A 72089-nucleotide genomic window follows, 5' to 3' on the forward strand; every position below is an offset into this window, starting at 1 on the left:
GTTGTCACCTGAGCTGTAGGCAGGCCCACATGAGGCAATTGACAGTGTAAAGATGATGGGTAAGGAGAGCCACAAGCTTGGTAGACCTGCCTTTTTAAAAACATTTGATGTTTAGGAAAAACATGGTATTCCATTATACAGATATAGCATAATTTATTTAAACATTCCCCCATCAAGGAGCATTTATGTTGTTTCCAAAATTTTGACGTTACAAACAGTGCTACAATGCCTGTAGACATCTTATCTTGCACGTGTAGAGTGTATCTGTAGGATAAATTCCTAGAGGATAAATTGCTGGGTTAAAGGATATAGACATAAAATTTTCATAGATATTGCCAAAGCATTATGATTCTGACATAAAATAATTGGGTTGTTAAAGTACTTATAAAAAAAATCATTGGAGTGCCTACTTCCTCTTTCAACTTGCTATCTTAAAGGTAATTTACCTTGTCTTTTTTCCAAAGTAATCAAAATCATAATTTACTCTTTTATGGTCAAGAATTGTAGAAAAGATTTTAAGTTGATTTATGTGGAAATATGGAGAAAAATGGGAATGAGGTATATATCAGTGATTTTTTTTTTTTCTAAAACACACTTGGAGAAAACCCACCAAGAATAATCTATTGAAACTGATATAACTGTATGTGTATCACTAACACTTTGTTAGCCATCATATAATGGCAAAGCAATTCTCTTTCTGATTCACAAAATAGTGAGTTATTGTATATTTAAAACATTCTTTGATTATAATTTTGTTATTAAGATATTTATTTGTGGAGCTTGTCATTGAAAGCTGTTTAGTGTTAAGAGGTCTTGGTCCCAAGAGCTGGTTTAAAATTAGTGGACTATATAAATTAGTAACCCTTGGTGCTTTAGAAAGAAGTTAATTTCAACTATTTCTATATTAAAAAATTCCAATTCACAATACCAGGCTGTTTACTCTTTTTTCACATAGTGATGTCCGTTTGATGGCATGTGTGCTGCTTCCTAATTGAGTGCATATTCTTTTAAATTAACTGAATTGACCAAGGAGGAAAATATGAGTCTTGTACATTTTGTGTTTAAGTGATTTTTAATGAATGAAAGACAAGAAGAAAATCTATAAAGCAGATATGATGGCTAGTTTCTATAGTCTGCAATGGAATCTAACATTTAAAAGATGAGTTGAAATGTGTACAGGGTTCAGCTGATTAAAAAGTTGCACGTTTCTATCATATTATCAAAGTGATCCATTTAAAAGCGGCTCATCTCCTGCTTTTCCAGTGGAAAACCTAACGTAACTACAAGAGCTCTTGTAAATGTCAAGAAAAACAAATAGAATGAAGTAAAGCATGCATGAAAGAATAAATTTGGAAATAAAATTTGAAGCTATTAGATTTTAGAGAACTCATTTGTGAGTTGAAAAAATGGTTAGCAATGTAGAATATGAAAGCTGGAAGTACTTTTAGAGATCATCCAGCCAAACCTTCTCTCTATTGACGAGGAAACAGACCCAGAATGGTTGGTTTGTGAGCTAGACATCACATCACACTGGAGAAATGGCTGGCGTGCCTGTGTGTTCCAAGACACAGTTTTGAGTTCATTTACTAGGAAAGAATCGTGTGAAGATCCTAAATTGGATTTCTGTCATATATGTGAGTGGGTGTGTGTGTACATTACATACATATGTAACATATATATACACACACACACATATTTGTAAGCAGGCTAAAGTGTTGAATATTAGATATCAAACATCTAGGAGAGAAAAGAACTTCAGAATGTAGAATATAGGAAAACATATTTATATAGGATGGCCATACAGATTAGTGGTTAAGACTGCTGTGTCTGGAATCAGACTGCTGGTCTGAATCTAGGCTGCACTACTGTGGGACTTTGCACCTTGGTTTCCTCACCTGGAAACTGTAAATGTGATAAGAATGTCTTCCACAAAGGCTGTAAGGATTGAAGGAAATAATCTGGATAAAGGATTTAGTACAGTGCTGGGCATATAGTAAATTCTCAATAAACGTAAATTGCTGGTAATGTTTTGTCAACATGTTAAAGGAAAGAGGATGGGCCAAAAAAGCATTTTCGGAATAAAGTAAAAATACGTTACCAGCACTTTCAGACCAATTGGGAGTGACCTGGACCCCTACGAAAAGGTGGTGGGGACCAAATGATGTCGACCGCCTTAGCAACAGGCCCCCAAAGAAGGTAGCCAATAAGACTCTGCGCTGTGGAGAAGGTAGCCAATGGATGACGGAAAGAGGAAGAGGGAGGACGCCCCAATTATCCGGCCTGAGCCTCGGCCCAACAAAATGGCGGTGGCGGCGGTGTCGCTTTGTTTCCGCGGCTCCTGCGGCGGTTGCAGTGGTAGCGGCCTTCAAGCTGTGGGGAGGATCCAACACAAACTACAGTGACGACCAAGACTTCAGTGCATTTCTGTTGTATCCAGGCCCTCGGGAGAGCAGAGAGGCGCCCTACGGTCGCGGAAGCCCACCGGGCGTTGAAGTGAAAACATGACCACTGAGCCAATGAGGTAAAACGCAACCCGGTCTCATCAGCCCCAGCGGTCTTGGCCTAGGCACCTTCTGAGTCGGTTGTTTGGGAAGGCTTTGGTTTGGAGCGTTGGGGCTGCGTGTTGTTATCCGAAAGAGGCATTTTTTCTTTAGGGGAGAAGGGGTTCGAGGTTTCCACGGAAGGCTCCGGCCTGGGGTGGGGGTGGTGGGGGGCGGGGGCGCGGCCTGGGGTGTTGGGCGCTTCCTCCGGTTTCCTGTAGCCGATGTAGCTTGGTTCTGTTTACTCTTCGGTGCCTGTGGGATTGAGACCCCGAAGTCGGAGGCAGTCCTTGGTATCCCGGTCATTCCCTAATCTTTGGGTCTAGAGACAGCGTGGAGACGGAAGGGCGGAGGGGCGGGCTGGCTGGCTGGTGGGAGGATGTGAGATCCTGGTACTTACTGGCGGTGTTCATAGTGCTGGAGACGGGAAGTACCGGATCCTTGCGGGTTTTTTTCTTGCAGTCCCTGGGGACCATCGTTTTGTTTTGTTTTGTTTTGTTTTTTTAATTTAAAAAAATTTTTTTGGTGTTGTGTGGGGCTTGCCCGGTATTTACATCTTAACCCTCTTCCAGATAGATCCTGAAGGTTATCCTTGGCTATACCTCTAGACAAGGGGATACTGACGCAGGGTTTTGCTTCCAGAGAATCCCAGTATACTGCTTTTTGGAAAGTCCAGATTTAATGCGTGTTAAGGCAGACTTCAGATGTTTCCCCACTGTTTGGGTAAATTTTTAGTAGAAGTAATTGTGCTTTATTTTTGTTTATTCGATGAAGGATGGGGAGCAGGTTAACGTGGGTTGATAGGAAGTAAGATTTATTGCAAGGGAAGCTGTTCTGGTAGGTCGCCTCTTTCCAATCAAGCACGTTTATTAGGTTGAGGCTGTTTTTCTCTTGTGCCTCTATTTTGCCTCTTGACTGTGTCTAAAAATATGGGTAGTTAATATGAAATGTACACCACTTTGTTTTAAACAGGTGTTTGGCTTGCTTGTTAGGCAGTTTTACGTTTGACTTTTCGCCCAATTAGATGTATTAAGTAATTTTTCTACTCTGAGATGCAGCCTTGGCCCCTAGTGACCTGGGGCAAAATAAAGAAAATTGCCGGGAGCATGGATTAAAATTGTATTCGTAGTTGGAAAAACATGCCTTTGAGTAATTATTAGGTTGGCATACATTTTTAGAACATTTTAGCTAGAATGTAGAATTTAGGAATGAGCCTATGATATGTGTATTATGCCTGTTTTTCTACATTAACAAGTGGTAAATAGTTGTTTTCATTTTCTTGACAAAAAATATGATTTAGTTCTTAGAATATATCTCTAGATGAGTAAAGATTATGACTTGAGTTTCAGAATTTGTGTTAATTGCAAAAGTATAGCAAACCTTTATTTATGCGGTACTGGGCATTTAAGAGGTACCCAGTAAACTTGTTGGCTGGTTATTATAGGGCACTCAACATTTATATGCATGAAGGATGTGCCTGATAGTAAATATGATCCCTGGATTTTACAAAGCCTTGCTAAGTCTCCTGAAGTCTACATTTGAAACAATAGGTTGAACTTGGATTTTCTGCTTTTCTTTAAGGTTAACAAATTAATAAATTAGGTATAGAATTTCAGAATAGAATTATTCATTTTATCCCAGAGCCAGTTTTTCTACTGGTCTTGAATTTTTGTATTTCTTGGTAGTGATAGTAATAATCATCATCATAAATACAATTAAGTGTTCATTGTTGTCCTTTATCTATATGATATTGATTAATTCTCACAACAACCTTATGGGGTAGGCACTTGGTTTTCCTCATTTTACAGATGAGGAAACTGAGGCCCAGACAGATCAAAGACCTGACCAAAGTTATAGAGCTTGAAATTGGTGGAGCTGGAGTTGAACCTAGGTAGTCTTGACTACAGAGCTTATGTTTTTAACTGCAAGGCATTAATGCCTCCTTGAGCTGCCAGGTCTAGCCTGATTATTCACCATTTTAATTTAGCCCACATATTACTATGCAAGAAGTGCATGTTAACTCTTATGATCATTTGTTGTTGTCGATATGTGATTATTTAACTGTTGATAGTGTTACGCTTTTTATGTCCAGATGTACTTTATAATGAGGTAACTGAAATATTTAATTCTAGGGAAGTCTTAAACTAGGTGAAAAACCCTTTGATAAAAGAACCGCATATATAAATGTAGGGAATTAGTTGAAAATTGCTGCACTCCCTGATTATTTAGTTGTGACACTTACCAGTTATCATCAACTTTGAAAGAGGTCCAAGTGGGTGTTCAGAAGAACTGTGTCAGTCTGTGGTGGTGTTCATCTCAAGTCATGATCATAATGAAATGAGACTCCAATGGGTAATGCTTGAATGAGTTGAATCTGCAATACCAAATCACTTTTAATTGTCTTCTTATATGAGGCAGAAATAATATGGATAATTCTATACATTATCATTAATTTTATTTACTCAATAGTTCAAGACTTTTCCTTTATCAGATATTCTGTCAGAGTTCTTAAAAAAGGAACAAAGATCAGTTCTAATTTTTACTTGTGTTTGTACAAAAAGAAGTATTCTAGGATTCTGGGGTGGGAAAATGGCCAGAAAGCAAGAGGAAGGAGGTAAACCCATGAGTCTGGTTGAATCATGACTGAGTAATCAAGAGTCCATTAAACAGTAGCTCAATCTTGAAAGGTTTTTTTGTTTGTTTTGTTTTGTGTTTTAAACAAGATTGGCTTGTTTCTTCAGGTTTATGGCATTATAAAAGATAAGCCTCTGATTAGTAATCTTAACTTTATTTTATTTTAAAGACATTGGTGTTGGGAGATTTGATGGAAGCTGTCATTTGAATCCTTATGGTAACATTACTTGAAAAGCTGGCAGCTCTTACTTGAAAAGCTGATAGCTTGTTATATTGGTCTTAAATTTAAAAAGGCATACCTTCTCTAAATTGAGAGATGAGAGTGCCTTAGAAAGTGTGTGTTAAGGAGGTAGTTGAAAAGCAATTGCGTAGTAACCTAATTTTTGAAAAATGTTATCTGTGAAATATTTGCACATCCATTGTGTGGACAGCATTAAGCCAGGTTTGTGGAGGTGGGAGGAGATACAAGTTTTAGAAGGGGTTTTGAAAGTATTTAAATACCAGTTGTTTGGTTAAATTTTATGTTGGGGTGAAAAGAAAGAAATTTGGGACCTTAATTTTGATAAGACCAGTTCTCATTATTGGCAACCCTTGATGTAGTTGGCCATAAACTTTCAGTTATGTATTGTATTTCTAGAGATAAGATAAATGTAGTATATTTCTATAATGTATTTATGTTTATGAAAAGATGAAAGTATGTGAAATCATTTTTTCCCATAAGAAATTGTGCATATTTACATGCCTGTTTCATTTTTGGGGTCTGAATAAACTTATAGATTGGGTGACAGGGTACAGGCAATCCTTGGGTTTATATAAAGTGCCCTCCCCCAGACTTTGCATATTCTCTTGGGCATTGGCAGGAGCTGTTCAAATGGTTTAAGCTTATGAAAAGTAATGTGTAGGTCTTTCTTTAAGGAATGTTGAATATAACAGGGCAGTAAGAGGAGTGTCCAAGAGGAGCTCTCTCTGTTTGTGTCGTTTTGCTTGTCTTATGACTATTTTGATAGGTGACAGTATACAAGATATTTCACCTCCGTCTCTCCATCTGTAAAATGGGAATAAGTTTGACATAATGCTAAAGCTTTCTAGAGCTGTTTTGAAGGAGGTACTGTGGTTAGTACAGTGATTCTTTTTTTGAATTCAGTTTTATTTAGATATATTCACATACCATGCAGTCATCCACAGTGTAGCATCATATAGTCATGCATTTATGACAATCAATTTTTGAACATTTTCATTGCTCCAAAAAATAAAAAATAAAAATAAGAAAAATACAAGTAAAAACACTCCAAACATCCCATCCTGCCCTATCCCCCATATTATTCATTTAATTTTTGTCCCCATTTTTCTACTTACCTTTCCATACACTGGACAAAGGGAATGTGAGCCACGAGATTTTCACAATCACAGTTAAACCCTGTAAGTTACAAAGTTGTGCAGTCGTCTTCAAGAATCAAGGCTACTGGGTTGCAGTTCAACAGTTTCAGGTATTTCCTTCTAGATATTCCAATACACTAAAAACTAAAAAGGGATATCTATTTAGCACATAAGAATGCTCTCCACAGTACCTCTCTACTCCATTTGAAATCTCTCAGCCACTGAAAGTTTGTTTCATTTCACTTCCCCCTTCTGGTCAAGAAGGTTTTCTCAATCCCAGGATGCTGTGTCCAGGCTCATCCCCAGGAGTCATGTCCCACGTTGCCAGGGAGATTTATACCCCTGAGAGTCAAGTCCCATGTGGTGGTGGTGGTGGTGGTGGTGGTGGGGCAGTAAGTTCACTGCTGGCTTAGAGAGAGAGAGGGGCCATATCTGAGCAACAAAGAGGTTCTCTGGGGGAGACTCTTAGGCACAATTATAAGTTGCAGCCCCTACTTTGCAGCAACAAGCTTCACAAGGGCACACCCCAGGATGGAGGGCTCATCCTACCAAACTGTCAGTCCTCAACATTTGCAACACCAGTAACAACTCAGGTGGGGAGTCCAACATTTCTGCATTATTCCCCAGTTCCCTGAGGGTCCCTGCAGTATACAACCTCATTCTCTGCCCCAATTACTTTGGGATGTATTAGAATTTCACACTAACCTGTACAAACCTACCAGATCCCACTTCCTATTCAAAGTTCCATGTAAGTATGGATTTTTGAATAAACTGTACAAATTAAATTATTTAGTGTACTATAGAAGATATAGATCCTGCACCAAATAAACATCTCTTCACTTGGTCTCACACAGGAGTTGAAGTTTTAAAACACTGTCAGTATCGTCCTTTACCCTTTGGTCTGATTTGCCTTAGTCCTAACCAGATCCACTTCATTCATATCTCTAATTGAGGTCTGAACTCTTTTCCACCTTTTTTTTTTTTAACTGTTGCTGTATGAGCTAATACTAACATTCATAGCTGCCAAGGTCTAGCTCTGAGTTTCAGGTGTTGTCATACAGATACCCAAAAGAACAGTGATTCTTAAAAGACAGTAAGCAAAAGCTGTTTGAGGCCCTTATTAATTTGTAAGAATGTAAAAAGTTCCTGAGACCAAAAGTTTAAGAACTGGTGAAACAGAGGAATAGACCCAGTCCTGGGTCCTTGTTGTAGCTCTGTCACTTAACTGATTTAAGACCTTGGACAAATCATTTATCCTTTCTAGGCCTCTGCTTTGTCATTTGCAAAATGAAGAAATTGTACTAGATGTTCCGTAAAATTATTTAAAAAAATAATTCTGTTTATATGAGTACTGATCTTTTTTTTTCTTTTATTTTACCTCCTTTTAGTGGGGAATAGGGAGGGGATGATAATGAGGGGAGGTTTCTTTATTCAGTATATGTATATCCTTCTTGCCTTGAAGCTCTTACAAGGTTAGGATACAGGTGTTTTTGTTGCTAGTATCTGTCATAATGTCTTTTACACATAATTTTGCAAACATTTATTGGAAAGCAAAAAACACGTTTTTGCTGGGATGTTCAGTAATGATTATTGTGGTTCATTGTATGTTCTGTTTTGAAAAATTACTGCATCAAGTATATTGTATTTCTGAGCCTTTTTTGATTGAAGATGATACTTCTGAAAAATCCTAGATTAGTTCTAGCCGTTTCTTCTTTTTGCCCTGGGAAGAGGTTCTTTAAGTTTTGCACTGTAGCCACTATTTTCAGATCCTGTCTCTGAGACTTCATCTCTGAGACTTCGTCTCTGAGTTTTGGTTCAAAGTAGCTGTTCCTGGTATCTGTAGCCCAGCTCTCTTGTTGACTGTTTCCATATGGATATTATTGCCATGGCAATGGTGTTCCCATGTATATGTCCTACACTCCATATTTTGGGGAAATGCTTTATTAATTGATCAAATACTTGAGTACTCGTCAACCAGGGACCATGCACTGCGCTTGGAGATGGAAAGGGAAATAAGGTAAAATTCCCATAAGTAAATAGGCAGTTAAAATTTGCGTTTGTTTATGTGGGATTTTGTCTGCAGGATAAGGGGTCTCTGTCCTACCAACCCATGGCTTTTTTTTGTAAATAAAGTTTGACTGGAACACATCCATGCCCGTTACTTTACATTGCCTATGGCTGCTTTATGTCTATGGCAGTAGCAGAGTTGAATAGTTAACATCTGAGAGCTTACAGCCCACAAAGCCTCAAATATTTACTCTCAGACCCTTTATCGAAAGAGTTTGCTGATTCTTGCCCTAGGTGAATGTAGGAAACAGCACCCAGCTGAACCGAGCTGCGTAAGAAGACACACATGCACGTGCCTCAAATATTTGCCAGCTGCCTCAGTTCACCACTCATCCACATCTGTTACAACTTTCTATCTGATTTCAGATACTCTTACCACTTCACAATATTGACAAACTGCAACTTTTATGGTACCAGCTTCCACAAGTGAACTTCAGATCTTTTTCAAGCTAAAATGCCATGTTTACTGTATTTTTGTATTTCTTTACCTAATATTTGTAAAACCATGCTATATTTTTTAAATTAGGTTTCTCTTTTAAAAATGTATCACTAATGAGGTTTTTGAATGTTCTGCCTTTAAGTCCATTTTTTCCCATGAGCCCTGTGGTTTCATTGCACAATTTTGTATAGTGTGGTGATATTTAGAAATGCATGTGTTGTATTATTACAGAACTGACTGTAATTATCCTGCAAAATGTAATAATCCATTCACCAAATATTTATTGGCAGTGTGAGGCTTAAATGAGCTAAGGTCTGGGACATAACAATTACTCAAATATTAGTTATTAATGATTACCAATGCCATTTGGGCAGGAAGTGTTCTAAGTACTGCATTGGTGAACAAGATAGATGAGGGACCTGTCTCCATGGAACTTAGGTTGTACTCTTAAAAATCTGTGTTACTATCCATTTTGACCAATAACTTCTCTCTCCCCCCAAAAAACATTTTGGAGTTTTTACAAAGGATGTTTTAATATACAACCACAAGTCAAAGACATTTGTTTAAAACAGCTTTCTACTTAGTGTCTCATTAATTTAATGTAATGTTTTACTGACTGTTTTTTGTAACTTTAACTCGAGATGAATTGAAATAACTTCAAGGTGATAAAAGAATAACCATCCATTTTTACTATACTTCTCAAAAGAAAGTTAAAAAATGTAATTTCAGATGTATAGAAAATTTGCAAAAATAGTACAAAAGATTTCCATATGCCTTCCACCCAGATTCAGCAAATGATAACATTTTGTCACATTTGCTTTATCATTCTCTCTCTGTATTTATCACTATTTTTCTGCATTGAGATTAAATTGGAGACATGATGCCCTTTTATCCCTAAATACTTCAGTATGTATTTCCAAAAACAAACAAACAAACAAAAAACAGGGATGTTCTCTCTTACATAACTTAGTACATATAGCAAAATTAGAAGTTAACGTTGTTACTGTACTATTTCTAATCCACAGACTTTACTTACATTTTGTCAGATGCTTCATAATGTCCTTTAGAGTGAAATACAAACATTCTTTTTTCTGCTCCAAGATCCTATTCAGGAACACATGTTGCATTTCATTGTCATGTCTCTTTTGTCTTCTTTAATCTGGAGCATTTCACCTTCACATATTTTGAAGAATGTGGGCCAGTTAATTTGGGATTCTCTGATACTTCCTTTTATGTGTTCTGGCGGGAATACTATGAAATGAGGTGCACGTCTTAGTGCATCATATCAGGAGGCACTTGTTGTGTCTACTTTTACTATATTTTAAAATGTTTTTGCCTTTAATACTAAGATAATTTATCAGCCCATTCTCTGCCATTTAATTTAGAGATGTGAAACAAGGCTTGATTAATTTCTGTAGAAGTGGAGAGACTTTGTCCATCTCTTATTTTTCTTTCCTTTTCCCTTTCTGTCCTCCTCAAATGCACCCCCAACTTCAAAATCAAAATACCCTAATTTTCATTGAGAGAGAATTAAGCATGGATGTTTCATATTAAAGTGAATGGACTTGTTAAGCGTATGAAATAACAAATTTCTTTCAAAGGCTGACTATAGTGCATGCAACACAGCTCACTGAATATCACTCAATTTAAAGATAGAGGGGATAATATTTGGGGCTACTAAATACTTCAGGGTTTTTTTTTTTAAGTTTCAACAAATCACCACTCTTTTCTTTTAAGAAATCCCCGAGCAGGCATTATATTCCTTTTAATAAACATTTATTATCCCTCTGCACAGGTAATTCATTACTTTCCGCATGAGAAAAAGAGGTGAACCCAGACTAGTTTCCTCTTTTGAGGGGCTTACACTCCAGTAGAGACTACTGTGATGTTTAAACAAAGAGCTATGTTATTCAGTACAATGTGGTGCTTATCATAAGAGAAATAAAAGAAAATTCAGTGGGAAAAGAGGAGGAAGAATCTTGTTCGAGCTAGAAGTTATTTTGTGGAGAGCTTTGAGTGTTAGGCTTAGGAATTTGTACTTTATCCTTATTTATAGATGTGGGAAGCCTTTGAATGTTTTGAGTATGTGGGTGATAGATATTTGAGTTTTCACTGTGTGGAGGGGCATTATACCAATTATTGGGAATATTGAGAGATAGAACAGCCCTTTAGACAAGGAATATACTTAGGAGAATATAGACATTTACCTCCAGTTCCTTCCCAAATGCAAAGTAGTAGCACATGCAAAGTATCAACTGAGTGCTACAAAACTTGTATTCCTAAATATGGCCAAATGCCTATTACTGTTTTCTGTGATTGGTCTCTGAATTCTAACTTCTAAACATTTTCTTAGTTGTTCTGGATCAGAGCTAGTGTTAGCTGCCTTTTTTTGTTTTTAATTTTTTTAGCTGCCTGTCTTGAAGGATGAATTGTGGAAGCAGGTACCACTTCTCCCTCTCTAGCTCTCTGCCCTCTCAAACCCATTAGAACTGTATTTTTTTCCTGTAGAGAAAGTAAACCCCAATTCTCCCCTTAAGACCCTTATCCCCATCACAACAGGAATAAAACTCTTCTTTGCTTCCTTGCTCTTGCCACAATCTCTGCCTCCTGTTTCCATTTGAAGAGCCTGCCTTTGGGTGAGGGAAGGGTGTGGTTTATATGTGTTTATTAAAGCAAAAATCAGTGTAACAAATAAAATGAAACCTTTCTTGAAGTTCGCAATAATCTGGCTTGTATGTGGGCATTTATTGAAATTTAATTTTTTTTGCATGTCTCTTAGAAAACTATTTGAAAGTAATAACATAAAATGCACATTCAATTTAAATACTGCTGCTTTTTAGTAAAATTTGTAATTTCATACCTCCATTAGAGCATTCTTTGTATCTTTGTACTCAAAACAACAGACTGAGGTTTTTGTTTGTTAAATGTTTTGGAAAGCTTGACATTTTTAGACAGAATCTGAAATAGTGCTGGTTTGTCCATGCAGGAACTATTGCTACTGAGCCTAATAACACCAGAAATACCTGGTGTATTAGTTAGGGTTCTCTAGGGAAACAGAATCAACAAGAGATACCTATAAATATAAGATTTTATAGAAGTGTCTCACACAACTATGGGGATGCATGAGTCCAAATTCTGTAGGGCAGGCAGCAAACTGGCAACTCCAATGAAGGTATCTGATGAACTCCTCAGACTGGCAACTTCAGTGAAGGTGTTCAATGAACTCCTCGGGAAATGCTTCTCTGGCTAGCCAAAGAAGAAGTGAAGGTCCTGTCCCTCTCTTCCTTAAAAGTCTTCAACTGATTGGATTAAATCCAGCTGATTGAATTCTTTCATTGCAGGAGATATACCCTTTGTTGATACAATCAGTCACATCAGTTGACTGATGATTTAATAAATCAGCCTTCTGGTTATTAACCAGCCACAAATGTCCTTGAAGTAATGGTTAGGCCAGTGCTTCTTGACCAGACACCTGGATACCATCACCTGGCCAAGTTGACACATGAACCTAACCATCACACCTGGGTTCTGCCCTTAAGTGCTTTTAAATAAAAAATAAACAGTACCTACAAACATATTTAATGAATCGTATAAATATATTTGCCTTGCAAGAAATAGGGAGGTAGTTTATGCATATACAACTATAAGCTTTCAAAAGAGATATTTGGGTTACTCTTGTGCTGGATGGGAGTGAATTAATGGCAAAAGAATTAGGCTTACTAATCTTGCATTTGTATATTTCTTTTCTTTGTTTTTTTTTTATGGTGTGTAAAGTACACGTGACATAAAATTTACTGTTTTAACCATTTTAAAGTGTACAATTCAGTAGCATTAGGTACATTCATGATGTGGGGCAACCATCTCCGTATCTAGTTCCAGAACTTTTACCTCACCTAACGTGGAAACCCTGTATGCATGAAACAATCACTCCTGATTTCTCACCCCTGACCCCCAACACACCCCAGCCCCTGGCAAACATCAGTTTGCTTTCCATCTCTAGGGATATGCTTATTCTGGAAATTTCATATAAATTAAATCATACAATATGTGGGCTTTTGTTTCTGGCTTCTTTTACTTCGCATAATTTTTCAAGATTCATCCATGTTGTAACATGTGTCTGTACTTCAGTCCTTTTTCAAAAAAAATTATTGTGAAATATATATACAGAAAAGTGATAAATTTCAAAATACGGTTTAACATGTAGGTATAGAGCAAATTTCAAAGTATAATATGGGTTACAGTTTCAAAATTTCAGGTATTCTAGCTTTTCTAATACATTAGAGAATAAAAAGAAATATCTGTGTAATGATTCAGTTGTCATAATCATTTGTTAAATCCTATCTTCTCTGTTACAACTCCTCTCTCTGATTTGATCATTCACTCAGTCTTCAGGGATATTTGGGCATTGACCATTTTAACTGCATGTTGAAAAGGGGTGTCAATATTATGGGATAGGGGGTTGCAACTGGTTGATGTTCTTGGAGAGCGTGGTACCTCTGGATTTCCAAGCTTATCTGATATAGGAACAATCTGGAAGCCTTAAGTTTCTGAAAACTTTCTAGGTAAAACATTTATAGAGTCTTAGAGCCCAGGGTATTCTTTAGGGTTTTCAGGAATGCTGTTGGTTGGGGCTTGACATACCATGGCAATTTGCAATATCTGGCTGAAGCTTGCATAAGAGTAACCTCCAGAGTAGCCTCTTGACTCTGTTTGAAATCTCTTAGCCACTGAAACCTTTCATTTATTTTTCTCCTTTTGGTCAAGATGGAATTGTCAATCCCATGATGCCAGGGCCAGGTTCATCCCTGGGAGTCATGTCCCACGTTGCCGGGGAGACTTATACCCCTGGAAGTCATGTCCCATGCAGGGGGCAGGTAATGAGATTATTTGTACAGCTGGTCTTAGAGAGAGCCCACATCTGAGCAACAAAAGAGGTTCTCTGGAAGTGACTTTTAGGCATAATTGTAGATGGGCTTAGCTTCCTCATTACACAAACAAGTTTCATAGGATCAAGTTTCAAGATCAAGGACTTGGCTTATTACATCAGGAGTCCCTAATGCTTGACAAAGCATAAGGAATTTCCCAAGTGGGGAAGTTTAATAGTTCCATATTTTTTCTCCAGTCCCTCAAGGGACCTTGCAAATATTTCTTTATTATCTGCCCAGCATACTCTGGAATGTATCAGGGTATTAAATTAAGCTATACAGAATTACAATATCTCATTCCCTGTTCTAGGCTCCATGTGTTTAGGTTTTTTAAATGAACTGGCCAGACAGATTAATTTAGATTCTGTGCTACAGAAAATTTAAATTTTGTACAAAATAAACATCTTTCTTCAGTCTCACAGAAGGTGAAGTTTTCAAATATAGACAATATCATCCTTTACCTTGTATTCTGATTTACCTTCGTCCCAACCAGATCAGGTTCTTTCATATCTCTAATTGAAGTCTGATCTCTTTTTTGGCTTCTTTAATAGTTGCTGTGTAGAGTAAAGCTGACTTTCAGAGCTGCAGAACTCAGTCTCTGAGTCTTAGGTGTCATACAGGAACCCAAAGTTCCAGGGAAGTACCAGGTTGTACACATAGAACACAGCATCTCAGAATTTAGAAATAACCCTTAAAAGTAAATAAATGTGATTGCTGTAGGAGCTTACAATCTAGGCCCTAATTTTCTTGTATTTTCTAAATGAGACCATACAATATTTGTTCTTTTGTTTCTAGCTTATTTTGCTCTTCGTTATGTCTGCAAGGTTCTGTTTACCTTGTTGCATGCCTCATGACTTCATTCCTTTTTGTAGCTGCATGCTGTTGCATCATTATGTATACATCACAGCTTGTCCTGCCGCCTGCCAGTTGATGGACCCTTTGGCTACCTTCATCCATTGGCTATCATTAAGAATGCCTCCTTAAACATTCATTTCTTTTTATGGCTGAATAATATTGCATTGTTTGAGTATACCACAATTTGTTTATCCATTGATCTGTTGATAGACAGTAGAGTAGTTTCCACCTTTTGGCCATAGTGGATAATGCTGCTGTGAAAATTCTTGTACATGTTTTAGTGTAGCCATATGTTTTCATTTTACTTGGATATATACCAAGGAGTGGAATTCCTAGGTCACATGGTAACACTGTTTAACTTACTGGGGAATTGTCTATCATCTTTGGAGAAATATTTGTCTAAGTGTTTGTCCATTTTATGTTTAGGTTGTTTGTCTTTTTCTTGTGCTGTAAGAGTTCTTTATATCAAGTTCTTTTATGTTGTAAGAGTTTTGGATACTGGGCCCTTGTCAGATATATTATTTGGAAACATTTTCTCCTATTTGATGGGTGTGTCGGTTTGAATGTATTATGTTCCCCAAAACGGCATTATCTTTGATGCAGTCTTGTGTGGGCAAAAAACGTATTGGTGTTGATTGGGTTGGAGACTTTTGATTGGATGTTTCCGTGGAAATGTGATCACTCAACTGTGGTCGAGATCTTTCATTGGATAATTTCCATGGAGTTGTGGCTCTGCCCATTCAGCATGGGCCTTGATTAGTTTACTGGAGCACTATACAAGCTCAGACAGAAGGAGCAAGCTTCCTGCAGCCAAGAGGAACACTTTGAAGAATGCACAGAAGCTAAGAGAGTAGCTACAGATGAGAGACAGTTTGAAGATGGCCATTGAAAGCAGACTCTTGCTCCGGAGAAGCTAAGAGAGGACAAATACCCCAAGAGCAACTAAGAGTGACATTTTTTGAGGAACTGCAACCTAGAGAGGAATGTCCTGGGAGAAAGCCATTTTGAAACCAGAACTGTGGAGCAGATGCCAGCCACGTGCCTTCCCAGCTAACAGAGGTTTTCTGGACACCATTGGCCATCCTCCAGTGAAGGTACCCAATTGTTGATGACTTACCTTGGACATTTCATGGCCTTAAGACTGTAAATTTGTAACCAAATAAACCCCCTTTAAAAAAGCCAATCTGTTTCTGGTGTTTTGCATTCCGGCAGTATTAGCAAACTAGAACAGTGGGTTTTCTCTTTCCTTTCTTTTAGTGTCCTTTGCTGCACAAAAGTTTTAAGTTTTGATGAAGACCAATTTATCTATTTTTTCTTTTGTCATTGCCTAATCCAAGGTTTTGCAGACTTGTCCCTATGTTTTCATCTAAGAGTTTTATAGTTTTAGCTCTTGAATTTAGGTCTTTTATCCATTTTGAAGTAATTTTTGTATATGGTTTAAGGTAAGGGTCCGGCTTCTGTCTTTTGTAAATGTCTCAGTTGTCCCAGTACTGTATGTTGAAGAGACTGTTCTTTCCCTGTTGAGTGGTCTTGGCACCCTCTTTGAAAATCAGTTGACCATAGATGTGAGGGTTGATTTCTGGGCTTTCAGTTCTATTCCATTGATCCATATGTCTGTCCTTATGCCAGTACCACACTGTTTTGAATAATACAGCTTTATTGTAAGTTTTGAAATCAGGAAGCAAGTCCTCTAATTTTGTTTTTTTTTTTTTCCTGAAGATTGTTTTGCCTGTTGGGGTCTCTTGTAATTATGTATGAATTTTAGGATGGCATTTTCTATTTCTGCAAAAAATACCAGTGGGATTTTGATAGAGATTGCATTGAATCTGCTTTGGGGGGTGTTGTCATCTTAATAATATTCAGTCTTTCAATCCATGAATACGGGTTTTTTTTTTCATTTATTTAGGTGTTTGTCATTATCTTCTTGAAGTATTTTGTAGTTTTCAGTGTGCAGGTTTTGTACTTCTTTGGTTAAATCTATTTTTAAGTATTTTATTATTTTTGATGCTGTTTTAAGTGGAATTTCTTAATTTCCTTTTTGAATTGTTCAATGCTGTAGTGTAGCATTGTGTTGATCTTGTGTTGATCTTGTGTCCTGCAACTCTGCTTAATTCATTTAGTAGCTCTTACAGTTTTTTTATTTTGTATTTTTTGGGGATTCCTTAGGATTTTCTAGGTATAACAGCATGTCATTTGTGAGTGTAGAGAGTTTTATTCCTTCCTTTCCAGTTTGGGATGCCTTTAATTTCTTTTTCTTGTCTAATTGCTTTGGCTAGCACTTCCAGTACTATGTTGCTTAGTTGTGAAAGCAGCATCTTTGTTTTGTTCCTGACTCGGGGAATACCTTTCAGTATTTTACTGTTGAATTTGATGTAAGCTGTGGGTTTTTCATGAAAGTTCTTTATCATACTAAGAAGGTTCTCTTATAATCCTAGCATGTTGAGTGTTTTTATCATGAAAGAGTGTTGGAGATTGTCATGCTTTTTCTGCATCCGTTGAGATGACTATGCTTTTTTTTTTCTCTTCATTCAAACAGTATTACATTTCTCTTCATTCAAACAGTAGTACATTTACTGTTTTTCATATGTTGTGCAACCATTGAATTTTCTGGGATTGATCCCACTTGTTCATGGTAACTTATCCTTTTAGTATGCTGCTGAACTCGGTTTGCTAATATTTGTATGAGGGTATTTGTATCTATATTCATAAGGGATATTGGCCCATATTTTCCTTTGTTTTTGTGTGTGCTTATCTTGCTTTGGTATCAGGTTAATGGTGGCCTCATAGGATGAGCTAGCAAGTGTTGCTTTCTCTTAAATTTTTTGGAAGAGTTTTACAAAGATTGGTGTTAATTTTTTAAATGTTTGGTGAATTCACCATTGGAAAAGAGCTGGTCCTGGGCTTTTCTTTGTTGAGAGGTTTTTTATTACTGATTCAATGTACTACTACTTATAGATGGATTCCGATTTTCTATTTCTTCCAGATTCAATTTTTGTTGTTTTTGTTTTTCTAGTAATTTGTTTATTTCATCGAGTTTATCCAATTTGTTGATGTACAATTGTTTGTAGTATTATGTTACAGTCCTTCTTATTTCTGTAAAGTCAACAGTAATGTATTCTGTTTCATTTCTGATTTTGGTAGTTTGAGTCTTCTCTTTTTTAAAATCAGTCTAGTAAAGGTTTGTCAATTTTATTGATCTTTTCAAAGAGCCAATTTTTGGTTTGCTGATTTTCTTTTCTTTTCTTTTTTTTTAGGAGTTCAGTAGTGATAGTTTTTTTTTTTAATTAAAAATTTTTTTTACTTTGAAATAAATTTAAAGTTACATGAATAGTTGCAAAAACAATACTAGCCCCATACACAGAATTCCATTATACCCTGACCCCCCTCCCCCAGTAGCTCAATCCACCAACTTTAACATGCTGTCACATCTCTATTTCTTTCCCTCCCTCCCTCCTTCCCTCCCTATCTATCATCCATCATCTATTGCTCTGTCTTCTGAACATATGAGAGTTAGCTGCTCACATCCTTGAATATACACTATAATTCACGTATGTATATCCCATGAACAAGAACATTCTTTCATGTAATTCCATTAAGCGCAGATAAGAAGTATAAGAGATTCAACAATGATACAATGCTTGCGTTCTATATTTCCTTTTCCTTATGTCTCAACTGTGTCCCTTCAAGCCACCTGTCCTCCACCCTCCAGTCCCATCCAAGTTCATGCTTGGTTTGCTGATTTTCTGTATTGAGTTTTCTCTTCTCTATTTTGTTTACCTCCATTCCTAATCTTTATTTCTTTCCTTTTGCTGCTGTAGGATTAAGTTTGTTCTCCATTTTCTAGTTCCATAAGGTGAAAATCTAGGTTATTAACTTGAAATCTTTTTTTTTAAATAAAATATCAAATTTATTTCAATATCTAGTTTCATTTTTAAATTAGAGCTGTTGGACAATTTGTTATAACTTAAAATTCATATAAAAAGTGGGGAAAACATTAATAAGCTATTCTAGACTGACTGTGAGAAAAATGCTTGGACCATGCATATACAAAAGCCATGTTTAATAGTAAAAATTCCAGTTACACTATGTACTGAGAAATATTCTTTAACTCTTCTAAATGTATCATTCTCATTTTGACATAATTTATCTATTTTCACCCCAGTTACTGCTATGCCCAACAAATTTTTTCTAAGCTTTCCTTACCACTTACGAAGTATGATTCAATTGTTTATCTTAAGAGTTCCTTAAAAGAAACTTGAAATTTTAATTTTCACCTTTAAACTATTTGATCAAAAGGTATGGGACATAGTACCACATGCATTAAACAAAAAACGGAATGAAAAACAAAAGTGGTATCTATATAATAAGCAAATTACCTGGTAAAATTTTAACTGTTTCACATTTCTACTTAGCAGAAACAAAAATAATGAGGTTCCAGTGTTCTGCAGTGTTTGGCATTTGTACTGCAAGCTTTAAATTATAATTTTATTCTGCTCAGCAAGTCATGTTTAAGCAAATGACCATGCTCGTAAATACAAAAATTGTAATATCTAGCAGGCACGGTATTCTACTAGTCAAGACAAGAGAATTCTATATAAAATTATGTTAAAAATGCAGAATGTCTGATAATTATATTACCAGTATAAAAGCTAAAAATCAGACAAACTATACAGAAGGTAAAGTATTAAATGATTAATATTATTTTGCTTTGATATATATAGAAATGATTATATTCCAAGAAATAAGCAATAATGGCCAAAGGTATGATTAATATACTGTATCTTTTTAAAGCCCAAGCATACTTTTTATTTCGGTGAGGACAGTTCTAACTTTTGCATTCTTTGCCCAGAATAGGATCCCAATTTAAGCTATTATTTGAATAGAGTTTATAATCTAAAGTAATTCTTTTCTCCATTGGCTATTTTTATTTCAGTGGCTAGGCTATAGAATGGCAAATGACTTAAGTCAGATTTTATAGCATAATAAATGTTAATTTACCCAATGACTGTCACAGATACCAACATAGTTCTATATCCAAGCCTAAAAGTTACTACAGTACTGATGTCGTAACTAACATGATTCTTTCATATGGTCAGACTTCGTTTACTGTATAGTACAGATCATAAATCCAAAGAAGAAACCTTAGTGAGTCCTTCCAACGCTGCATAATTTTCTAAGTGATTCTCCTCTCATTTCAGAGCCTTTTCTTTTCTTCAATTCCTTTTTAGTCATTTGGCTTTTGCAATATTTTCTTTTTCTTTTTTTGTATTCATTTTTAATGTGATTTTATTGAGCTATATTCACACACCATCTAATCCATCTGAAGTATACAATCAGTGGCTCACAGTATCATCATATAGTAGTGCATTCATTGCTGCAATCAATTTTAGAACATTTTCATTACTCCAAAATAAAGAAAAAAAATAAAAAAGAACACCAAAAACATCCTATACCCCTTAACCCCCCTATTATTATACATTTTTTTGTCTTTCTTTTATGACTCATCTGCGCATACACTGGATAAAGGGAGTGTAAGTCACAAGGTTTTCACAATCACATGGTCACATGATAAATGCTATATAGTTATACAGTCATCATGAAGAATCAAGTCTACTGCATTACAGTTCAACAGATTCAGGTATTACCTTCTAGCTATTCTAATACATTAGAAACTAAAAAGGAATATCTGTGTAATGTGTAAGAAGAACCTTCAGAATGACCTCTCGACTCTATTTGAAATCTTTTAGCCACTAAAACTTGATTTTGTTTCATTTCTTTTCCTCCTTTTGGTCAAGAAGGTTTTGCAATATTTTCTTCTTTTTTTTTGGCTTTAACAATGGGGATTTATTAGCTTACAAATTTACAGTTCTAAGCCCATGATAATGTCCAAATTAAGTCATCAACGGTATGGTACCTTCTCCTGGAAAGGCTGCTGGTGATCCAGGGCTCCTTTGTCACATGGGAAGGCACATGGCGATGTCTGCTGGTCTCTCCCTTCCCGGGTTTTGTTGCTTCCAGGTTCTGACTTCATTGGCCTTCGTCTCTAAGCTTCTGTGTGAGCTTCTCTCTTCTAGCTTCTGTCTCTTAGCTTCTCTGTGTCCTTCTTTCTCAGTTTCTCTGGCTTTCTTTCTGTCTTTTATCCTCCTGTAAAAGAGACCAGTAAGAAGATTATGACCTTGAATGAGGTAGGTCACATCTCAATTGAAATAACTTAATCAAAAGGTCTCACCTACAATAACTCTACCCCACAGGAATGGATTAAAAGAACCTACTCTTTTCTGGGATACATACAGTTTCAAACCTTCACACTAAGTCAGGTTTTGGAGCTCCTGGTCTTAGGGAAACCCCCACCCAAAGTTAGAGAGAAGCAATTATTCTAAAAGGTTTGGCTTAGGTGGCTGGCTTTAAAACTCATCCTAATGTACTGTGACTATGCTGCATGTCCCGTAAGGTGCCGCTTACGCAAATGGCAGGAGTATCTATTCCTACATAATTCTTTTAGGAACACTGCTTACTGCTTCTCAAACTAAGTAATTGGATCTGAAAAACATCAATTTGGTTCTCTTGCTTCTGGTATCTCTCTCTCTCTCTTTTTTTTCCTCATATAGGGTCCTTTTAGTCCTTTTAGTTTTTTAATTTTTTTATTTATTAAGATTTATTCATACACCATACAGTCATCCAAAATATACAATCAGTTGATCACATCACAATGATATCATTCATTCATCACCTCCATCTATTTTTTTTAAACATTTTCCTTGTACCAGAAAAAGTGATAATAAGAATAAAAAAAAAATAGTGGAAAAGGAACACCCAAGTTGTACCCTCCCCACACCCTATTTTTCCTTTAGTTTTTTGCCCCCATTTTTCTACTCATCCCTCCATACACTGGATGAAGGGAGTGCGATCCACAAGGTTTTCACAATCACACTGTCACCCCTTGTAAGCTACATTGTCATACAGTCATCTTCAAGAATCAAGGCCACTGGGTTAGAGTTTGATAGTTTCAGGTATTTACTTCTAGCTATTCCAATACATTAAAAAACTGAAAAGTGTTATCTATAGAGTGTGTAAGAATGTCCACCAGAGTGACCTCTAGACTCCATTTGAGTTCTCTCAGCCACTGAAACTTTATTGTGTTTCATTTTGCATCCCCCTTTTGGTTAAGATGTTTTCAATCCCACAATGCCAGGTCCAGATTCATCCCCAGGAATCTTATCCTGTGTTGCCAGGAAGATTTACACCCCTGGGAGTCAGGTCCTGTGTATGGGGGAGGGCAGTGAGATCACCTGCTGAGGTGGCTTAGTTAGAGAGAGAAGGCCACATTTGAGCAACAAAGAGGGATTCAGGGGGAGACGCTTAGGCACAATTATAAGCAGGTGGTATCTCTTTTTAATGATAACTTTAATGGGCTCCATTTAACTTAGGACTTTGAAAAACAAAGGATTGGTCAAGAAACAGAATGGACAATAAGGAATTAACTGTGTTCATTTTACTACACTCTTGTTTCTGTATCTGGAACTCTACAAATAGAATGACAGCTAGCTAGCTAGCTATTTAGCTAGCTAAGAGGAGAATGAGTCTGCTTTTAATGTGTCTTCAGGTGCTTATTAGCAGGCAATGCCTTTGTCAGAAGAGGTAACATAGTGTCTGGTATTTCATTTCAGCCCTGCTCAGTCAAATCTAATTTATTTTTTCTTTGGTGCTTGTTGCTCTTTTTTTATGGAATATTATTGAGACATATTCACATACCATACAGTCATCCAAAGTGTACAATCACTTGTTCACAGTATCACCATATAGTTGTGCATTTATCACCACAACCAATTTTTTAATATTTTCATTACTCCAAATAAAGATAAAAATAAGAATAAAAATAAAATAATGTGAAAAAGAACACCCAAAATATCTCATATACCTTTCCCCCCCTGTTATTCATTTACTTTTTGTCCTCATTTTTCCACTCATTTTTCCATAAACTGGATAAAGGAAGTGTTGAGTCACAAGGTTTTCACAGTCACACAGTCACACTGATAAGCTGTATAGTTATACAGTTGTCTTCAAGAATCAAGGCTACTGGATTGCAGTTCAACAGTTTCACGTATTTCCTTCTAGATTTCTAATACACTAAAAACTAAAAAGAGCTATCTATATAATGCATAAGAATAATCTCCAGAATGACCTCTCCAATCCATTTGGAATCTCTCAGCCACTGTAACTTTGTTTCATTTCTCTTCCCCCTTTTGGTCAAGAAGGCTTTCTCAATCCCACAATGCCGGGACCAGCCTCATCCCCAGGTGTCATGTCCATGTTGCCAGGGAGATTTACACCTCTAGGAATCATGTCCCATGTGTGGGGAAGGGCAGCGAGTCCACCTGCCAGGTTGGCTTAGAGAGAGAGGTCACATCTGAGCAACAAAAGAAGTTCTCTAGGGGTGACGCTTTGGCACAGTTTAAGTAGGCTTAGCTTTTCCTTTGCAGTAATAAGCTTTATAAGGGCAAGCCCAAAGATTGAGGGCCTTCTAAATTGGTAGTCCCCAGTGCTTGCGAGAATATCAGGAATTCTCCAGGTGAGGAAGTTTATATTTCCACATTTTTCCCAAGTCCCTGAAGGGGGCTTTGCCAATACTTTTTTATTCTCTGCCCAAATTACTACGGGATATATTGAGGCTTCACACTAACATATACAAACCAATTAGATCTCACTCCCTATTCAAGGTTCTATGTAATTATCATGTTTGAATAAACTGACCATATAAGTTAAATTATATAGTGTACTACAGAAAGTATAGATTTTGCACCAAATAAACATCTCTTTCTTGGGTGTCACACAAAAGTTGAAGTTCTGAAACACCGTATCATCCTTTGCCCTTTAGTCTGATTTACCTTAGTCCTAACCAAGTCCATTTCATTCATATTTCTAATTGAAGTCTTATCTCTTTTTTAGCTTCTTAAACAGTTGCTGTATGGGGTAGTGCTGACATTCATAGCTGCCAAACTCTGGCTCTGAATGTCAGGTGTCAGACGGATAACCCGAAGTTCCAGGGACCAGCTAGGTTTTACACAGAGCTCAGCATCTCAGAATTTATAAGTCGCTATTACAACTCAAGAATAGATGTGACTGCTCTAAGAGTTTACAATCTAGGAACCTTGCAGTAAGCCTTCTCCTGATAACCTGTTCTCTTAGAGTTTGCACATTATAGTTAGTCCATATTAGTGAGGCATTATGATGTTTGTCTTTTTTGTTTCTGGCTTATTTCATTCAACACCATCGTCAAGGTCCGTTTACCTAGTTGCATACCTCACAACTTCATTCCTTCTTGCAGCTGCTCAGTATTCCATTGTATGCATACACTTACAGTTCACCATTCTGTTCATTAGTCAGTGTACCCTTAGGCCACCTCCATCCATCAGAAATCGTGAATACTGCCGCCATAAACACCGCTGTGCAAATGTCCATTTGTACCCTTGCTCTCAGTTTTTCCAAGTATATATGCAATAATGGGGTTGCAGGACCTTATGGCAACCCTATGCTTAGCTTCCTGTCGAACCACCATAGTGCCCTCCAAATGGTCTGCCCATTCTACTTCCTCATCAATGGTAAATAGGTACATCCCTCTCTCCATATTTTCTGCAGCACTTGCATCCTATGTTTATTTTTTTAAGTTTTATTCACACACCATACAATCCATTCTAATGAAAAAATCAGTGGTTCCATCACATAATTATGCATTTGCCACCATATAGCTTCTATTTCATTGATCAGAATTTTTCAGTTCTTGTTTTTCTGGTTCTTGCAATGTTTTCTTGATGCTTTGTTTCTTCTTCTGATCCTTTGCCCTGACCTCAATCATCTTGGCCAATTTCTAGGACAGTGCAGCACTTCCTAGGAACAATGGAGTAAGGGCCGAAATCACTGTTGTAAGGAAGCCATCTGGGTCTTTGCAGCTCATTCCACAACATACTCAGCCAAGCCTTTATATCAATCATCTTTTTAGCAGTCTTAGGAAAACTTATGTTTGAGTCTTGATCTCTAACTTTGTCCTGAGATTATTAGAGAGCCAATCACAATTTTAGATGACCCTTGATGTCTTCTAAATTTGTCATACCGGAAATAGGAACGAAATCTTCTCTTTTAATGTAGGCACTTATAGTTATAAATTTCCCTCTGAGCTATGCTTCCTATAGGTTTTAGTATATTGTGTTTTCATACATCTCACTATATATTCTGATTACCCTTGTAGTTCCTTCTTTGACCCATCAGAGTGTGATGTTTTATTCCTACATTTTTGAATTTTCAGTTTTTTTTTGGTTATGGCTTTCTAGTTCCATTCCATTGTGTTTGGAAAAGATACTTTGCATGACTTCAGACTTTTCAAAGTTATTGAGACTTATTTTGTGTCATAATATATTATCTGTCCTGGACAAGTTTCCATGTGCACTAGAGAGGAATGTGTATTCTGCTTTTATTGGGTGGAATGTTTTATTAATACCTGTTTGGTCTAGTTGATTTATAGTGTTGTTCAAATCCTGTTTCCTCATTTATCTTCTGTTTAGTCACATTCTGTCCATTATTGAAAGTGGGCTTTGAAGTTTCCAATTATTATTGTAGAATAATCAATTTATCTCTTAATTCTGTCATTTTTTTTTCTGAGTATCTTAAAAAAATTTTTTTTTTAGTTAGAGAAGCTGTAGGTTTACAAAACAATCATGTAAAAGATACAGGGTTCCCATATATCTCCCCTTCACCATTGTTAACTCTTTGCATTAGTATGGTACCTTTCTTAACAACTGATGAAAGAATATTATAATTGTACTGTTAACTATAGTCTGTAGTTTACACTAGGGTGTATTTTTTTTTCTTATATACCACCCCATTAACACATTGGAGTCATGTGGTACATTATAATTTATGAAAGAGCATTTTCATAATTGTACTGTAGTCCATCATTTGCCATTGAGTCCACTATGTTGCACAGTTTTGTTTTCTATTTTAATTTTTATTCTAGTAACATATGAACGACCTAAATCTTCCCCTTTTAACTACATTCACATGTTATTAAGCATGTTGGGCTACCATTATCACCATCCATCCAAAATTTTACAATCAACCCAAATAGAAATTCCATACAAGTTAAGCATTAATTCCCCATTCCCTATCTCCAACCCATCTCCTGATAACCTATTTTCTAGATTCTAGCTCTGAGTTTGCTAATTCTCATTATTCATATCATTGAGATCATACAATATTTGTTCTGTGTCTGGCTTATTTCACTTAACATAATGTCTTTAAGGTTCATTCATGCTGTCACATGAACTAGCACTTCATTCCTTTTAAATGCGGAATAATATTCCATTGTATGTATATACCACATTTTGTTTAGCCATTCATTGGTTGATGGACACTTGAATTGCTTCCATTATTTCTTTGGTTTTGTTTTCATAATTGGGTAAATTGGTTAATAATGAATGAAATTTTAAAAACACATCGTTACAATGACATTTGATAACCAAGGGCCAAGTGAATGTTCCCAAAATAGTTGCCGCTGAAATTCTTCCAGAGAGCAAAATTGTTTTCTTCCCAGTGCAGGAACTGCTTAATGGTTGCAAATCCCCTAGATGTTCCTTTAGCCAAAGTCTCCCCAAATTCATTCAACTGCACACATATACAAATTAATTTTTACAGCTTCCCATTGATATTGTCCTTTTTATTTTAAATAAAACAAACATAACAGAACTTATAAATCTCAACGAACGTTTTCCCCTCAAAGGCATTACATAGCTAGTTCCAACAAAGCTACCACTCTTGTAGCCATTATTTGGAACCCCTCCTTGGGGAAAGGCTTTCAGTGGTAGCTTACAAGCCACATTAAAGAAAATATCCTTCCAAATGTTGGGCTGTTTAAAAACACAAACAAAACACACACTCGAAGGATGACACTGAGAATTGAAAAAAAAAAAAAAAAGAAAGAAAGAAGAAAGTGCTGCAGCTCTCCTGGAGGTTCCCTGAAGACCTCCAGCAAGTTCTTGGCCACAGCATCATGGCTACAGAAACAGGTAGCCTCCCAAGACAGCTATTTTCAATGGGATGGCATTCATTTGGATAGAAAAGTGCTGTCTGTTAAAAAAAAAATCAGCCACGCTTCTTAATAGTCACACTTGCACCTGATTAAAAAAATACAACAACACTCACACATGGTTCTTGTATGAATTCTAATTAAAGAGACATTATATTCAAAATTATAGCACTCATAGTGATAATTTTTAGGACTCTAACATCTTCTTTGCTACTTAGGGGGTACAGAGGGTGCAGCTGTTTACCTGAATGTTTTCTTAAATCAGTGACGACTACCACTCTAATTTTCCTCTGTTACGGGTTACTGACCATGTCACATGCCCCAGACTTCCTTTGCAACGCACATTAATTACAAGGGGGTCACCCCCAAAGTCTCGGGGTGAATTGAGAAAGGGCCGGTTAAATAAGGCCACAGGCCAATCCTTGGTAAAAGTCTGTAGCTTTCCCAATACATCTTTTTATTGAGTACTTCCATTTTTTCCTTTGCTCCTCCTCTGCCATCTCACTCGGCTCTATGTGCTTGATTTTGGCCACGTGCACCTCGTTCGTTTGTATCAACTGCAGCTGTAAGATGGACATTTGCTTGCGGTGTTCTTCCTTGTGCATCTTTTTTAAAGCCCCTTGCTGAGAAGTTTTGCTCCTGTAATTTTATTGGCTGTTACTCTGACAGCTGAACACAAGAGCTCCGGTTGAGAGGTCCCCTCACATACCAGAAAATGTATGAACTCTTTCTCATCTGGCACATTTCTTTATTTGCAACAGCAAATGATTCTTGGGCTGCAGCGTCCAGGTGGTATTCGAGTTCTTCTTCTGGAGGGTTCTGCAGGAAGTAGAGCTGCTCGGGCAGCAGGCTGGCAGTCTTCTCCTTTCCCAGGACGTGGGTACTCAGAAGTGGACTGACGCTCCGTTTCACTTTCTCTCTCCTCTTGTGAGCCATTATTTTTTTGGTCTGAGCCTTGATGTTCTCCCAGCACTTCTCCAGCTGTTTGAAATCCCGCAGGGACACACTTGACTGGGAGTTGTATTCGTGGGCAAGGGTTTGCCAGGTGTGTTGCTGGAGTGCAATAGTTCACACATACTTTTTTTGCATTCAAGCACATATTTGTACTTTTCTACTAAAGCGAGCAAGACGCTCTTTTCCAACTCTGAGAAGTATTTGGCAGGTTTTATAATTTCGTAGTTTTGTGTTTTCCACTGTATTTCTACTGGCCGCTACCTAATCTGCAGCGGCAGCGCGGTGGCCGCGAGGGCTGCGAGGGCAGCGCAGGTTCCGGAGCACCAGGCAGTGGTGGCTATGTGTCTCTGGCTGGCCAAGCCCCGCTGTGTGTGCCGCGGTCACACATCCCCAAGCCACTGCTGCCGCCGGTTGGTGGGCGCCCCCCATTGATATTATAGTGATATGGGAGGCTGAATCTTCCCTGCCATGTGGGGTTCCACTGCCAGTCACTATTCTCAGAAGTTCCTTGAAGAGGACGCTCAGTGGTGTATAGGGACAGTGTCCATCAGACTCTTCTTAAGACATGAGGACTCTGACAGGGAAGAGTAGGCTTCTTGGGAGGTTAGGCGTTTGGGAGAGTTCTAAACTGTAGTTCCACTATCCATTGTCCAGTCTGATGAAGACAATTCTGAGGGGTGGGGCTGGCCTGGACTACGGCTTGGTGGTGAATGTTGGGACGTGGTGCAGGCCTGGACAGTATTCATGAGAGGCTGTGTGGATCCTGGAGGTCTTTGCTTGCCACCTGTACAGGTGTCCTCATGATTCCTTAGGGTGCAACTTTGTGTTTTAGTCTGGTTGAACTTGGGGGATGGTGGTGGTTTGGAACCTGGAGAGTATGGGTGATTCTCAGACCAGGTCTCTGACGGCTCTGCTGGGGTGCCTGGAAGGGGTTGAGTTTCAGTTTCTTTCAGGATTCTGGCAAGTCTGGATGGGAATCTGAGCAAATCTCTTGCCTGGTACCAGGATGCTGACTTTGGAGTCCTTCGCCAGTCTATTTGTGATAGGCTCTAGTCTGGAATTTGAGTTTACATCTGGATTCTTGGCCCCTTCTTGGAGATTTAGGTCCTGGTCCAGGCTAAGGTTTTTGGAGTCAAGTTGGGGAATGACATGGGAGCAAACATCAGGCTTGTCTTTTATCAACTGGACAATGAGGTCAAGGTCCTGGCTAAAGTGGTTGGATGCCAGCTGTGCCAGTTTGAATGTATTGTGTCCCCCAAATGCCATTATCTTTGTGGTCTTGTGGGACAGACGTTTTGGTGCTGGTTAGATTGGCTTGAAATGTGCCCCACCCAGCTGTGGGTGGTGACTTTGGTGGGATACTCCCATGGAGGTGTGACCCCACCCATTCAGGGTGGGCCTTGATCAGTGGAGCCATATAAAACATGCTGACTCAAAGAGACTGAACGGAGTGCAGCTGTGAGTGATGTTTTGAAGTGCAAGCTTGCTAGAGAGGAACATCCTGGGAGAAAGCCATTTTGAAACCAGAACTTTGGAGCAGACGCCAGCCACATGCCTTCCCAGCTAACAGAGGTTTTCCGGACGCCATCGGCCTTCCTCTAGTGAAGGTACTTGATTACTGATGTGTTACCTTGGACACTTTATGGCCTTAAGACTGTAACTGTATAGCCAAATAAACCCCCTTTTTATAAAAGCCAGTCCATCTCTGGTGTTTTGCATTCTGCAGCATTAGCAAACTAGAACAGATTTTGGTACCAGAGAAGTGGGGTGCTTTTGCTGCTGAGTCTGCAAATACCAAACATGTTGAATGGCTTTTTAAATGGATAAGGGGAAGATTCTGGAAGAATAGTGAGGAGCTTGATAGAAAAGGCCAAAACTGCTTTAAAGAGACTGTTTATGGAAATATGGACTCTAAAGATACTTCTGATGAGGCCCTGAGCAGAAATGATGAATGTGTTGTTGTAAACTGGAAGAAAGGCGTTCCTTGTTTTAAAGTGGCACAGAATTTGGCAAAATTCAGTCCTGGTGTCAGATGGAAGGAAGAATTTGAAAATAACAACCTGGAATACTTAGCTGAGGAGATCTCCAGACTACATGTTGAGGATGTAGCCTGGCTTCTTCTTGCAGCTTATAGTAAAATGCGAGCAGAGAGAGATAAACTTAGAACTGAACTCTTGGGTTCAAAGAAACCAGAAGCTGATGGCTTGGAAAATTACAAGCTTCCAGGGGGTGGAATCCCAGAAGCTGCAGCCCAACATGAGGATGTAACCAAACATGGAACTCAGCTGCCATTTCAGTACAAGCCAAGATTGGAGATGGAATTATCCAGAAAGGATTTGTGGAAACTCCTGTTGTCTGATGGCTTTGACCCCTGTGTGCTTCATGCAAAGTCAACAGAATTTTTGCGAGAACTTTATAGACAGAGCTGCTGCCAGTCTGGACTGGAGGAGACAGACAAGGAACAAATTGCAGGAAAAATGTCTCCAAAGACAGAGCCATGGAGGTTGAGGTCTGGAGTCAAGAGGCCTTGGGCTGGGAGAGTGGAGCAGCCCACACGCATGGAAAGGGTGAGTTTGCCCCGGAGGTCGAGGGTGGGCATTCCACCTCGATGCGCTGGAAGAGTTTTGCCACCCGAGGTCCCAAAGAGGGTGGAGCACATTCCCAGGGAATTGGAGAGAGCCTGGCTGCCACCACACTGTTCTGAAGGGGTTAAGCATGTGCCCCGGAGATGGAAGGGAATCCGGGAGCAGCCCCGATGTTTGAGGAGGGTGGGGCCGAGAAGGTGGTCTCCCCAATGTGTGGGTATGTTGGAGCACTCACCTAAGTGCTTGGAGAGGAAAGGGCTGCCACAAAGGCCCTTAGGAAGGGTTAGACTCCCGCTGTCTCAAGCCCCAAGGATGCAATGTTATTCTGTTAATGACTCTCAGACTTTGAAATCTAATGGAGTTTATCCTGCAGGTTTTAGGAACTGTTTTGGTCCTGTTAACCCTGTTTTCCTTACTCTTTCTCCTTATGGGAATGGAGATGTTTATCCTATGAATGTCCCTCCTTTGTATATTGGAAGCATATAACTTGTTCTAAGTCCGCAGATCCAAGCTAAAGCCTTAGGACTGACCACGCCTATATTTGATTTTGATGGGATTTTGTACTTAACTTTTGTTACTGAAATGGTTTAAGTTTTTGTGATATTGTGATGAAATGAATGTATTTTGTATTTGGAAAGATAATGTCATTTTGGGGTCCAGGGGGTGGAATGTGCCAGTTTGAATGTATTGTGTCCCCCAAATGCCATTATCTTTGTGGTCTTGTGGGACAGACGTTTTGGTGCTGGTTAGATTTGCTTGGAATGTGCCCCACCCAGCTGTGGGTGGTGACTTTGGTGGGATACTCCCATGGAGGTGTGACCCCACCCATTCAGGGTGGACCTTGATCAGTGGAGCCATATAAAACATGCTGACTCAAAGAGACTGAACGGAGTGTAGCTGTGAGTGATGTTTTGAAGTGCAAGCTTGCTAGAGAGGAACATCCTGGGAGAAAGCCATTCTGAAACCAGAACTTTGGAGCAGACGCCAGCCACATGCCTTCCCAGCTAACAGAGGTTTTCCGGACGCCATCGGCCTTCCTCTAGTGAAGGTACTTGATTACTGATGTGTTACCTTGGACACTTTATGGCCTTAAGACTGTAACTGTATAGCCAAATAAACCCCCTTTTTATAAAAGCCAGTCCATCTCTGGTGTTTTGCATTCTGCAGCATTAGCAAACTAGAACACCAGCTTTGGGGACTCAGGGATATCTCCTTCCTGTGATTTATTTTGTCCATGAGGAGAGAAGCAGCTCAGTCCAGGTGTTTTCATGGGAGACACTGCAGAGCGGATGGATCTCACGGCATGTAACTTGACAGGAGGTTGACTTGTGGGAATAGGGTCCAGTTCAGATCTCTTCTTGGTTCTGTGGACAGGCATCAGCCTGCAAGGATGTCTGAGGTAGTCACAAGACTCTGTCAATTCTATCCAGTTTTGCTACTGCTTCTTTTGGGGTCTCCAGGGAAATACCATGAGTAGAATGGAAATATCTTGAGTAGAATATCTGTTCTTCTTGTCTTTGTTCCCTGTGTCAGTTTTTGTTAAAGGAAATTGGGGTCTGGATATCTGGGGGTTTCAGTGGTTCCAGGTTCTCCTTGTCTTTATTATTTGAGCCCAAAGGGTGAAGGGTGAGGGTCTGAGCCCAGCACTTCATGGGACACCTCATGCTTCTTGTTGTGTGCCCAAAGGCCCCACAGTCCTTGCACTTTCCCCTGGCATCCTTCTCTGCTGGTGTGGGAGCCCTCTGCCCCACTGGTCCTTCTGTAACTTCATGTTCTGGGCTGTATGTGGTCTGTGGAGCTGAGGCTGTCTCTAGTGATCTGCCTTCTGCCTAATCTTGAGGCTTCAGATCAGTCTTCCTCAGGTATTAATTTTTAGATTTCCTGAAATCCAGCTGTGAGCCTGGTGCCTACCAGTAGATCTCAGTTAGGCACATGCTGTGCAAACCCCGCTGGAAGTCATGCAGCTTCAAGGATCCTTGTGGAAAGGTCAGCCAGGAAAGTTTCCTTCTCAGGACAACCTTTATGCTTGCTGAGGAAGCTGACACACCTGTCTCCTGAATCATGGGCACACACCGACTCAGGTCTCCTGCCTCTCAACTTGGGGCAGCTAAAATAAGAATGGAGGAGACAGGCAGGAAGAAGTTAATAAACACTTGAGGAAATTGGGTACATGTTCATGAAGACTGACAAGATTTTCCCAAGCTGTGGGTGCCTCCTCTGTGGGTCCCGCAGGGACAAAGCTGGAGCCTCACTGTGGAGGCAGCACCAGGGTCCAGGGAAGTGAACACTGAGACGTTTCCAGGGCAGTCTGACTCATCAAGGATTGGGAAAAGGAGATTCCAGCACCTGCTGCAGGGAGCATCCTTTTCTGTCCTTTGACCGAATCCCTGAGACTAGGCTGAGATTCCTTAAAGCCAGTGGCCTAGCTGGGTGAAGTGGACTCTTCAGCACAGTCAACAAGGAAGACCTTGGGATGGAAGGATCTGCAGAAGGAACCGGAGTGGGGGAATCTCCACTCCAGGCCCAGTTTTGTCTCACTTCCATCTTTTGGCAATTGTGAATAATGTCGCTGTGAATATCGGTGTCCAGGTATCAGGCATCCGAGTCCCTGTTTTCAGTTCTTTCGGGTTTATACCTAGTAGAGGGATTTCCATGTCATATGGTAATTCTATACTTAGCTTTCCGAGGGACTGCCGAGTTCTGCTCAAATTGTTGGTACCATTATACATTCCCACCAGCAATGAATGAGTGTTCCTATTTCCGTACATCCTCTCCAACACTTGTAATTTTATGTTTTGTAAATCGTAGACATTCTAGTGGATGTGAAATGGTATCTCACTGAGGTTTTGATTTTCTTTCCCTCATAGCTAGTGATGTTGAGCATCTTTTCATGTGCTTTTTAGCCATTTGTATATCCTCTTTGGAGAAATGTCTCTTCAAATCTTTTGCTCTTTTTTAAATTGGGTTTTTTGTCTTTTTATTTTTGAGTTGTAGGATTTGTTTATGTATTCTGGATAGTAATCCTTATTGGATATGTGGTTTCCAAATATTTTCTTCCATTGAGCAGGTTGTCTTTTCAATTTCTCGATAAAATCCTTTGATGTACAAAAGTTTTTAGTTTTGATTAGGTCCCATTTATCTATTTTGTTATTGTTGTTTGTGCTTTGGGGGTAAAGTCTAAGAAATCATTGCTTAACACAAGATCCTGAAGATGGTTTCCCTGCATTTTCTTTCAGGAGTTTTGTAATCCTTCTCTTATACTTGGGTCTTTGATCCATTTTGAGGTAATTTTTGTGAGATAGTGGTCCTCCTTCATTTTTTTTTATTAAATTTTACTGAGATGTATTCACATACCTTGCAGTCATACAAAGCATACAATCAGTTGTTCACAGTACCACCATATAGTTGTGCATCCATCACCAAAGTTAATGTTTAAATATTTTCATTCCCACGCACACAAAAATAACAAGAAAAAAATTAAAGTGAAAAAGAACAATTAAAGTAAAAAAGAACACTGAGTGCCTCTTTTTTTGCCCCCGTTTTTCTACTCATCCATCCATACACTGGACAAAGGGGAGTGTGAGCCACATGGCTTTCCCAGTCACGTTGTCACCCCCCATAAGTTACATTGTTACACAATCATCTGCAAGATTCAGGGGTTCTGGGTTATAGTTTGATAGTTTCAGGTATTTGCTGCTAGCTATTCCAATTCATTAGAACCTAAAAAGGGTTATCTATATTGTACGTAAGAGTGCCCACCAGAGTGACCTCTCGGCTCCTTTTGGAATCTCTCAGCCACTGAAACTTATTTCATTTCATTTCACATCACCTTTTTGGTTAAGAAGATGTTCTCCATCCCACAATGCCAAGTCTAGATTCCTCCATGGGAGTCATATTCCATGTTGCCAGGGATATGTACATTCCTGGGTGTCAGATCCTAAGTAAGAGGGAGGGCAGTACTTTCACCAGCCAAGTTGGCTTAGCTAGAGAGAGAGGTTCACATCTGAGCAATGGAGAGGCATTCAGGAGGAAACACTTAGGCACAATTATAGGCAGGTGTAGCCTCCCGTTTGCAGCAACAGTCTTCCCAAGGGCAAGTCCGATGATAGAGGGCTCAGCCCATCAAACCACCAGTCCTCGATGTCTGTCAGCACATTACCAACCATCAAGGTGGGGAAGCTTAACTACCCTGCATTCTCGCCCAGCTCCTCAGGGGGGCTCTGCATATTTTTTTCATTTTTTTTAATTAACTATTAACTATATAAAAAATATAAAAAAATACAATAAGAAAAACATTTCAAACAAACCAAAACAAGGAAATAAAAAACGACAATTAACCTAATATAACTACTTGACTTCCAACATGTTCCTACTCTATGCTAAGAATAACCTAATATAGTAACATTTCTGTGAACTTGTTCCTACCATACCCACCAGGAATTAACAAATCTTAGTCATTCCTGGGCATTCCCGGAATGTTAAATTTGCCCACAATAGCTTATCTATTTTTTTATTCTTTTTATTGAAAGATATTCACTTACCATGCAGTCATACAAAACAAAACATAACATTCGTTTACAGTACCATTGTATAGTTGTGCATTCATCACCAAAATTAATCTTTGACATTTTCATCACCACACACACAAGAACAATGAGAATAAAAATTAAAGTGAAAAAGAACAATTAAAGCAAAATAGAACACGGGTGCACTTTTTTAAATTCTTCACGCATTTTTCTACTCATCCATCCGTAAACGAGACAGAGAGGGAGTGTGGTCCACACGGCTTTCTCAATCACATTGTCACCCCTCATAAGCTACATTGTTATACAATTGTCTTCAAGATTCATGGGTTCTGGGTTGTAGTTTGATAGTTTCAGGAATTTACTGCCAGCTATTCCAATTCATTAGAACCTAAAAAGGGTTGTCTATATTGTGCATAAGAGTGCCCACTAGAATGACCTCTTGGCTCCTTTTGGAATCTCTCTGCCACTGAAGCTTATATCATTTCCTTTCACATTCCCCTTTTGGTCAAGAAGATGTTCTCCGTCCCACGATGCCGGGTCTACATTCCTCCCCGGGAGTTGTATTCCACGTTGCCAGGGAGATTCACTCCCCTGGGTGTCTGATCCCACGTAGGGGGGAGGGCAGTGATTTCACCTTTCAAGTTGGCTTAGCTAGAGAGACAGGGCCACATCTGAGCAACAAAGAAGCATTCGGGAGGAGGCTCTTAGGCACAACCATAGGGAGGCCTAGCCTCTCCTTTGCAGCAACCGTCTTCCCAAGGGTAAAACCTATGGTAGAGGGCTCAACCCATCAAACCACCAGTCCCCTATGTCTGTGGTCATGTTAGCAACCATGGAGGTGGGGTAGGCGAATACCCCTGCATTCTCCACAGGCTCCTCAAGGGGGCACTACATCTTTTTTTTTCCTTGTTTTTCTTTTTCTTTTTTTTTTTTAACTTTCCCTTCTTTTTTAAATCAACTGTATGAAAAAAAAAGTTAAAAAGAAAACAAACATACAATAAAAGAACATTTCAAAGAGACCATAACAAGGGAGTAAGAAAAAGACAACTAACCTAAGATAACTGCTTAACTTCCAACATGTTCCTACTTTACCCCAAGAAAGTTACATAATATAGCAACATTTCTGTGAACTTGTTCCTAATATATCCATCAGAAATTAACAGACCATAGTCATTCCTGGGCATCCCCAGAACGTTAAATAGCTTATCTGTTCTTCTTGGATTATTGTTCCCCCTTCCTTAATTGCTCTCTACTGCTAGTTCCCCTACCTTCTACATTATAAACCATTTGTTTTACATTTTTCAAAGTTCACATTAGTGGTAGCATATAATATTTATCTTTTTGTGCCTGGCTTATTTCGCTCAGCATTATGTCTTCAAGGTTCATCCATGTTGTCATATGTTTCACGAGATCGTTCCTTACTGCCGTGTAGTATTCCATCGTGTGTATATACCACATTTTATTTATCCACTCATCTGTTGAAGGACATTTGGGTTGTTTCCATCTTTTGGCAATTGTGAAGAATGCTGCTATGAACATTGGCGTGCAGATATCTGTTCGTATCACTGCTTTCCGATCTTCCGGGTATATACCGAGAAGTGCAATCGCTGGATCGAATGGTAACTCTATGTCTAGTTTTCTGAGGAACTGCCAGACTGACTTCCAGAGTGGCTGAACCATTATCCAGTCCCACCAACAATGAATAAGAGTTCCTTTTTCTCCACATCCCCTCCAGCATTTGTAGTTTCCTGTTTGTTTAATGGCAGCCATTCTAATGGGTGTTAGATGGTATCTCATTGTGGTCTTAATTTGCATCTCTCTAATAGCTAGTGAAGCTGAACATTTTTTCATGTGTTTCTTGGCCATTTGTATTTCCTCTTCAGAGAACTGTCTTTTCATATCTTTTGCCCATTTTATAATTGGGCTGTCTGTACTATTGTCATTGAGTTGTAGGATTTCTTTATATATGCAAGATATCAGTCTTTTGTCAGATACATGGTTTCCAAAATTTTTTTCCCATTTTGTTGGCTGCCTCTTTACCTTTTTGACAAATTCCTTTGAGGTGCAGAAACTTCTAAGCTTGAGGAGTTCCCATTTATCTATTTTTATTTTTGTTGCTTGTACTTTGGGTGTAAAGTCTAGGAAGTGGCCGCCTAATACAAGGTCTTGAAGATGTTTTCCTACATTATCTTCTAGGAGTTTTATGGTACTTTCTTTTATATTGAGATCTTTGGTCCAGTTTGAGTTAATTTTTGTGTAGGGTATGAGTTAGGGGTCCTCTTTCATTCTTTTGGATATGGATATCCAACTCTCCCAGCCCCATTTGTTGAAAAGACCATTATGACCCAGTTCAGTGACTCTGGGGGCCTTATCAAAGATCAGTTGGCCATAGATCTGGGGGTCTATCTCCAAATTCTCAATTCAATTCCATTGATCTGTATGTCTATCTTTGTGCCAGTACCATGCAGTTTTGACAGCTGTGGCTTTATAATAAGCTTCAAAGTCAGGGAATGTAAGTCCTCCCACTTTGTTTTTCTATTTTAGAGTGCCTTTAGCAATTCGAGGCATCTTCCCTTTCCAAATAAATTTGATAACTAGCTTTTCCAAGTGTGCAAAGTAGGTTGTTGGAATTTTGATTGGGATTGCATTGAATCTGTAGATGAGTTTGGGTAGAATTGACATCTTAATGACATTTAGTCTTCCTATCCATGAACATGGACTATTTTTCCATCTTTTAAGGTCCCCTTCTATTTCTTTTAGTAGAGTTATGTAGTTTTCTTTGTATAGGTCTTTTACATCTTTGGTTAAGTTTATTCCTAGGTACTTGATTTTTTTAGTTGCTATTGAAAATGGTATCTTTTTTTGAGTCTCTCTTCAGTTTGTTCATTTCTAGCATATAGAAACATTACTGACTTATGTGCATTAATCTTGTATCCTGCTACTTTGCTAGATTTGTTTATTAGCTCTAGTAGCTGTATCGTCGATTTCTCAGGGTTTTCCAGATATAAGATCATATCATCTGCAAACATTGACAGTTTTACTTCTTCTTTTCCAATTTGGATGCCTTTTATTTCTTTGTCTTGCTGGACTGCCCTGGCTAGCACTTCCAGCACAATGTTGAATAACAGTGGTGACAGCGGGCATCCTTGTCTTGTTCCTGATCTTAGAGGGAAGGCTCTCAGTCTCTCACCATTGAGTACTATGCTGGCTGTGGGTTTTTCATATATGCTCTTCATCATATGGAGGAAGTTTCCTTCAATTCCTACCTTTTGAAGTGTTTTTATCAAAAAGGGATGTTGGATTTTGTCAGATGCTTGTTCAGCATCTATTGAGATGATCATTTGATTTTTCCCTTTGGAGATTTTAATGTGCTGTAATACATTGATTGATTTTCTTATGTTGAACCATCCTTGCATGCCTGGAATGAACCCCACTTGGTCATGGTGTATGAATTTTTTAATGTGTCTTTGGATTCGATTTGCAAGTATTTTGTTGAGGATTTTTGCATCTATGTTCATTAGGGAGATTGGCGGTTAGTTTTCCTTTTTTGTAGCATCTTTGCCTGGTTTTGGTATTAGATTGATGTTAGCTTCATGAAATGAGTTAGTTAGTGTTCCATTTTCTTCAGTGTTTTGAAAGAGTTTGAAGAAGATTGGTGTCAGTTCTTTCTGGAAAGTTTGGTAGAATTCCCCTGTGAAGCCATCTGGCCCTGGGCATTTATTTGTGGGAAGATTTTTGATGACTGATTGGATCTCTTTGCTTGTGATGGGTTTGTTGAGGTCTTCTGTTTCTTCTCTGGTCAGTCTAGGTTGTTCATATGTTTCCAGGAAATTGTCCATTTCCTCTGCATTATCCATTTTGTTGCCATACAGTTGTCCATAATATCCTCTTATAATTTTTTTTAATTTCTTCAGGATCTGCAGTTATGTCACCTTTCTCATTCATTGTTTTGTTTATATGGGTCTTCTCTCTTTTTGATTTTGTCAGTCTAGCTAGGGGCTTGTCAATCTTGTTGATCTTCTCAAAGAACCAACTTTTGGTGATATTTATCCTCTCTATTGTTTTTTTGTTCTATGTCATTCATTTCTTCTTTAATCCTTGTTATTTTTTTTCTTCTACTTGGTTTAGGATTGGTTTGCTGTTCATTTTCTAGCTTCTTCAGTTGATCCATTAGTTCTTTGATTTTGGCTCTTTCTTCCTTTTTAATATATGTGTTTAGTGCTATAAATTTCCCCCTCAGCACTGCTTTTGTTGCATCCCGTAGGTTTTGGTATGTTGTGTTTTCATTTTCATTCGTGTCTATATATTTAGCAATTTCTCTTGCTGTTTCCTGTTTAACCCACTGATTGTTTAGGAGTGTGTTGTTTAACCTCCAGGTATTTGTGAATTTTCTAAGTCTCTGATGGTTATTGACTTCTAATTGTATTCCATTGTGGTCAGAGAATGTGCTTTGAATAATTTCAATCTTTTTAAATTTATTGAGGCTTGTTTTATGTCCCAGCATATGATCTATTCTGGAGAAAGTTCCGTGAGCACTAGAAAAGTATGTGTATCCTGGTGATTTGGGATGTAATGTTCTGTATATGTCTGTTAAATGTAATTCATTTATCAGATTGTTTAGATTTTCAGTTTCCTTATTGGTCTTCTGTCTGGGTGATCTATCTGTAGGAGAGAGTGATATGTTGAAGTCTCCTGAAATTATTGTGGAAACATCAATTGCTTCCTTTAGTTTTGCCAATGTTTCTCTCATGTATTTTGTGGCACCTTGATTGGGTGCATAGACATTTACGATTGTTATTTCTTCTTGCTGAATTGCCCCTTTTATTAGTATGTAGTGGCCTTCTTTGTCTCTCAAAACATCCCTGCATTTGAAGTCTATTTTATCTGAGATTAATATTGCTACACCTGCTTTCTTTTGGCTGGAGTTTGCATGAAATATTTTTTCCATCCTTTCACTTTCAATTTCTTTGTGTCCCTGTGTCTAAGATGAGCCTCTTGAATGCAGCATATTGATGGTTCATTCCTTTTGATGCATTCTGCGAATCTGTATGTTTTAATTGGGGAGTTTAATCCATTTACGTTCAACGTTATAACCGTGAAGGCGTTTCTTGAATCAGCCATCTTATCCTTTGGTTTATGTTTGTCATATATATTTTTCCCCGCTCTCTATTAATATTCTTTATTGTACCCATACTGAATCTTTAGTACTGAACCTTTCTCCAAGTCTCTCTGCCCTTTCTTTGTTTCTCTGTCTGTAGGGCTCCCTTTAGTATCTCCAGTAGGGCAGGTCTCTTGTTAGCAAATTCTCTCAGCATTTGTTTGTCTGTGAAAAATTTAAGCTCCCCCTGAAATTTGAAGGAGAGCTTTGCTGGATAAAGTATTCTTGGCTGGAAATCTTTCTCAGAATTTTAAATATATCGTGCCACTGCCTTCTCGCCTCCATGGTGGCTGCTGAGTAGTTACTACTTAGTCTTATGTTGTTTCCTTTGTATGTGGTGAATTGCTTTTCTTTTGCTGCTTTCAGAACTTGCCCCTTCTCTTCCGTGTTTGACAGTGTGATCAGAATATGTCTTGGAGTGGGTTTATTTGGATTTATTCCATTTGGAGTTCGCTGGGCATTTATGATTTGTGTATTTATGTTATTTAGAAGATTTGGGAAGTTTTCCCCAACAATTTCTTTGAATACTTTTCCTAGACCTTTAGCCTTTTCTTCCCCTTCTGGAACACCAATGAGTCTTATATTCAGATGTTTTATATTATCTATCATATCCCTGAGGTCCGTTTCGATTTTTTCAATTTTTCCGCATTCTTTCTTTGATGCTTTCATTTTCCATTCTGTCATCTTCCGGGTCACTGATTCATTGTTCAGCTTCCTCTAGTCTTGTACTATGAGTGTCTAGAATGTTTTTAATTTGGTCAGCAGTTTCTTTAATTTCCGTAAGATCATCTGTTTTTTTATTTAGTCTTGCAATGTCTTCTTTATGCTCGTCTAGGGTCTTCTTGATATCCTTTGTATCCAGTACTATGGTCTCATTGTTTGTCTTTAGTTCTTTGAGTAGCTGCTCTAGGTGCTGTGTCTCTTGTGATCGTTTGATTTGGGTGCTTGGGCTTGGGTTATCCATATCGTCTGGTTTTTTCATATGCTTTATAATTTTCTGTTGTTTCTGGCCTCTTGGCGTTTGCTTAACTTTATAGGGTTCTTTTAGGATTTGTAGACCAATTGAAGTCCTTATCTCTAATTTATCAGATCTAAAGCTTCGTGGAATACACGTTCTCTAACTAACCGGCAGGTGGCGTCCATGAGCCACCTGTTCTCCACAAGCCAGTTCTCCCCTGGTTTGCCTTTGTGGTGAGTGGGGGCGTGAGTCTTGTGGGATCCAATTGGTGTACCAAGCTTGCGTGTGTAGTTGGTGTTGCCCGCCCTGTATATGGGGTGTGTTTCTAAGTGGTCAGGCAGGGGAGGTGGCTCTAACAATCAAATCTCCCTCGTGATCCTGGAGTTTTAAATCTTCTGCAATAGTCTAATCCGTCAGTTCAGTCCTGGCACAGTTTGTCTCTGCCACTGAGCCACAAGTCCTTGGTATTGGTGTATTGCTCCTGATAGTTTTGAGTGGGTCCGTCTTCCAGGCCGTGCACCCCCTGGTCCTCTGTTGAGGGATGACTGTGCTATGTCACAGGTGAGTGCTGTCCCCCCAGGGCAGTTCTGGTCTGCTGGGCTGTGTAAGGAGGCTCTGAGTCTGCTGAAATGATGGCTGACTGGGGCTTTGTTAATTCACACTGTTCCACCTTCCCAACTCTGGGACAATCAGCTGAGGTTGCAGGGAAGGCTCATGTCCATGCCCAGTTTTGTGGTGTGTGCCTGTTATTTGAAGCACTTCCGTCACACTGAGTTGTCTGGGGCAGCTCTGGGCTATGGGGCTGGCGATGGGCAGGAGTGTTTCCTGTCCACCAGGATGATGGCTGTGAGCGGACTCCCCCCTTTTCTTGGGAAGTTGTGGTGTTTAGTGAATTTTCTCAGGCACTGGATTATTGCCTTTTGTCTCAGAGGTCTCTTAGTTCTGCTCTTGACTTGATCTGCCCAAATTGCAAGTCTTTGAAGCTTTCTGTATTGGGCTTCTTAGAGTAATTGTTTTAGAAAAAGAAAAAAGGTTTAAAAAAAAGGGCCCTCCTCAGAGATCTAATGGGTTTTTGAAATGCTAAGAGACAAAGCAATTAGGGCCATTAAGGAAAGATCCACAGGGCAGAGAGATCAGCTTTTCTTTGAGATTTGCATATGAGCCTCAGGGCCTGAGCTCTGCCCTTCCCCTTTCTGTGTTCACCAGAACTCCAAAAATCCTCTGCTTTTATTTTGGAGTTTTTCGTGTTGTTTTTTTTTCTATGCCTGTCTCCTCTCTGCTGGGCTGGCTGCTCTCAGATTCTCTGGTGTCTGGTCTCAGTCTATCTATGGTTGGAGTTTGGATCAGTAGAATGGGTTTCCGATAAGGGCTGCCACTGCAGTTCTCCCTTCTCCTTCCCGGAGCTGACAGCCCCTCCTCCCACGGGACTGAGCCTGGCAGGGAGGGGTGCGGGTCCGCTGGCCACAAAAACTTACAGATTTCACTCATCTCAGCAGTTCCACATTTTCATGAGTGTTGTATGAAGTATGCCCAAAGTCAGATTCTTCTGTGGTGTCCAGTCCATGCATTTCCTGGCTTTCTACCTACTTTCCTGGAGGAGTAACTAAAACATACAGCTCACCAGTCCTCCATCTTGCCCAGGTTGTCCCGATAATCAGATAAAGTATTCTTTGTTGGAATTTTTTCTCTCTCAGAATTTTAAATATGTCATGCCACTGCCTTCTCACCTCCATGGTGGCCGCTGAGTAGTCACAACTTTGTCCTATGTTGTTTCCTTTGTATGTGGTGAATTGCTTTTCTCTTGCTGCTTTCAGAACTTGCTCCTTCTTTTCAGTATTTGAGTCTGATCAGAATATGTCTCGGAGTGGGTTTATTTGGATTCAGTCTATTTGGAGTTCGCTGGGCATTTATGCTTTGTGTATTTATACTGTGTACCAGGTTTGGGAAGTGTTCCCCAGCAATTTCTTTGAATACCCTTTCTAGACCTTTACCCTTCTCTTCCCTTTCTGGGACACCAATGAGTCTTAAGTTTGGACGTTTTATTTTATGTATCATATCCCTGAGATCCATTTTGATTTGTTTCATTTTTTTCCCCATTCTTTCTTTGGTTCTTTCAGTTTCTGTTCTGTGGACTTCTAGGACACTGAGACTTTGTTCAGCTTCCTCTAGTCTTGTATTGTGACTATCCAGAGTCTTTTTAATTTGGTGAACAAAACAGTTTTTTTTATTTCCATAAAATCTTCTAATTTTGTTTACTCTTGCAGTGTCTTCTTTATGCTCTTCTAGGGTGTTCTTTATGTTGTTTATATCCTGGGCTATGGTCTTTTTGATTTCCTTTAAATCCTTTCCCATGTTTTCGTTCCTCAATTGTCGTTGTTTGATTAATTATGCCAAGTACTGTGTCTCTTCTGATATTTTGATTTGGGTGTTTGGAATTGGATTCTCCATATCATCTGGTTTTATCACATGCATTAAGATTTTCTGTTGTTTTTGGCCTCTTGGCATTTGCTTTGCTTGATAGGGTTCTTTCAAGTTGAAAAAAAGATAACAGTCTAATTTTTCAGAAACACAGTTTGGTGGCGTACTCTTTAACTAAACCAGCAGATGATGTCTGTGAGTCACCTATGCCCCTCAAGTCAGTTCTCAGCCTTGTCCCCGCGGTGTGTGGGGGAATGATTCTTGTGGGGTTCCGTTGGAGAACTCAGTTTGGGTGTGTTGCTGGAGCCGTCCGCCCTGAATGTGGGGCATTTGTCTGGGTGGCCTGGGAGGTAGGGCAGCTTTAATATTCAAATTCCCCAGGTTCCCGGAGATTCAAGGCCGCCGCAAGTCTAACCCTTCATTTCAGTTCATCCCCCGACCCTCTCTCTCACTGTCCCACAAACCACTGGACTTGACGTAGCGTCCCTGGGTTCTCTGAGCAGGCCCCCCTTCCAGCTGCTATCCTCCAGGACCTCTGCTGAGAGAATGCCATGCTACATCACCAGTGTGTGCCGTCCCTCAAGGGAAGCCCTGGGCCGTGCAGGGGTGCTCTCAGCCTGATGCAAAGATGGCCGAATGGGGCGTGTCAACCCCCCTCCCCCCAGTTCCTCCTACCCATCATGTGAAAATATACTTGTACCTTTTATCACAGTCGTTTGAGCATCCTAGGTTTCACTGAACTGTACAGTTCCAGTATCTTTCCTCTTTCCTTCTGGTATCCCACATGCTCCTAACCTTCCTCTTTCAACCATACTCACAGTCATCTTTTTTTCAGTGTACTTAATTGGTTTGCTGCCATCACCCCAGATTGTATTCTAAACCTCTCACTTCTGTCTTTTCGTATCCATCTGTAGTGCTCCCTTTAGTATTTCCTGTAGGGCAGGTATCTTGCTCACAAACTCTCTCAGTGTCTGTCTGTCAGAGAATATTTTAAACTCTCCCTCATATTTGAAGGACAGTTTTGCTGGATGTAGGATTCTTGGTGGTTTCTCTCTTTCAGTGTCTTAAATATATCACCTTCTTGCCTCCATGGCTTCTACTGAGAAATCCACATATAGTCTTATTGAGCTTCCTTTGTATGTGATGGATTACTTTTCTCTTGCTGCTTTCAGGATTCTCTCTTTGCCTTTGACGTTTGATAATCAGATTATTAAGTGTCTTGGTGTAGGTCTATTTATATCTATTCTGATTGGTGTACGCTGTGCTTCTTGGATCTGTAATTTTATGTTTTTCATAAGTGATGGGAAGTTTTCATTGATTATTTCCTCTATTATTGCTTCTGCCCCTTTTCCCTTCTCTTCTTCTGGGACAACCATGACATGTACATTCATGTGATTCACATTGTCATTCAATTCCCCGAGATGTTGTTTATATTTTTTCATTCTTTTCCCTAGCTGTTCTTTTGTGTGTAGGATTTCAGGTGTCTTGTTTTCCAGTTCTTGAGTGTTTTCTCCTGCCTCTTGGGATCTCCTGTTGTATGTTTCCATTGTATCTTTCATCTCTTGTGTTGTGCCTTTCATTTGCATAGATTCTGCTGGTTGTTTTTTTTCAAACTTTCGATTTCTGCCTCATGTTCTTTATAGCCTTCATCCCTTTTGTTATATCTTCCCAGAACTCCTTGATTTTGTTTTTTATTCGATTTATCATATTTTTTAAAAAATCTTTAATTGGCTCTTTCATTATAGTGGAACGTATCTCAGCTGTGTCTTGATTTAGGTGTAAGTTCGTTCCTTTGGCCATATCTTCATTTTTCCTAGTACAGATTGTAGTTTTCTGTTTCTAGGCATCTGGTTTCCTCTGTTACCTGAGTCAGATTTTCCCAGACTAGAATGGGTTCAGGTCTCAGCATGGGGTTAAGTTCAGCTGGTATCTTAGAAGAATAAGAGACTTTCCTGTGAGGTCTCCAGTTGCTGTGCTTTTCCTAACCTGCCCAGCAGGTGGTGCCTGTCAACCTGTTGCTCCTGAGTGATGTAAGGAGATGTGACCCTTCAGTTTCTGTTTTGGCTGTTTTCCCCCATGCTCTGCAGTCTAGTTCTGAAGGGAAAGCTGGGCCCCACCTCCTTCCTCATAGGGAAGATATACTCCCTGGGAAGTTATCATCAGCATTTGAATTGTCCCTGACTCTGTTATCTACACCCCTGTCTTCTTCAGAGCAGTGCAAACTGAAAATGACTGATGCTCTCTCCTCTGAGCCCCTCAGGTTGAGAGAGAGAAAAAGGGATAGAAAGCCCTCTTTTAGAGCCAGTACACGGCACCCCAGTTTCAGTTGTCGGCCCGAGGTAACACCTGGTCTTCTGGGCTCCCCCTCCTGGGACAGATGAGTCTTCTGGTTCTTTAGGGTCAGTCCTCACTAAAAGCCTCTGTCTGCTTGTTGTGGGTTTGTAGCTTGTATTCAGCAGCCCACATTTGTCGATTAAAACCCTAGGTGGAGCAGTGTTGAGCTATATTCGCTTGCTGGGGGAGTGCTGCTTTCTACCACAGTGAGATTTTGCAGCTAAGCCTGCATTAGGGAAAGGGCCTCGCAGCACAGTTTCACAGTTTTTGCTTACAGATTTTATGCTGTGATCTCAGGCATTCCTCCCAATCGAGGTTGGTGCATGATGTGTGGACAGTCATGGTTGTCCTCCAGCTGTTATTCCAAATTATTTACTGGTTTTTCCTGGTTGTTCATTTGTTGGTTCAGGGGATTAACTAAATTCCACTCCTCTCTATGCTGCCATGTTGCCCACTCCTCCTCTCGCTTAATTTTGAAGGTGAGCTTTTCTTGATAAAGAATTCCTGCCTGGCAGTTTTCTCTTTCAGAAATTTAAATACATTATACCACTACCTTCTTGCTTCCATGGTGCCTACTGAGTAGTCAGTACTTAGTCTTATGTTGTTTCCCTTCTATGTGGTGAATTGCTTCTGTCTTGCTGCTTTCCTACCTTTCTCTTTCTCTTCAGCATTTGACAGTGTAATCAGATTGTGTCTCAGAGTGGGTTTGTTTGGATTTATTGCATTTCGAGCTTGTTTGGCATCTTTAATTACCAGATTTATGTTTAGAAGGGTTCGGAATTTGTCCCCAACAAAGTCTTCAAATACTCTTCCTAGCCGTTTACTCTTTTCTTGCCATTCTGGAACACCAATAATTCTTATATTTGTGTGATTCTTATTGTCTTTCATTTCCCTGAGATCCATTTCAAATTTTTCTTTTTTTTATTATTATTTGTTTTGTTCTTTCACTTTGAATCACCCTATCTTCAGGCTCACTAATTCATTCCTCTGCTTTTTCAAGTCTATTGTTGTATCTCAATAACATTTTTAATTTAATCAACATTATCTTTTATTTCCATAAGATCCTCTATTTTTTTTTTACCTTTGTAAATTCTTTATGCTCCTCTAGGATCTTTTTATGTCCTTTATATTGTGAACCATGATTTTGATGTTTGTGTGTACTTCTTTCATAAATTGCTCCAAGTGCTGTGTCTTTTCTGGGTTTTTCATTTGGTCTTGTGTTGTCTGAATCGTCTGGTTTCTTTCTATGGTTTATGATTTTCTGTTATTTTTGGCCTTTTGGCATTTGTTTATCTTGATAGGGTTCTTTTAGGATATGCGTGATCATTTGAACATTCATCTATAATTTGACAGTTACAGCTTGGTGGAGTGCACTTTCCCTGACCTGTTAGCTCCTGAGCCACCTCTTACCCTCAAGCCAGTTCTTCCCAAATTCTTCTATACACTGAGTGGGTGTCCCAACCATGTGGCTGTCCAGTCAGTGTACCAATTTTCCGTGCTTGCTGGGGACTGTCAGCCCTCTGGGTGGGGTGTTTGCCCTGTGCAGTTTGTCAGGGAGTCCACTCCAGGACACAGTGTTCCCTGTCATTTCGGGGCTGTGGGTGGAATACTCTGGGGCTGCAGAGCTATGCATCTCACCTTCCAGCTCAGATGCCCCACAGTCCCTCTCTGTCATATGCCCATGAGTCCTTGGGATTGGTGGAGGGCTCCTGGCACTTCCTTGTGGCACCCCTGACTCTAGGCTTTGTACACCACGTTCTACTGTGGTGGAAGTGTGGATGCTGTCACAAGCCTGCCGATCCCGAATTCTCTCAAGGAAACTCTCTGCTGCAGGTCTGTGAAGGGTTGTCTTCCAGCAAACTGCAATGATGGCTGCACAGGGTTGAAAAGGTGCCCCTTTCTGTGATTGTCTGTACACTCCAATGGCCTGTACCTGGCATGGGGGCTCTTGGCCGCAGGTCTGTGAAGGTTTATATCCCATGGCAGGTACTGAAGAGGGTGCCCAGTGTCTGTAATGCTCCTCTCCTCTGCACCGTCAGCTGGCTTCAGCCGCCTGTTTCCCGGCGGCGTTCTGGGCTGAACAATCACCCATATTAAATGCAGCCTCTCGGTTTCTCCAAGTAAACCCTCACTATTGGTGTAGAAGTCCCTGCCTAGTCGGTGGAAGACTGGAACTGCTGTTCTGGAGCAGTTTCTGTCCTTTATTTAGTGCTTTTCACAGAGGAGAATTTTGCTGTGTTTCTCCTAATCTGCCATCTTGGATCCTCCTATTTCAAATTAATTTGATGATTGCCTTTTCCATTTCTGCAATGTAGACTGTTGGGGTTTTGATTGGGATTGCATTAAACCTGTAAATCATGATGTATAGAATTGACATTTTAGCAATATTTAGTGTTCCTATCCGTGAGTGGTGGAATGTCATTCTGATTGTTTAGATGACCTTTGATTTTGTTTTTTGTTTTTTTTTCAGCACATTTGTAGTTTTCCTTGTATAGGTCCATTATATCCTTTGTTCACTTTGGTCCTAGATATTTTTTTTCTTTACTTCCTCCTCAGATTGCTCATTACTAAGGTATCAAAACACTACTGATTTTTGCGTGTTGATCTTTTACCCTGACAGTTCGCTGAACTAATTTATTAGCTCTAATGACTTTGTTGTAGATTTTTCATTTATATACATATATATATATGTATATATGTGTATGTGTATATATCTATATATGTATTTATGTGTATATATAAATATAAATGATTATGTCACCTGAAAATAGTGAAAGTTTACTTCTTTCTTTCCAGTTTGGATGCCTTTTATATCTTTTTCTTGCCTCATATCTCTGCTAGAATTTCGGTACCATGTCAGTGGTAACAGTAGACAATTTTGTCTTGTTCCAGTTTTCAGTCTTTTACCTTTCAGTCTTTTACCTTTCAGTATGATGATAGCAGTGAGTTTTTCATATATGTCCCTTATCCTGTCAAGAAGTTTTCTTCTATTCTCATACTTCTAAGTGTTTTATCAAGAAAGGATGCCTTTTCTTTGTCAGTTGAGATGATCATGCGGATTTCTTCCTTTTGTTTTGCCACGGTGGTATATTACATTAGTTGAATTTCTTATGTTGAACCAGCCTTGCATTTGTGGGATAATGCCCATGTGATTATATTGTATTCTTTTAATGTGCTTTTGGATTCAATTTGCTAGTCTTTTGTTTAGGATTTTTGCACCTATGTTCATAAGAAAAATGTGTCTATAGTTTCATTTTGCATCTTTGTCTTTCTTTATTAGAGTGATGGTGACTTTATAGAATGAGTTGGATGGTCTTTCCTCCTGTTCAATTTTTGAAAGAGGTGGAGGAGGATTTGTATTAATTTTTGGAATGTTTGTTAGAATTCACCTGAAAATCCATCTGGTCCTGGGAGTTTGCTGTGTTGGCAGGTTTTTGATGAATGTGTAAATCTCTTTAGTTGTAATTGGTTTGTGGACATCTTCTATTTCTTTTAGAGTCATTGTAGCATCATTGTATGTTGTTTGTGTGTTTTTTTTTTTTGGAATTTGTCTATTTCATGTAGGTTGTTTAATTTGTTGTTTGGTCACAGTATCCTCATCCTTTTTTATTTCTATGATCTGGTTTTTATTTACTTTGAATATGCATGGTTTTGACAGCCTTACATATAGGGTTTTTTTCAGCTTGTTAGAGCTTTTTTATAATTAGAGAACTTGTAGGTTTATAGAAAAATCATGAAGAAAACACAGAGTTCCCATAAATTACAGAATTTTAGATATCAGAGGCAGGCATCTCCCAGTTTTCATGACAAAAATTCTAATAATTTCTCATGTGGAAAATGGAGTCATGCATTGAAAATATTCTCCATAAATTTGACAGCAAATGGAAATTGAGTTCTACACATGATGATTTCTTATCACAGCCTTTGCAGAATGTTCAGAGTACGTTGTTAAAACACAACTCTGGGAGGATGATTCTGTAAGGGACCAGTCTAGGGTGGTGCCAAGCACTTTACATGTATTATCTCATTTGTTCCTTCAACAAGGCTATGTCAGAGTAGTTGATACTGTTCCCCTTATTTTACAGATGAGGAAACTGGGATTCAGATAGGGGAAGGGCCAGATCAGATAGCTGGGTGTGGTGGTGGGGAGTCAGTTAGCTTGTTAGATCTTTAATTTAATTCAATACATTGCAGACTAACAAAATCCTCTAAATTTTTGTTTTGATAGTGAAAGCAAGTTGAATACATTGGTACAGAAACTTCATGACTTCCTGGCACAGTCATCAGTAGAATCTGAAGAAACAAGTTCTCCTCCTAGACTTCCAATGAATCAAAGCATGGGTAAATGGAAAGAGAACGTACTGTGTATTGTAGTCTTTTTTCCCCTTAATTTATTTGCGTTTGAGCAGTGTTTAACATTTTTGAAATTATGGAAAATGACATTTCAGCAAGGTTTTTAACCCCCCCCCACTGTATCTATTCTTTAGCTAGTACCTGAGGGGTATACTAAAAGAAATGGAAATGAGTGATTTTCATTTAGATAATAAAATACAAAGGTTTTTATAGTTATAGGGCATTAGAGAAGGAAGCAGTTACTAAGGTTTTATGCATACTGGTGATGTCTTATAAATACAGGGTGATGAATATTGAGTATAAAAAATATCTAGTATTAGAAGAGGTGGAGGTGGGAACAGTATAGAAATAATGTATTCTAGCAGTTATTCATTCATTATGAGCTAAATTTTCTATGGTTTGATTGCATCTGTGAGTAGATTTGTTGCATGTTTTTAAAAAAATACTTATTAACACGTGCCTCTCCTCCTTTTTTTAAATGCAATTTTATTGAGATACATTCACACACTGTACCATCCATCCAAAGTATATGATCAGTGGCTCACAGTATCATCACTTAGTTGTACATTCATCACCACAATCAATTTTAGAACATTTTTATTACTCCAAAAAAAAAAAAAGACAACTGAAAACATCGCATACCCTTTATCCCTCCCTGTTAGTGACCCCCAGCATTGGTATGGTACATCTGCCACTGTTGATGAAAGAATAGTGAAAAAATTACTGTTAAACATAGTCCATTGTTTGCAATAGGTGCATTTTTCCTCATATAGCACTCAACTCCTTTTAATAGTGACATATATTTGTTCTAGCTCATAAGAGGCCTATTTTATATTTGTACTGTTAATCACATTGTCTGCTGAAAAATTCACCGTATACATTCCCATGTTTTAACCTCTAGCTTTCCTTCTGTTGACATACATGACTCTAAACTTCCCCTACAACCACATTCACACACAATTTAGCACTGTTAATTATACTCACAGTAACATGCTTCCATCACCTCTGTCCATTTCTAAGTGTTTAAGTTCAAGCTGGTTAAAAATTCTGTACCTATTAAGCAATCACTCTCCATTCTGTAGTTTTATTCTGTCTCCTGATAACCTATATTCTAGATTTTTTGTTTCTAAGTTTGCGTACTATAATTATTTCATATTAGTGAAATCATATAACGTTTGTCCTTTTGTGAATGACTTATTTCTATCAAAAGAATGTCCTCAAGGTTCATCCATGTTGTCATGTGCTTCAGGACTTTCCTTCATTTTAAAAATAGTTTATTGTAACATATATATTAAAAAAATCCCATTTTTACCATTTTAAGTGGAAAATGTAGTAGTATTAACTACATTTACAATGTTGTACTACCAGCACCACCATTCATTATTAAAACTTTTTCATCACCCAAAACAGAAACTGTACCCTTTAAGCAACAACTCCCCACTCCTCCCTCCCCTAGTCAACATTTTTTCTTTCTGAATTTTTAGATATTTAACATAAGTAGACTCATACAATATTTTTCCTTCTGTGTCTGGATTTTTTCACTCAGCATGATGTTTTTAAGGTTCATCCATGTTTTAGTGTGTATTGAGACATTATTCCTTTTTTTGGCTGAACAGTATCCAATTGTGCATATATACTAAATATTCTTTATTGTTCATCTGTTGGACACTTTGGTTGCTTTCATCTTTTTGTTGTGAATAATTATGCTATAAACACTGCTGTACAAATATCTATTCAAGCCTTGCTTTCAGTTCTTTTTGGTATATACCTAAGTGTAAAATTACTGGGTCATATGGTGTTTGGATTTGCTGAAGCTGCCAAAATGCGATATACCAGAAATGGATTGAGTTTTGCAATGGGGGTTTATTAGTTCAGAAATTTACAGTCTAAGGCCACGAAAATGTCCAACTTAAGGCATCAAGAGGTAGATACCTTCTCTGAATAAAGGCCAATGACATCTGGGGTTCCTCTCTCACATGGGAAGGCAGTTGGCTGGCTCTTTTGAACCTTCTCTCCCAGATTTAGCTTCTGGTTTCAGTGGCTTTCTCCAAAATGTCTCTGGACTCATGTCTCAGCTCCTGTGGGTCCTTGCTTGTTTCTCCTGGGGAAAAACTCTGAATTATGTATCTTAGCTTGTCTCCGAAATGTCTCTCTCAGTTTCTATGAGTTTCTGTCTCTGTGAGTGCTCTTAAGGACTCCAGTAAAGGATTAATACCTACCCTGACTGGGTGTTGTCACATCTCAATGGAAAGAACCTATTCAAAAGATCCCACCCACAATAGGTCTGCCCCACAAGAACATAGTCTTTTATGGGGTACATAATAGTTTCAAACCAGCATATATGGTCATTTTGCTAAACTTTTTGAGGAGCCATCAAAGTTTTGCACAGTGGCTGACCATGATTCATTCCCACCCACAAAGTAACAATTTGTGAGCATGTTTTCATGTGCTTATTGGCTATTTGTATACCTTTGGAGAAATTTCTAATAAACTTGGGTTTTTTCATCTTTTAGTTTTAACATTTGTCTTTTTATTGAGTTGTAGGAGATCTTTATATATTCTGGACATTATACCTTTATCAGATATCTGATTCAGAACCATTTTCTCCATTTCTGTAGGCTGACCTCTCATTTTTGATAATGTGCTTTGATGCACAAAAGGTTTTGATTTTGATGAATTTCTATTTATCTTTTATTTTGATTGTTGTTCTGGCTTTTGGTGCTGTATCTGAGAATCCAGTGCCAAATATGGCATCCTGAATGTTTTCCCCGATGTTTGCTTCTGAGAGTTTTATAATTTTTTTCTTATATTTAGGCCGTTTATCCACTTTGAATTAATTTTAGTATGTGTTGTGAGGTAGTGATCCACTTAATTCTTTCTCATGTTGACTGCTAGTTTTCCTAGCACCATTTGTTGAAGATACTGTGCTTTTCCAGCTTAATATACCTGAGGCCCTTTTCAAATTGATTGCCCATAGATGTGGGTTTGCCAGGGGCTCTCAGTTCTATTCCATTAATATATATGTCTATCCTTGTGCCACTACCACTATGTTTTAATTACTATAACTTTGTAGTAAATTTTGAAATCAGAAAGTAAGAGACTTCCAACTTTGCAATATTGATTTTGGCTCTTTGTGACCCGTTGTGATTCTATATGAATTTGAGGGTCAGCTTTTCCTTTTCTGCAAAAAAAGACTGCTGGGATTTTTTTAATGCATTTTTATTGTGAACTTTTACATGTATATATAACAGTGATAAGTTTCAAAGTAGAAAGTAACAAGTAGTTAGAATGCAAATTTCAAAGAATGTCATTGGGTCACAATTCTACTACTTCAGCTATTTGCATTATTGTAAAATATATCATACATAAACAAAGATGTTAACTTTTGCTGTACAGCTCAATAAGCAGTTATATAGGTAATTTAAAAAATTGTTATGGGTTCCAGTTCCATAGCTACAGTTCTTTCCTTGTTATTCAATGTAAGGTATATGCAGAAAGGTGAAGACTTTCAAATCACAATTCAATGAGTAGCTATAGAGCAAATTTCTAAGGGTGTTATAGGTTAGAGTTCTACCATGTTATTTACCTACTTCCAGCTTTTCCAGCACCCCAGCATCTAAAAAAATATATAAATTTATATTAAGTTTCAGTATTCACAGACCGTTGTTGAATATTATTTTGTTTGCTTCCTTCCTCTCACTTAATGTCTTTCTCCATCTTCAGGAGTGTCTGGACAGTGAGTCCCTATGAGTCCCTAACTTGTTCATATTGAAAGGGGGTGTCGACAGCATGGGGAAGGTGGCTGTATCTCATTGTTGATATTAAAGAGGCTGTTGCCTCTGGGTTTTGGGACTTGTCTGGTATAGGAATACTGGTGGATTTAAGTTTTTGAAAGGTAAAACTTAAGAGTGACTCTTCTATAGAATCTTAGGTAGGGACCTAGGTACTTGGGAACTACTTTTGGTAAGGGTAAGACATACTGTGGCCATTTGGGATGTCTAGCTGGAGCTTGCATAAGAGAAACCTCCAAGATAGCCTCTCGACTCAATTTGGGATCTCTCAGCCACTGTGACCTCAGCTTGTTACCTTTCTTTTTACCTCCTTTTGGTCAAGTAGGCATTTTCAGTCCCTCACTGCCTGGGCCAGGCTCATTCCTGGGAGTCATGTACCTTGTTGGGGGGAGGTTAATGAATTTATTTGCTGAGTTGGGCTTAGAGAGAAAAAGGCCACAATTGAGTAACAAAAGAGGTTCCCTGGAGGTGCCTCTTTGGCATAATTATAGGAGGGCTCTGCCTCCTGTTTACAACCCTAAATTTCACAAGAGCAAGCCTCAATTTGAGGGCTTGATTTATTAAGTAGTGGGTTCCTAATTTCACTTAATATATATTCTGTCCCAAGGTAAATGGTCAGTTTCTTACATTTTTATCTTCACTTAGTTGTACAGTCATCATTCACTCTCAACTTTAAACAATTATCATAACATAATACATCCCAGAGCTCTTGTCAACTGCTAATTATTCAACCCTAGTATTAGTGTAGTGTTGATAAGATACTCCTATTAAATTTAGTCTATGTAGTGGGTAGTTTTTCCATACCACTCTGTTAAACCTCTGCACCAGTGTCATACCTCATACGTATATCATGCTAACACTTATTTAGGTTTGTGGTGCTACTCTGTGGGTTACATGCCTTTAAACGTTTACGAACATGTTCACCTTCAGTGCATCACTGATAATTCTAATCCCATTAATGTACCATAGTCACACCTGACCATATGCATACCGTTAAGTTCACCCACATTATCATATCTGTACCTACTAGATTATTGTTCCCCCTTCACTAGCTTATGTCTATCTCTAGGTCTCCTATATTCTGCAGTATAAGATACTTATTTTACATTTTTCATGGAGTTGACATTATGGTAACATACAGTATCTCCCCTTTTGTGTCTGACTTATTTCACACAGCATATGTCTTCAAGGTTCATCCATGCGGTCATGTTTCTCAACCTGATTCCTTCTTACTGCTGTGTTGTTTCCATTGTGTGTATTTACTACATAGTGTTTATCCACTTGTCTGCTGAAGGAAACTTGGATTGTTTCCATACCTTGGCAGTTGTAAACAATGCCACTATGAACATTGGTCTGCAAATATCTGTTCATGTCACTGGTTTCGTATCTTCTCTGTATGTACTGAAAAGTGAAATTGCTGGATCGTAGGGTAACTCCATGTCTAGTTTTCTGAGGAAACACCAAATGGTCTTCCAGAGTGGCTGTACCATTACACAGTCCCACCAGCAATGAATAAGAGTTCCAATTTTTCCACATCTTCTCCAGCATTTTTAGTTTACTGTTCATTTAATGGTAGGCATTCTTATTGGTGTGAGATGATAGCTCATTGTAGTCTTGATTTGCATCTCCCTAATAGCTAGTGAAGATGAACGTTTTTTATATGCTTTTTGTCATTTGCATTTCTTCTTCAAAGAAATGTCTTTTCATATCTTTTACCCATTTTATAATTGGGCTGTTTGTACTATTGTCATTGAGTTATAAGATTTCTTTATATATGCAAGATATCAGTCTCTTATCAGATACATGGTGTTCTAGTTTGCTAATGCTGCCGGGATGCAAAATACCAGAAATGGATTGGCTTTTATAAAACGGGTTTATTTGGTTACACAGTTAGAGTCTTAAGGCCATAAAGAGTCCGAGGTAATACATCAGCAATTAGGTACCTTCACTGGAGGATGGCCAGTGGCATCCGGAAAACCTCTGTGAGCTGGGAAGGTATGTGGCTGGTGTCTGCTCCAGAATTCTGGTTTCAGAATGGCTTTCTCCCAGGTTGTTCTTCTCTAGGCCACAGCTCCTCTTCAGAATGTCACTCTCAGTTGCTCTTGGGGTGTTTGTCCTTTCAACTTCTCCGGAGAAATAGTCTGCTTTCAACGGCTGTCTTCAAATTGTCTCTCATCTGCAGCTACTCTTTCAGCTTCTGTGTGTTCTTCAAAGTGTCCCTCTTGGCTGTAGCAAGCTCGCTCCTTCTGTCTGAGCTTATATTGTGCTCTAGTAAACTAATCAAGGCCCATGCTGAATGGACGGGGCCACACCTCCACAGAAATTATCCAGAGTTATCACCCACAGTTGGGTTGGGCTCATTTCCATGGAAACAACCTAATCCAAATGTTCCAACTTAATCCCCACTAATATGTCTGGCACCACAAGATTGCATCAAAGAACATGGCTTTTTCTGGGGGAGATAATATATACAAACCGGTACACATGGTTTCCAAGTATTTTCTGCCATTGCATTGGCTGCCTTGTTACTTTTTTAACAAATTGCTTTGAGGTACAGAAGCTTTTGATTTTGAGGAGTTCCCATTTGTCTATTTTTTTTTTCATTGCCTGTGCATGGGTGTAAGGTATAAGAAGTGACCTCTTAATACTAGGTCTTGAAGAGGTTTCCCTACATTATCTTGTAGGAGTTTTATGGTACTGTCTCTTATATTGAGGTCTTTGAATTTGTTTATAAGCTCAAGTAGTAGTGTCATTGACTTCTCAGGGTTTTCCAAATATAAGATTGTATTATCTGCAAATAATAACAGTTTTATGTTTTTATTTCCAATTTGGGTGCCTTTTATTTCTTTGTCTTGCAGATTGCTCTGGTTAGAACTTCTGGCACAATGTTGGATAATAGTGGTGACCATGGGCATCCTTGTCTCATTCCTGAACTTAGAGGGAAGGCTTTCAGTCTTGCACCATTATTATGTTGGCTGTGGGTTTTTTATATATGCCCTTTATCCTACTGAGGAAGTTTCCTTCAATTCCTACCTTTTGAAGTGTTTTTATCAAAAAGAGGATGCTGAATTTTGTTGAATGCTTTTCCAGCATCTGTTGAGATGATCATTTGAATTTTCCCTTTTTATTTGTTAATGTGTTGTGTTACATTGATTTATTTTCTTACGTTGAACCACCCTTGCATGTCTGAGATGAACCCCACTTGGTCATGGTGTATGATTTTTTTAATGTGTCTTTGGATTCGATTTGCAAGTATTTTGTTGATAATTTTTGCATCCATATTCATTAGGGAGATTGGCCTGTGGTTTCCCTCTCTTGTGGCATCTTTATCTGGTTTTGGTATTAGGGTGATGTTAGCTTCTTAAAATGAGTTGTGTAGTGTTCCATTTTCTTCAATTTTTTTAAAGAGTTGAGTAGGAATGGTGTCAGTTCTTTTTCGAAAGTTTGGTAGAATTCTTGTGTAAAGCCATCTGCCCCTGGGCTTTTATTTGTAGGAAGCTTTTTTTTAAAACTTTATTTGTTGTAAAATTAAACAAATGAACAACAAAAAACCCCCACAACATTTCAAACAAAACAAAGCAAAATATTAAGAAAAGCAAATTACCTAAAATAACTATTTTGCTTCAAACATGTTCTGTAGGAAGCCTTTTGATTACTGGTTGCATCTCTTTACTTTTGATTGCTTTGCTGAGGTCTTCTATTTCTTCTCTGGTCAGTCTAGGTTGTTCCTGTGTTTCCAGGAAATTATCCATTTCTTCTGAATTATCTAGTTTGTTGGTGTGGAGTTGGTCATAGTATCCTCTTAGGATTTTTTCAGTTTCTTTGGGATTCGCAGTAATGTCCCTCCTCTCGTTTATTATTTTGTTTATTTGGTTCTTCCCTCTTTTTGACTTTTTAAATCTAGCTAAAGGTTTGTCAATCTGGTTGATCTTCTCAAAGAACCAACTTTTGGCCTTATTTATTTTTTCTATTCTTTTTTGTTCTCTGTATAATTTATTTCTGCTTTAATGTTTGTTATTTCTTTTCTACTTGCTTTATGATCAGTTTGCTGATCCTTTTTGGCTTCTTCAGTTGTTCCATTCGTTCTTTGATTTTTGCTCTTTTATCCTTTTTAATGTATGTATTTAGAGCTATAAATTTCCTCCTCAATACTGCCTTCACTGCATCCCGTAAGTTTTGATGTGTTGTGTTCTCGTTTTCATTCTTTAGAAATTTAGCATTTTCTCTTGCAATTTCTTTGACCCACTGATTGTTTAGGACTGTGTTGTTTAACCTCCAGATATTTGTGAATGTTCTAGATCTTTGATGGTTATTGACATTTAGTTGCATTCCATTTTGGTCAGAGAATGTGCTTTGAGTAATTTCAGTCTTTTTAAATTTATTGAGGTTTGTTTTCTTCCCCAGCATATGATCTGTCCTGGAGAAACTTCCATGAGCAGTAGAGAAGAATGTATATCCTGGTAATTTGGGATATAATGCTCTCTGTATTTCTGTTAAACCTAATTCTTTTATCACATTGTTTAGGTTCTCAATTTCCTTATTGGTTCTGTCTCTTGTTGATTCATCTATAGAAGAGATTTGTGTATTGAGGTCTCCCACAGTTATTGTGGAAACATCTATTGATTCCTTCAGTTTTGCCAATATTTTTTTCATGTACTTTGGAGTACCTTGATTGGGTGCATAAACATTTATGATTGTTATTTCTTCTTGGCAACTTGTCCGTTTTATTCGTATATAGTGTTCTTCTTTGTCTCTTGTGACATTCTTGCATTTAATGTCTATTTTTTCTGAGATTAGTATGGATACCCTTGCTTTTTTGGGTGCAGCTTGCATGGAATATTTTTTTCCATCCTTTCACTTTCAATCTCTTTGTGTCGCTGGGTCTAAAGGGAGTCTCTTATAAACAGCATATTTTTTCTTGGTGTAGAATTAGATCAGTTTTATTTTTTTTAAATATTTCACAACTAAAATTTTGGCTATTTGACAAATTTCAGCATAAACTCCAAACTATAGATGTGTTCAACAAAAAAGCCATTTACTCTTGGCCGTTTTACTGTAGGCAAAGTTTCATACTGCATCAGAATTGTCAGAGGTGCAGTAGCAGATGTAGAGGCATAAGATTAAAGAAATAAGATGTTTTCTTCCAACGGCTCCTTACCTGAGAAACAGCATAATAGAAACATACATTAATGGCTACTACAACCCCTGAAATGCAGGATAAAAATCCACAGTCTTGTCTATTTAAAAGGCTGAAACTAATAAAACAGTATAACAATCTGTTTTTATGTGTAGGTTAACAATTCCAAAGTCCAATTTTTTTGACTGCAATTTTACTAGGTATTTTGGGATGTTAGGAGAATAAGAGAGAGAGGGGAAGACTGGCAATGCATGCTGAGTTTGCAGAGTTGGGACAGTGGTTCAAATTAGTCAGTATCCAGATTAGGACAGTGTTGTGTGGTGTGCTGGAAAGGATTTTAAGGATCGATATTTTCTTAGCCCTCACACCATTTAATGAATGCTGTCAGTGGGTTTAAGGAATAGGTAGGGATGGGGTAAGGTGAAAGAAAGTGAAAGAAGGAAAATGAAAAATGGAAGAAATGTAAATGTTTCAGTGTTGCAGAATATGAAGCCATCAGAGAAATTACTTTAGTTGCCACCCTGAAGTGCTCTTCCTGTCCCTGGATTAACAAACACCAAGTTGAGAGCACAATTTGAGTAGGCATTATACTTTAGCTTTAATAAAATGGCACTGATTTGCCCTGAGAATACATGTCTGATTTAGTAAAAGGTATCACTGAATATTCAGAATTATAGCTTGGTCACATCACGTGAGAGCAATAATGCTAACTATTGGAGTAATAACAAGCAGAGGTCCTGACAGGACTGTCTTGAAGAAACTTAAGATGTATTTTTAGTTCAGCAGTACAAGAGTGTTGAACAGTTTGTAAAGAGAACACAAACATGCCCCTTCCAATTCATCAAAACAATCCAATAATCCTTACTATCTCAATTTGCCATAAACTATATAATTGTCCTAGTCAGATGTATCTTTCAAAAGTAAAATGTTTCTCAAATTAGGAGCTACTGGGACGTGAAATAAAGTTGTCATTCATTTCAGACTTTAGCTAGTTTTCATAAAGTATATATCTCCACATTCAGTTTACTCCAGCATTCATTTATAATAAACTGGACACTGATTAAAATTAGCCATTTCCCACAACTCTGAAATCATGTAAATGGACAATAAAGCTCAGTTAATCAATCATTATGCAGTGGTAAAACAGCCTAGAAGTATGATTTCAGTAAACTGAGCTTTGAGGCAGAACAAAAAATAGAAAAATTAAAAACCTGTCTACACTATGCACCAATAATGGAAGCTAAGCAATTACACCTAGGAATCCTTAGTGACAGGTCTTTCCCAGTTGCAAATCCTGAGATTTGAAGTACTGTGACTTTTCAGGGGGCAGGTTGGTTTAATGAGGAAATTTTACCTTTAATAAATAGATAATCAGCAATATTTTATTTTGGGCCCTTATGCAGCATTTCACAGATCCTCAAAAAGTTTTGAGGTAGGTTAAATATTAGCATTGTATGTTATAAATTAAAACTCAGGGAGAGGTTATCATCTGTCCCAAACTACAGCAGGAGTCCTATCATGATAAGGAATAACATGGTCTCCCTGATCTGTGAGATTAATCATCTCACTTGTGTGAATTTAATGGTGATAGCTTGTAAAAATCCATAAAAAAACAAAAGGCTAGATGTCTTAGAAATTCTGCTTTGGAATATTACATAATTCTTAAATTGATTCTACAATGATTATATATATTTTGAGTTAATCTACCTGCTCCCATTATAAATATATTCGTGTATTACTGATGCTTAAAGCTACAAATGAGCACGTTACTGATTTCATTCTGTTCTGCTTTGGGGAGTGGCAGAACAGGAAGACAATCAGCGAGTTTTCCTCAGGGTGCTAGGCAGCCCTTAAATGCAGGTGCTGTGCTCAAGGCACCATCTGCTATTATTTGGGATCGTAGGGAAGCAGGTATACAAATGAAACCAGGATCCAGAAAGGATGCCTGAATCCAAAAGAGAGGAGGCTCTGTGCACATTAAGGATTGGAAGAAAAATATTATCCTTTCAGGCTGCTGATGCTCATTATCATGCTACAGCATTACTACTTACGGGAAGAGATCTTCAAAGAGTGGTAAATATGTCCCAATTAAAGTTCTTACTAACGAGATCAACCACAAGTAATGTAAAATCAATATTTTTCTTAAAGTGACAGCTATAGAAGCAGAATATGTAATTAAATATTTTAATTTGGGTGTCTTCTACCTATCATGTAAATTGCTCTAATTGTAACAAGCCTAATTCACTTAACTCATGCTGACATATATTTGTTTCATCATAAAGTTCCTTTTATTTAAACAATGATCAAATATAGATAATACAGGATTAAGAGTGTTTAATTAACAACTGAGAAATTGTAAGGAAAACACCATTATTAGCATTAAATACAGCATTCAACAGAGCAAATTTAAAGGATTAGAACACAGATAGCTATGCTTCTAAATAGACCAAACAGCCCAACTCCATTTGAGTAAAAGAAGAAAAAGGGAGGGGTGAAGAGCAGGGGACACAGTATTGAAACCTTTTATTCTTGTGCCCCCAAAGTTGACTGTGAAGCAAAAATTTCTACATTAAGAAAGTTTATATCAATTACATGAATTGCAATTTTCATAAAAGTCAGAATGAAATGGTCTGTCTGCACAGGACAAAAGATACGCCTGAGCAACATACCATATTTGCACAAGGCCACTGAATGTCATGGATATTAGTAACAAAATAAAAAGTCTTAAAGTCTGTAGCAGACTGAGTAAAGATTTCAGTCTGGTGTTCTGTAGACCCTGGATTGTTAAACTATTCTTTTTTTTCCTAAATATTTCAATTATGTTGCGTTACAGTCACAAACCATACTTTGAACAATTGATTGTACACCATGGATGACTGTAATCTAATCTTACTGAATAAAAGCTCTAATGGACATATAGAATTTTGTGTAGGAACTCTTGTGCTTATAGTTGGCACATCTGCTTTTTAAAGTGTGAAATTAATACATTTGTGAGAGGTTGTGTGAAATTTGTATTTTCAAAAATAGCACGAAAGTGAATTCAATAGTTGATGCACGTGCACACGTCATTCACATCATCAACAGCAAGTATTCTACCACTATAGAACTGAATAAGAATACTAGCTTCAATAGCAGCTGTTAAGCACTTGAGTCGTGTAAGGTACACCAGAATGGGCAAATATTGCCCAAGTAAAATTCTTTTGTTAAGGCTTAAACAAGTTTAAGGCCTATTCTTGTTTGCTAATGCTGCCAGAATGCAAAACACCATAAATGGATTGGCTTTTATAAAAGGGGGTTTATTTGGTTACACAGTTACAGTCTTAAGGCCATAAAGTATCCAAGGTAACACATTGGCAATTGGGTACCGTCACTGGAGGGTGGCTAATGGTGTCCGGAAAACCTCCGTTAGCTGGGAAGGCGCATGGCTGGTGTCTGCTCTGGAGTTCTGGTTTCAAAATGGCTTTCTCCCAGGATGTTCCTCTCTAGGCTGTCACTCAAAAATGTCACTCTCAGTTGCTCTGGGGGTGTTTTTCCTCTCTTAGCTTCTCCCGAGCAAAATATGCTTTCACTGGCTGTCTTCAAACTGTCTCTGATTTGCAGCTGTTCTCTCAGCAACTTGCGTTCTTCAAAGTGTCCCTCTTGGCTGTAGCAAGCTTGCTCCTTCTGTCTGAGCTTATATAGTGCTCTAGTAAACTAATCAAGGCCTATGCTGAATGGGCAGGGCCACACCTCTATGGAAACTATCCAGTCTGAGTTATCACCCACAGTTGGGTGGGGCGCATTTCCATGGAAAGAATCTAATCCAAACGTTCCAATTTAATCCCCACTAATATGTCTGCCGCACAAGATTGCATCAAAGAATATGGCTTTTTCTGGGGATATAATAACATTCAACCCGGCACAAGTCCACTCACGTTCAAGCACAGAGCCCCATCTATTGGTTTGTGTCTGAGATACGTAACCTTTCTCCCAACTTGTGGTCTTAAACTTCTGTTTTACAAATCCAAAAGAAATCAATACAATAGAAGTTATATTAAGAGTAATGTGCAAAGCTATAGTTAAGATGAAGTAAGGAAAATCCAAAACATTAAAATTATAAAACTTGTTACTTGTTAAAACCAGCATTACAGTGGGAGTAGGTAATACATATAATTATTTTCTAGTAGGTTACTTTATGTTGTGCTAACATTTCCCTTTCATCAATGCACTGTTAAACTAATCAAAACTGTACATGTATGTATGCCTTACAACAGCAGCATACACTACTACTACCTGCAGTGCTGTCGGTCTCAAATGAGTGAATGAAAGGAAGCAAAAAGCCGAGAGTGGAGTCTGAATGTGGTCACCAGTGACCTCTATCTTATCCGAGGCTGCAGCAGGAAGTTACTTGTTCTTCATTTACGCTTTAGCCATGTTGTAATCCCCTGAATCAAAATATTTTTTCCCTTTCTAAGATTGTTTTCTTAAGAAACTTGAACCTACAGGCTTTTGTCCTGGATGAGGATACCTTGTTTTAGTTTTGATTCTTCAGCTTTATCTTGGACTAGTCACTTTATCTTCCATTTCCTTCTGCTCCTCCGGGGATTTCTGTGGACATAGCGCTCCCTCTAACCCCACTTACCCCTGTAAACAACATATTGATGGTTCATATTTTTTAATCCATTCTACCATTCTGTTTATTTGGAGAATTTAATCCATTCACATTCAGTATTACTACAGTGAAGGCAGTTCTTGAATCAGCCATCTTAAGCTTTGTTTTTTATTTGTTACATCTATTTTTTTATTTTATCATAATTTTTTAATTCAATTATGTTGAGATATTTTTGCATACCATGCAGTCGTACAAAGCGTACAATCAGTTCACAGTACCATTGTATAGTTGTGCGTTCATCACCAAAATTAACTTTTGAACATTTTCACTACCACACACACACGAAAGTAATAGGAATAAAAATTGAAGTGAAAGAGAACAATTAAAGTAAAAAAGAACACTGGGTGCCTGTTTTTTCACCCCTGTTTTTCTACTCATCCATCCATACACTGTACAAAGGGGAGTGTGATTCACATGGCCTTCCCAATCAGATTATCACCCTCATAAGCTACATTGTTATACAATTGTCTGCAAGATTCAAGGTTCTGGGTTGTAGTTTGATAGTTTCAGGTATTTACTGCTAACTATTCCAATTCATTAGAACCTAAAAAGGGTTGTCTATATTGTGCATAAGAGTGCCCACCAGAGTGACCTCTCGGCTCCTTTTGGAATCTCTCAGCCACTGAAACTTATTTCATTTCATTTCACATCCCGCTTTTGGTCAAGAAGATGTTCTCCATCCCATGATGCCGGGTCTAGATTCCTCCCCTGGAGTCATATTCCATGCTGCCAGGGAGATTTACACCCCTAGGTGTCAGATCCCGCTTAGCGGGGGAGGGCAGTGATTTCACCTGCCAAGTTTACCTCTCTCTCTTTGTTTCCTTTACATTACCCTTACTGAAACTCTTCAGTTCTGTGCCCTTCTCCAGAACTTTCTTTCCTGTTTTTTTTTTTTTCTCAGCCAGTAGAGCTCACTTTAGTATTTCTTGTAGGGCCAATCTTGTTAACAAATTCTGTCAGCATTTGTTTGTCTGTGAAAGTTTTAAGCTCTCCCTCATTTTTTTTGTTTAGCTGGTATGTATCTATGTTTTTTAATGAAATTTTATTGAGATACATTCACATACCATATAACCCATGCAAAGTTTACAATCAGTGGCTTATAGTATCATCATATGGTTGTGCATTCTTCACCACAGTCAGTTTTGAAATGTTTTCATTATTCCAAATAAAGAAAAAATAAAAAAGAACATCCAAAACATCCCCTACCCCCTACCACAATGCCCAGTACCTATTTATCTGTCTATCTGTCTATTTATATATATATTTGTCTTTATTTTATTACCAAATATTAATTACTAGTCTGTCTATATATATATATTTGTGTCTTTATTTTATTACTATATTACTATTTGTGTCTTTCTTTTATTACTAGTAATTTATTACTAATAAGACCAGGTCTTATTAGTCATTATATCTTTTTTTCTTTTGTTAAATTTGTTTTTTTTAATTAAATTCAGTTTTATTGAAATATACTCACATACCATACAATCATCCATGGTGTACAATCAACTGTTCACGGTACAATCATATAGTTATGCATTCATCACCACAATTTATTTCTTAACATTTTCCTTACATCAGAAAGAATCAGAGTAAGAATAAAAAATAAAAGTAAATACCCCAAAATCATCCACCCCCATCCCACCCTATTTTTCATTTAGTTTTTGTCCCCATTTTGCTACTCATCCATCTATACACTAGATAAAAGGAGTGTGATCCACAAGGTTTTCACAATCACACTGTCATCCCTTGTAACCTACATTGTTATACAATTGTCTTCAGGAGTCCAGATTATTTATTGGGTTGGAGTTTGATAGTTTCATGTATTTACTTCTAGCTATTCCAATACATTAAAACCTAAGAGGTATTATCTATATAGTGCATAAGAATGTCCAGCAGAGTGACCTCTTGACTATTTGAAATCTCTCAGCCACCAAAACTATTTCGTCTCCTTTTGCATTCCTCTTTTGGTCAAGAAGATATTCTCAATCCCATGATGCCAGGTCCAGTTTCATCCCCAGGAGTCATATCCTGCATTGCCAGGGAGAATTACACCCCTGGGTGTTGGGTCCCACGTAGGGGGGAGGGCAGTGAGTTCACCTGCTGAGATGGCTCAGTTAGAGAGAGAGGGCCACATCTGAGCAACAAAGAGGTACTCAGGGGGAGACTCTTAGGCACAATTATATGTAAGTTTAGCCTCTCCTTTGCAGTAACGAGCTTCATAAGGGCAAGTCCCGTGATAGAGGGCTCAGCACATCAAACCACCAGTCCTAATGTTTTTGAGAACGTCAACATCGGTCTAGGTGAGGAAGTCCAACACTTTTGCACTTTCCCCCAGCTCCTCATGGGGACCCTGTAAGTATATTTTTATTGTTTGCCTAAATTACTTTGGGATGTGTCACTATTTCACTCTGAACTATACTAACCTACCATATCTCACTTCCTATTCAAAGTTCCATGTAATTACAGAATGCTGATCCCTTAGTGTATAATCTGATTGGTCTCTGGAACAATGGATATCTCGGTAACACGTGAAACTCAGAGCAAGGGCTCAGCAGGTGTGAATGTCAATGTTAGTGCGTACAGCAACTGTTAAAAAAAAAAAGCTGAAAAAGAGCCCAGACTTCAATTAGTGATATGAATGAAGCAGATCTGGTTAAGACTGGGGTAAACCAGGCCAAAGGGTAAAGGTCAAAACTGACTGTGTTTTAAAACTCCACCTTCCTTGTGAGACCAAGGGAAGAGATGTTTATTTGGCACATGTCTATATTTTCTGAACAGTATAACTCTACAGTTGGTTTGTTCAAACACCACAATTATATGTTTTTCCTTAAAGGTTTTTATCAAACAAAACCAAAGTAAAGGAATAAGAAAAAACAAATATCCTAGAATAACTACACTACTTCCAACATATTCCTATTCTACCCCAAGAAAATACACAGACTGTAACTCAGGAAAGGAATAAGCAAACAGATAATCTAAGATAGTTATATTTCTGTGAACTTGTTCCTATCATACCCATCACAAACCATAGTTATGAATTCACAGAACGTTGAATTTACCCATAATAACTTACCTGTTCTTATTAGATTATCATTCCCCCTTAACTAATTGCTATCTATAGCTAGATCCCCTACATTCTACATTATAAACCATTTATTTTACATTTCTCAGTATTCACATTAGTGGTAACATATAGTATTTCTCTTTTTGTGCTTGGCTTATTTCACTCAGCATTATGCCTTTAAGGTTCATCCATGTTGTCATATGTTTCACAACATCTTTCCTTCTTACAGCGGCGTTGTGTTCCGTCTTGTGAATATACCACATTTTATTTATCCACTCATCTGTTGAAGGACATTTAGGTTGTTTCCATTTCTTGGCAATTGTGAACATTGCTGCTGTGAACATTGGCGTGCAGATATCTGTTCGTGTCACTACTTTCAGATCTTCTGGGTATTTACCAAAAGTGTTATTGCTAGATCGAAGGGTAATTCTGTATCTCGTTTTCTAAGGAATCGCCAGACTGTCTTCCAGAGTGCCTTTAGCATTAGACAGTCCCACCCACAATGGATAAGAGTTCCAGTTTCTCCACATCCTCTCTAGCATTTGTAGTTACCTGTTTGTTTAATGGTAGCCATATTAATTGGTGTAAGATGGTATCTCATTGTGGTCTTAATTTGCATCTCCCTAATAGCTAGTGAAGCTGAACATTTTTTCATGTGTTTTTTGGCCATTTGTATTTCCTCTTCAGAGAACTGTTTCTTCATATCTTTTGCCCATTTTCTATTTGGGCTGTCTGTACTATTGTCATTGAGTTGTAGGATTTTTTAATATATGCAAGATATCAGTCTACTGTCAGATATACGGTTTCCAAAATATTTTTCTCATTGATTTGGCTGCCTCTTCACCTTTTTGACAGATTTCTTTGAGGTAAAGAAGCTTGTAAGTTTGAGGAGATCCCATTTATTTATTTTTTCTTTTGTTGCTTGTGTTTTGGGTGTAAGGTCTAGGAAGTGACCTGCTAACACAAGGTCCTAAAGATGTTCCCTTACATTATCTTCTAGGAGTTTTATGGTGCTGTCTCTTACGTTGAGGTCTTTAATCCATTTTGAGTTAATTTTTGTGTGGGGTGTGAGGTAGCGATCCTCTTTCATTCTTTTGTTATGGATATCCAGGTCTCCAAGCACCATTTGTTGAAAAGACTGTTATGTTCCAGTTCAGTGGTTTTGGGGGCCTGTTATCAAAGGTCAGTTGACTGTAGATCTGAGGTTTATCTCGGAATTCTCAATTCAATTCCTTTGATCAGTATGTCTATCTTTGTGCCAATACCATGCTATTTTGACTGCTGCGGCTTTATAATACACTTCAAAGTTAAGGAATATAAGTCCTCCTTTTCATTTTTCTGTTTCAGAATGTTTTTAGCAATTCAAGACATCTTCCCCTTCCAGACAAATTTGGTAACTAGCTTTTCCAAGTCTGCGAAGAAGGTTGTTGGAATTTTGATAGAGATTGCATTGAATCTGTAGATGACTTTAGTTGAAGTTGACATGTTAATGACATTTAGCCTTCCTATCCTTGAACATGGAATATTTTTCCATCTTTTTAGGTCCCTTTCTATTTGTTTTATTAGAGTTACGTAGTTTTCTTTGTTGAGGTCTTTTCCATCTTTGGTTAAGTTTGTTCCTAAGTACTTGACTTTGTTAGTTGCTAAAGAAAATGGTATCTTTTTCTTTTTTTTTTAATATTCATTTTATTGAGATATATTCACATACCACACAGTCATATAAAACAAATCATACATTCGATTGTTCACAGTACTGTTACATAGTTGTACATTCATCAGCAAAATCAATCCCCAACACCCTCATTACCACATGCACAAAAATAACCAAAATAATAATTAAAGTGAAAAAGTGTGCTTCAGGTTTTAAAGCAGGGAGGGATAGTGAGGCATTTACCTTGGGCCCCAAATTTAAGGGGCACCAAAAAACTCACAAAATAGTATTTAATGCAAGGTTTTAAAAAATCAAAAGTAATGCAAAAAGTCCATGGTGAACAAAATATCAAAATTTCAAATACAGATAACATTGGTAATGGTGCCATGCCAAGCCATTTAAGAGCATGATGCAAAGGTAGAATATTGACAATACTAGTTTTTTTTTTTAGAGTTAACAATAAAATTAATGTTTATTGTTTATTTTCTGATTACAACACAAATATATGCTCCTTGAATAAAATTTGGAAAACATATAAAAGTTTCAATGAGAAAAAGTAAAAATTACATATAACCCAACTTTTTAAAGTAACCAAATTTCTTATTATATTTCACTGAGTTTTTTTTTATCTTCATTTTATTGAGATATATTCACATACCACGCAGTCATACAAAACAAATCGTACTTTCGATTGTTTACAGTACCATTACATAGTTGTACATTCATCACCTAAATCAATCCCTGACACCTTCATTAGCACACACACAAAAATAACAAGAATAATAATTAGAGTGAAAAAGAGCAATTGAAGTAAAAAAGAACACTGGGTACCTTTGTCTGTTTGTTTCCTTCCCCTATTTTTCTACTCATCCATCCATAAACTAGACAAAGTGGAGTATGGTCCTTATGGCTTTCCCAATCCCATTGTCACCCCTCATAAGCTACATTTTTATACAACTGTCTTCGAGATTCATGGGTTCTGGGTTGTAGTTTGATAGTTTCAGGTATCCACCACCAGCTACCCCAATTCTTTGGAACCTAAAAAGGGTTGTCTGAAGTGTGCGTAAGAGTGCCCACCAGAGTGACCTCTCGGCTCCTTTTGGAATCTCTCTGCCACTGAAGCTTATTTCATTTCCTTTCACATCCCCCTTTTGGTCAAGAAGATGTTCTCCGTCCCACGATGCCGGGTCTACATTCCTCCCGGGAGTCATATTCCACGTTGCCAGGGAGATTCACTCCCCTGGGTGTCAGATCCCACTTAAGGGGGAGGGCAGTGATTTCACCTTTCAAGTTGGCTTAGCCAGAGACAGAGGGCCACATCTGAGCAACAAAGAGGCATTCGGGAGGAGGCTCTTAGGCACAACCATAGGGAGGCCTAGCCTCTCCTTTGCAGCAACCGTCTTCCCAAGGGTAAAACTTATGGTAGAGGGCTCAACCCATCAAACCACCAGTCCCCTATGTCTGTGGTCATGTTAGCAACCATGGAGGTGGGGTAGGCGAATATCCCTGCATTCTCCACAGGCTCCTCAAGGGGGCACTACATCTTTTTTTTTCCTTGTTTTTCTTTTTTTTTTTTTTTAACTTTCCCTTCTTTTTTAAATCAACTGTATGAAAAAAAAGTTAAAAGAAAACAAACATACAATAAAAGAACATTTCAAAGAGACCATAACAAGGGAGTAAGAAAAAGACAACTAACCTAAGATAACTGCTTAACTTCCAGCATGTTCCTACTTTACCCCAAGAAAGTTACATAATATAGCAACATTTCTGTGAACTTGTTCCTACTATATCCATCAAAAATTAACAGACCATAGTCATTCCTGGGCATCCCCAGAACATTAAATAGCTTATCTGTTCTTCTTGGATTATTGTTCCCCCTTCCTTAATTGCTCTCTACTGCTAGTTGCCCTACATTCTACATTATAAACCATTTGTTTTACATTTTTCAAAGTTCACATTAGTGGTAGCATATAATATTTCTCTTTTTGTGCCTGGCTTATTTTGCTCAGCATTATGTCTTCAAGGTTCATCCATGTTGTCATATGTTTCACGAGATCGTTCCTTCTTACTGCCGCATAGTATTCCATCGTGTGTATATACCACATTTTATTTATCCACTCATCTGTTGAAGGACATTTGGGTTGTTTCCATCTCTTGGCAATTGTGAATAATGCTGCTATGAACATTGGCGTTCAGATATCTGTTCGTGTCACTGCTTTCCGACCTTACGGGTATATACCGAGAAGTGCAATCGCTGGATCGAATGGTAACTCTATATCTAGTTTTCTAAGGAACTGCCAGACTGACTTCCAGAGTGGCTGAACCATTATACAGTCCCACCAACAATGAATAAGAGTTCCAATTTCTCCACATCCCCTCCAGCATTTGTAGTTTCCTGTTTGTTTAATGGCAGCCATTCTAACCGGTGTTAGATGGTATCTCATTGTGGTCTTAATTTGCATCTCTCTAATAGCTAGTGGAGCTGAACATTTTTTCATGTGTTTCTTGGCCATTTGTATTTCCTCTTCAGAGAACTGTCTTTTCATATCTTTTGCCCATTTTCTAATTGGGCTGTATGTACTATTGTTGTTGAGTTGTAGGATTTCTTTATATATGCAAGATATCAGTCTTGTCAGATACATGGTTTCCAAAAATTTTTTCCCATTGAGTTGGCTGCCTCTTTACCTTTGAGAAATTCCTTTGAGGTGCAGAAACTTCTAAGCTTGAGGAGTTCCCATTTATCTATTTTTACTTTTGTTGCTTGTGCTTTGGGTGTAAAGTCTAGGAAGTGGCCGCCTAATACAAGGTCTTGAAGATGTTTTCCTACATTATCTTCTAGGAGTTTTATGGTACTTTCTTTTATATTGAGATCTTTGGTCCATTTTGAGTTAATTTTTGTGTAGGGGGTGAGATAGGGGTCCTCTTTCATTCTTTTGGATATGGATATCCAACTGTCCCAGCCCCATTTGTTGAAAAGACCATTATGACTCAGATCAGTGACTTTGGGGGCCTTATCAAAGATCAGTCGGCCATAGATCTGAGGGTCTATCTCTGAATTCTCAATTCGATTCCATTGATCTATATGTCTGTCTTTGTGACAGTACCATGCTGTTTTGGCAACTGTGGCTTTATAATAAGCTTCAAAGTCAGGGAGTGTAAGTCCTCCCACTTCGTTTTTCTCTTTTAGAGTGTCTTTAGCAATTCGAGGCATCTTCCCTTTCCAAATAAATTTGATAAGTAGCTTTTCCAAGTCTGCAAAGTAGGTTGTTGGAATTTTGATTGGGATTGCATTGAATCTGTAGATGAGTTTGGGTAGAATTGACATCTTAATGACATTTAGTCTTCCTATCCATGAACATGGACTATTTTTCCATCTTTTAAGGTCCCCTTCTATTTCTTTTAGTAGAGTTATGTAGTTTTCTTTGTATAGGTCTTTTACATCTTTGGTTAAGTTTATTCCTAGGTACTTGATTTTTTTAGTTGCTATTGAAAATGGTATCTTTTTCTTGAGTGTCTCTTCAGTTTGTTCATTTCTAGCATATAGAAACATTACTGACTTATGTGCATTAACCTTGTATCCCGCTACTTTGCTA

The 72089-nt window shown here is 38.2% G+C and overlaps 1 pseudogene; it reads right to left on the bottom strand.

Annotated features, from left to right (window-relative positions):
- Positions 1-27184: 27184 nt before the first annotated feature.
- Positions 27185-47827, bottom strand: LOC119524131 (annotated as a pseudogene).
- Between the last annotated feature and the right edge of the window lie 24262 nt (positions 47828-72089).

The sequence above is a fragment of the Choloepus didactylus genome, chromosome Y (genome assembly GCF_015220235.1).
Source record: "Choloepus didactylus isolate mChoDid1 chromosome Y, mChoDid1.pri, whole genome shotgun sequence".
Classification (NCBI taxonomy): Eukaryota; Metazoa; Chordata; class Mammalia; order Pilosa; family Megalonychidae; genus Choloepus; species Choloepus didactylus.